We start from the raw sequence: 72089 nt of genomic DNA, 5'->3' as shown, positions 1-72089 counted from the left end.
AGACATGGCACAGATATGTTCAGCTATAAGGAAACATTCTTGGCATAACAAGGTAAGCTAACTAGTATATTGTTATATTTATTTATACACTGAAAATTATGTGTTTATGGTAGTGTGATGGAGGGAGTTGCATGGCAAGAGAGTTTGCCATGAAATCTTGAAGAAGGCTCAGGTTGAGCTTTCCTTGGGAACCATGGGATTGAGTCATGTTGTCTATTGTTAGTCTTGTTCTTTTGGTCTTTTGCAATTTGTTTGCACTTGATTTGTGGTTTGTTTATGTCTAGTATATGGCCATACCACTGATTTTGTGGCGTCATATTTTTATTGGTTTCATGGTTTGATTCTTGTTTGTTTCTTGTTCTTTCCTTTTATGTTAGAGGGTATTGGGAATTGGTTGGGAAAAGAGGAAATTTAATGGAGCTCGAGAAGAGCTGAATGAAACACAACATGTGATGTAAGGCCTGGATGAATCTCACTGCATGTATAAGGGAAATTGAAGGCAAGAGTATGACAATTGGTTGAGCTGGTTGGATCCATTGGGATAAATGAATGATGGTAGAACATTCATGAGAAAGGTAATATGAAAGGTAAAGTAAATGGACTTGAAGTGTCATATGCCTTTTTTTATGTCGGGAATCATTGTTCTCAATGTTGTACATGATGTGAACAGATAAAGGCAGTTCTCTTAACCTTGACCTTATGATATATGGTAATTATGTTGTGATCATGATTATGCAGATGTCTATATATGTATACGTGTATGTATGTATGTATGTATGTCATTTCTGATAGGGTCATCATGGACCATGATTGCTTTTATGCTAATGTTTATATGCATATCTGTATGTATGTATGTCATTATCTGACAAGATCATGATTGTTTAATGCTAATATTTATATGTACATATATGTATGTATGTATGTATGTTGTTGTCCGTCAGGGTCGTTAGGAATCATTCTTGTGGAGGAATGATTGCTTATGCAGGTGAATGACATGAATGGGTTCCTTGTTTATGGGGAATCAAGTGGGAAGAGTAGTCGTGAAAAATATATGAGGTCAGTATCACGTGGTTATGAGTTGATATTATGTCTATGTTATGGACATGATATACTGAGGGATACATCATCAGAATGAAAGTAGTATGATCTGTGACATGCTAGGATAAGCATGAATGGTGAAGAGACACTAGAAGAAAGGTTGCTTCATAGAGACAATGTGGTTTTGGATGTGAAGTGCTACTATTGTGTATATGTTGTGCATATTTTATATTCAGTGATTGTACCTATGGTGTTGACTTCCTGTTATATATATGGTGTTGTGTGCATATTGAATATGCGGTGTTGTGTACATATTGTACTACGCACATGATGGATATGCGGTGTCGTGTGCATATGGTGCTATGTACATGTTGTATATGCAATGCTATGTACATATGGTGTTGTGTGCATGTTGTACATATGGTACTATGTACATATGGTGTTGTGTGCATGATTGTACATGTGGTGCTATGTGCATGTGGTGCTGTGTACATGATGTGCATGGGGTGCTTTGTGTAGGTGATATTGTGTACATGATGTGAATGTGGTTCTATGTACATGTGGTGTCATGTACATGTTGTGCATGTGGTGTTGTGTACATGTGGTATTGTGTACACATTGTACATGTGGTGCGGTGTACATATGACACTATGTACACATTGTGCAGGTGGTGTCCTACACATGTGATGTTGTTCACATATTGTGAAGGTGGTGTGATGTACACGTGGTACTATGTACATGTTGTACATATGGTACTGGTGTACATGTGGTAATGTGCGCATGTCATACATGCTGTGTTGCGAGCATGTGGTACTATGTATGTGCATTGTGTAGTCATGGTATCATGACATGTGTATTCGTTGTGTTGTACTATGTGTACATATATGTATTGTGTTGTACATCGGGTGTAGGTGTATGTATTGTGTTGTGGTGAACAACGGATGTAGGAGTATGTATTGTGTTGTGTTGTACACTGGGTGTGGGTGCATGTGATGTATGTCAGATGTAGGTGCATGTATTGCATGGTGTTGTATGTCATGTGTGGTTATATGTGTGTGACTTACACTATGTGTATGTGTACATGGTTGAAGAGAAGGAACTGGGTGTTTGTTGAGTGTGGAAACCTATCCGAAGTGCATATAGAATAAAGAAAAAGGTAGAAGTAAGGACTGATGAAGGATAAGTATTAGTATTTTGTTTTAGTTTTATTATACATATGACATGTGATTCTGATTTATGATGGTTATATGTGATCTATGATTCTGGTTTATGACGATGACATGTGATTCATAATTTCGATCTATGATGGTTTTTTTGAGCTAACCTAATGTTATATGTCTATACATAATGATTTGATCAAAGATGCTAGTTTCACTTGTTGCGGTAGGAGGTAAACAAGATTGCAAGCATACCTTATTGATGAGCTACCAATGAGGTATGATGTGAATTTATTTCAATTTATTTTAAGTCCAATGGAAGTTATGTGCTTAGTATTGGAAAGCATGGGAAATGCCCAGGTTGGGTCGTTTAAATTGACTGCAAGAATTAGCAGCAACAGTGAAATAAATTGGAACATGTAGTAGTATTCTAGTAAAGAACTTTTGGAGTAGGGCCATTGTGGGGCACTAGTACCCAATAGTTTCCATTGATTTACATGAGCATGCTATGGCTGATATGATGGTTTTTACGTAGGTACATGCCTTGGTTATTTGACCTTCTGATGTGACTAAGCCTTGCCAAGGGATGGATTTCCCAAGATAGGGGATGCCAACAGAACTTGGAAGGTGTCTAACTGCATCGAAGGGGGTGACTGGATTTCCTGAGGGACTGTGTAGCAGAGAAGGGAAGGCCAGAGATGGAGTTTTTTTGGTCATTAGCATCGCTAGATGGAATCATATGCACATTGGGAGTGCACCCTGGAACAATGAGTCGATAAATTTTCACTGAGAGGACAAGTGGCAAAGATTGTAGCTCTAGACATTGGATGTAGCTTTGACTTTGGCAGTGAATTCTAGACTTCGTGGGAAGGAAATGAATCCTAGAATTACTTTTGAGGGTGGAGGTGTAAGCCTCTAGATTCCCTTGTTGTTGATGCAGCCATCGTATCCTTTTATTTGATGGTTTAGAAAATGTGCATATGTACATATGTGGTTATTGTAAATACTGTAACGAGCTATGTTATAAAGCTCCAGTAAATGGTATGTTTGTCATGTTTCAGTAGTGGTCATTGTAAATACTGCAACGAGCTAAGTTATAAAGCTCCATGGGTAGTATGTTTAGTTGCAGTGGTCTTGCTGCTTATAGGTATCACTGAACACCAAGGACAGTGTTCCCCAAGGGGGAGGGTTCTATAACAACCCTGGTCAAAATTCCAAGTAAAATTTAATAAAGGAAAAATAATAACCACGATTGATGGGACACTTGTTCCAAGCTGAATGTTGGGTAAAACATTGTTATGAAACCATCTCACAAAAAGATAGAAAAGATAGATCAATGACTTGAAAAACAGCCTCTTCGAGGGGGCAACCTCCTTTACATTACACAAATGAACAATTCTTGGATGATGCAAATGACAAGACATCCTTTCTATATATAGGAGTCTAAGGGGTCCCAATACAATCAAACCCTACATAACAATAATATTGTAGGGACACAACAATAACAATAGTGGGCTTCTATGGGGCATAATAATAACAACATGGGGACTATATGGGCACAATAATACAATAAGGGGGTTGCACTAATAACAATAAGGGGTTACACTAGTAGTATGGGGACCTAACATGCCCCTTTCCTTCAAAAAGTGTCTTCCTCAATGCTTGAGTAGTTATGGATGCTTTTGTATAAAATTCTCATCCTCCCATGTGGAATCTTTAGTGGGTAAGTTCTTCCACTTGATGAGATACTCTAAAATTGATTGATTCTGTAGCTGTTGATTTATTGTTTTTGTGACTACTTCCGGTTACAATATGATTTTTCCTTCCTCGTCAAGTTCTAGCAATATTGTTTGAACTGAGATCTTCTCACCTATAACCTTCTTTAAGCATGAAACATGGAAAACTAGGTGCACTCGGGAAGATGTAGGAAGCTCCAATTTGTATGCCATAGTAGCAATATTTTGTAACACCTTGTACAAACCATAATAATTTGGTGATAATTTATTATCCTTCTTAGTTTGCTTGAGGGACATTTGTTTGTATGGTTGTAGTCATAGAAATACCCATTCACCTACATCAAAACTTCTTCTGCTGCGATGTTGATATGCCTATTGTTTCATTCTATTCTGTGCCAAAGTGAGGTTATCCTTTAGGAGTTTGAGAATTTGTTGTTGATGGTCAATGTGATCTTCCACTGCTTGAACCTTAGAATTTTCTTTTAAAGATGATGTGATGGATGGTGGACGATATCCATAAAGTGCCATAAATGGGTTATTTTTGCTGCAGTATGTAAGGAAGTGTTATGTCATTATTCAGCCAGAGGCAACCACTTGACCCATTGTGTTTATTTATCAGATACAAAGCAACGGAGATATCCTTCAAAACATTTTTTTACTATCTCAGTTTTCCCATCAGATTGAGGATGATAAGATGAGCTATGAGCTAACTGAGTACCCAAATATTCCACCTCTCGTACTCCAAAGAAAAATTTGGAGATTTTTTCATATAATTGTTTATCCTCCAATAGTTTGAGCATCCTATGAACATGTTGAACATGATCCTTCCAAGACTTGCTTTAGATTAGTATATCATAAAAAAATAACACAAATTTTCTAAGTAAGGGTTTGAAAATGAAATTCATCAAACCTTGAAATGTAGAAGGTGCATTGGTAAGGCCAAAAGGCATGACCAAAAATTCATAATGACCCTCATGAGTTCTAACTGTTGTTTTTGGAATGTCTTCAATATTCATTTTGATTTGATGATATCCTAAACGAAGATCCAACTTGGTGAAGTAAATTGCTCCATGTAATTCATCCAATAATCCATCAATGACAAGAATGGGAAACTTATCTTTAATAGTAAGCTTTTTGAGCTCCTTATAATCTAGAAACATGCGCCATGATCCATCCTCCTTGTGTACCAATACCACTGGATAGAGAAAGAACTTTGACTAGGTTGAATTATACCAACCTCTAACATTTTTGCAACCATATGTTCAATTTCACTCTTTTGGGCATATGGATATCTGTAAGGCTTGATGTTTGGGGGAACACATCCTAAATCAAATGAATAGCATGATCATGATCAAGAATATGTGGGAGGCATTTAGGAGTCTCAAATACCTTGGAATGATTGTCCAAAATGTCTTGGAGATCTGGAGAAATAGATGATTTCGATGTGGGAACCTCTAGTGAACATAATTGTGCAATTACACCCCGTTGTTCTTTCTTTAGAAGCTTTGTCATGCTGTTAGAGCTGATTATCTTTCTTGGTTTCCCTTCGATACCCCTTAATTCAAATTCCTTTCCTTCCTAAAAAGATTTCAATGAAAGTTCTTGAAAATTAAAAGCTATCATACCCAAAGATTGTATCCATTGGACACCTAGTACAACATCTGCATGACCCATTGGAATGGAAAGCATTAGAATATTCAAGACATATTCTCCCATGGATAGCTTGATATTATGGCACTTTCTAGAGCAATTTATGGTTCCTCCATTTGCAGCCATTACTTGACACTTTGGTGCTAGATATAGGAAGCAATTCAATTCCTTGGCTATCTTACAATGAATAAAATTATGGGTACTACTTGAATCAATCAACACTATTACCTTTTTCTTCTTGATATTTCCTTCTATCTTGAGAGTTTGAGGAGTGGTAATCCTTGTCAATGCATTACAAGATATGGTCAGATTCATTTCTTCTTTCTATGGGATTGGTTCTTGGTGTATATCCTCTTCTTTTGACATTTATTGTTCCTTTTCTTGCTCCTCTTCCCCATCTATGTAAATTAATTTCTTCTCAGCACACTTATGACCTATAGTGTATTTTATATCACAATTGTAACAAAGCCCATTTTATCTTTTTTCTTCCAATTGTTGTGGTGTCAACCTTGTAGGTGGTGAAAGGCTAGGATAAAAAACACTTTCATCTTTATAGTTGTGAGTGGTAGGCTTCCCTATTGCCATAATTTTTCTTTCAATTTTTCTTGCCAACATGAATTCCTTCTCCAATGAATCAGGTTCCCAAAGGCGAACCTCATGTTGGATGTTATCTTTTAAAGTCCCTATGAACTCATCAATCCTATGCTCCTCTGGAATATCTTTTACCCTTATATTCAATTTTTGGAAGTCCTCAATGTGCTCCATCATTGAACCCTTTTGTTTGAGATTGATCAATTGGCTAAAAAAGGTGTTGCTTTTTATATCCTCATAATGTGCTATCATTTCTTCCGAAAAAATTGCCCAAGTGACAAATTGTTTACGAGAGAAAAGCCATCGATACCATACAAACTGATTTGGTTCCAAATATAAAGTTGCAATGTGTACCTTTTGTTTGTTTTTCACATTATGGAGATTGAAATATTACTCCATCTGTAGTATCCATGTTACGGGATCCTTGCCATCAAACTTCCTCATATCGATCTTTGGAACATGGTGGGTATTCAATCCAACGTTAGAGTCTATTAAATCATGATTAACATTTCTTTTTTTCTCATCATGAGTTTCCTTTACTACCCTTTCGCCATTAGTAAGCATTTCTTGTAGAAACTTTGTCAAATATGTCTTCAAATGTTCCATGTTTCCTTTAAGTTTTTCTTATATACCATCCATCTTAGCTTCCATGCCCTTTTAATCCCTTCAAACTATTTTTCCAACCAAACTTACGCAAACCGTTAAAAAAACTACACACCTTTTTTTACTTTGTAGGAGCTCGATATTGAATATGTTGTATCTCTGTAATTCCGGATCTCCAAGGTCTGAAATTGCGTCCGGCGGTAGCCCTCTGAGTCCTCTTTCCAACCCCTCAAGTCTTATCAAGGTTGGATTATCCATGGAAGTTTTATGCTACATCTCCCGTGATGACCTGATTATAGACTGGTTCAGTAGAGCGAACTTGTACGAAGTGCCACATGTTAGTGTTTTGACCTTAGGAGATGAAATCAATACACAAAAAAATACATGCCATCCTCTTAACTTTTTACGAAATTACAATATAACACTCATAGAGAAAGTTATGATGATTTTCCCCACGTCACCTATTTGGGATGTAATCTAGGAGCCTGCAAAAACTCTAAATTTCTTGGACCATATCTTTGAACATACAGCGAAACAAGATCTAAAATTCGGGCCTGAGCTTTATCAAGATTTCGGCTCAAATGGGTTTTAATTTTTAATTTTGAACCTTCGTAGACAAAACATTATAGCGAAAATTCCACGATGACCTGTTTGCGATGGAATTCTGGAGCTTGCAAAAACCCTAACTTCCTTAGATCATATCTCCGAAAATATAACGAGACAAGATCTAAAATTTGGATTCGAGGTGCATAATGGTTTCAGATCAAATGGGCTTTTTGTTTTTTTGTTTGTTTTGTTTTGTTTTGTTTTTTTTATATCTTTTGAAACTTCGTAGAGAAAAAGTGATGTCGAAAATTCCATGATGACTTGTTTGGAGCAGTGAAACCCTAGAATCCAAAGCTCTGATACCAAATGTTATGAAACCATCTCACAAAAAGATAGAAAAGATAGATCAACGACTTCAAAATCAGCCTCTTTGAGGGGGAAACCTCCTTTACATTACACAAATGAACAATTATTGTATGATACAAATGACAAGACCTCCTTTCTATATATAGGAGCCTAAGGGGTCCCAATACAATCTGAGCCTACATAACAATAATATTGTAGGGGCACAACAATAACAATAGTGGGCTTCTATGGGGCATAATAGTAACAAAATGGGGACTATATGGACACAATAATACAATAAGGGGGTTGCACTAATAAAAATAAGGGGTTACAGTAGCAGTATAGGGACCTAACAAACGTCCTAGTGTGTGTTCATTAGTTTATTATGGCTAAAGAAATTGGCAAAGGCAATGAAAAAGGATTTGGAAAGAAAAAAGACATTCATTGGAATTTTATTTATGAAAATAATAGAAATTAGGTGAAAAGGAAGATGAAATGTCACACATTGCATGAGAGGAGTAAAATTAAGGAAAATAATGGAAAATGGAGAAAATAGGGGCCTCATCGATAAAAAGGCTTATGAGGATCAGTTGACAAGATTTTTCTTAGGCTTGATTAGTTTAACCTTTTGTTGGTCTAGTTTTGGAGCTCTCTCATTATTCTCTCTCTCCCTCTCTCACTCTTGGACACTTAGAGTTTTCTTGGAGCACTTTGGCATTGGATCAAGAAAGGAAAATAAGACAAGAGAAAGGAAGGAGCAAGAAAGGAAGAGTAGGATCAAGCAACTACAAGAAGATTCTTTGCAGGTATCGATTTGCATGTGTGATTTCCTTTCTATATTTGGCATGCATGGTATTTCATGTGGTTCTTTACTGCCATGGCATGGGTTTTTCCAGGTATGACATTGTTTCCAACCTAGCCTTGTCATTTTCAGATAGCCATGGTGTGATGGGGTTCTCATGTTTTGGTTGAGTTGGAATTCCTGATGGATTCAAAATTGAGTGAGGTGCATATCTGAAAGAATGAACACATGGGCTAGTGATCCCTAAACCTAACTGTGAATTGCGGTAAAAAAACTAGCCTAGTGACCCCTGAATCATACTGTGGGTTGCAATAAATCTAGGTATTGTGTGCCTAAGTGGCCCTAGGAATCCTCGAATGGTTAATGGAAGGATATAAGGTATAGCTTAGAGGTGGTTTCCCTTGATTATACCTAGGAATCCTTGTCAGTGAATGGTAGGATATATGGTAAAGGCTAGAGAGTGGAGTCTCGGTTAGGGCCTAATGATCTAGTGTGGATTGTGGTAAAGCCTAGAGACTAGGAGACAGGGAAATTCCTCACAGTGTAGGTGGAGATATATGGTGGCATCCATGCTTATTTTATGGCCTAGTGATCCGAGATGGATTGCGGTAAAGCCCAATTCTATTTATGAGGGTGAGGTGGTGTAACCTCAGGAAGCCCTAGTTGAGTTTGGTTTTAAGTCCCACACTCATGATTGGAATATGTAACGAGGGTGATTGGCTAAAAGAAAGATTTGGTTCAGCCAATCTATGGTTGGGTGCTTCATGGAAGTCCCAACTTGGTTGGCCATTGCATTGATTGATATGAGGTTATTTATCCTTATTATTTCATGAGTACTATACTGGTTTATATGTGGATTATATGGATATTATTTCCTTGGTATTTCTGTAGTTATTATGCTGGTTATGAACATGTATTGTGACAATAGATATGTATGGATCTCATCATGTTTTTACTTGTAAATGAATGAACAATCTATCTATGGCCTAATAAACGATAATGCAACTAATGTGATAAGGAAACAATGCCTCATAGTGAATCTTAGATAAGTATGAGACCCCTATGATTAGTTATGCTATTAAGACATATAACTTTCATGTTTAATGAAATGAATATTATGGCTAGTAGGGGTCCAGTCTAGTCCTTGTTTATTTTTTTGCAAATTTATCTATGTTCCACTGTGAAATTTCATTTTTGAACCTGTCATTGAGTTCCGGGCAGTGACCTGGGCTCTGGGTCTGAGAATGTGGCACAAATCCTAGAGTCGTAGGTACAACACTGGGAAAATGAGTCCCTTAAAGGCTTCCTTTCTCTTGCTATGGGATATTTTGGAGCCTCCCATATGCACCCTTTTCCATATCAAGGGAGTGTCCAGAGGTTTGATTTGCTAAAAACTCAGTTGGTCTCAAAGGCTGGTTACTTGAGTGGTTGGGATGGCTCCTCGGGGTTTTGTTGCTGATGTGGAAGGTCTGTGTGGTGTATTTCTATTGATTCCACTTCCTTGAGGTGATTTAGGAGGTTGAATCCCATTATAGTGGCCTCTCGTCGCATATTTACCTTGGTTGGCCGGTTACTTGGGTAGATGTGGGATGAGGTTTTTACAAATAACCAAAGCTGTAATTTCGGTACTTCATTCGGTATCAATAAACAGAGTTTTAATTTCATGATTTTTTGGTACTTAATTCAGTACCAGAAACAAGATTGTACATCTGAATACTGAATAATTTGTGGTTTGCAGTTTAGGATTCTTTAATTGATTAAGAGATTTTAAGTCACTTGGTAAAAGATTCCTACAACAAATAAGAAACTACAATATATCATTATGACTCTAAGCTTACTTAGCATTTATTTTTTATATTTTATTAATTCATTTCTTGTAGTTTATTGCCTTGTCTTATTTAATTTCCTCGCATGCCTTTGCTTATAGTTGTTAACATTTACTTTTCTGCAACTTTTTTAATGAGTTTTCAGCACTAGATGATTATAACCATTAAAGTCTCAAGACCTAATAAGATGCACAAAATAGAACCACATGAAAATTGTCTCTCGGTAATGAAATATTGTGGTTCAGAACTCGATAAGCATTAGAGTCCCGCAATTCAGTGAAGAGTGATAATCTTTAGTGATTAGTTCTTTCTAGTGTTAGTTGTTAGCATAGGTTAGAATAGGCTCTAATCTTGCATTTCTTGTGATTGCATCTCTAAGTCTTACTTTCCCAAACTCAATAATTAAATGTTGGAATTAATATACATTTAATTGCACCAACATAAACATTAATCTACTTGCAACATGTAAACATTAATTGACTTGTAGAATTTAAACATTAATATACTTGTAGAATGTAAATGTTGCATCAAAGGAAATACATAGTCTATAAGAAATAACAATGCTTGAAATGGAAACCCTAGCTTAGAAAGCATAAAATAGAGAAAGAAAACCTAATCTAACTTGAATAAAGTAAGGATCATGAAATCAACCTTCAATTACTGCATTCAAAGAGATTATCCTAGTAACAAAGTTCATTAAGTGCTTCATTAGGTATTCATCTAAATCATCATTGTTTCATTCAATTCATGAACTTGTTTACTAACCCTAATTGCATAAATGAAATGTAGCAGTGGAAAGGAGAGTCCTAAGTGGTCTCTAATATTCCTCAATCATGGTTTCATATCCATCCAAAGGGGCATTATTAAAGGCTAGGAGGAAAAAATAAAACTTTAAGGACAATTATGGTCAAGTTTGGAGGGCTTCTCCACAATGCTACAAGATGCTACAAGATGCTACATGATTGCTACATGATGCTACATGATTGAATTGTTTTGATACATGATTGAATCTGTGAGCATCCCGAGGGATCAAAAGGAGACCTTAAGGTGGGAAAGGGTAGTGGGAGGTATAAGAAGATTGTATGAGGTCCTTTCCAAGCTTAGTACCCCTTAGGAGCCCATCTTGCACAAGGAAAAATGCACATTGTGGCCTTCAACAAACCAGAAATGGACTCTTAGTGAATTATTTTTTTGAAGAAGTTGTTGAGGGAGGAAGGAAGGATCTTATGGTATGATGAGGAGTGTAAATGACAGTTCTATAACCTACAATCCAACAGTAGGGCTTGAACACCATGAAAGTTTTAAATAGAGGAGGAATGACTTGTTATAGAGTTTTATGAACCCAACGTTTCGAACTACCAAGTGAGTCCATCATCAGGGGATGCGACAATAGATATTCTAGAGATATTCATGAAAGTTGTTGAACCTTGACAAACAATTAGCGCATGCTAACAATAAAAATTGTAGAAAATTTAAATAACAAGGAAAGGATGAGTTGAATTTTATTCAATATCTGATTATTACAGTAAAATAAAATCTATCTTGTAGTCTACACAAGACCTACAACCATAAAAGATTATGCTTCCTATGCTTGAAATAAACTACTAAACAAACTATCAATTTGTAAAGAACAAAGATGTAAAAATAATGCTAATTAGAGATCTAACTATTGCAGAAGGAGAATAAATATATATTTTTGATTTCCAACACAATATCTCCAACCAATATTCTTACAAGAGAGGTGGTTGATAGACATGAACAAGCAATTTTCTCATAGACAAATTCTACTAGAATATAAAGGAAATACTGCTAGCAAAATACAAAAATGAAATGCATGAATAAAATGTACAAAGGAGAGAGACTAGAGCCTTTAGGTTTGGCCCTAACCCAAGGGGACTCAACTCTCTAAAACAAACTCAGATTTGAGATAACATAAAACTTCTTATTAATATAAAACAATGCTCAAGTACATGATGAACACGAATACAAATGAAAAATACAAGCTCCTAGCTCTTATTAGTCTCTATCTTCTCCAAAATTTTGAATCTTATTGAGCACTTGGGCTTCCTTATTGATACAAAAATGACTGATGGGAAACCTCCTTGAAAAGAGGGTTTCTTCCCTCCAAAATTCCTAAAACGATGGATCTAGCTCCCTCAGATCGTCACAATATTTGAGTGCATCAACTGTTAGTAGATCCTCGAACTATTGTGAGTAAATACAGGGAGAAAGTAGAGTTGTAGGTCAGTAAATGTAGGGGAAAATAATACTACATATTCTCCATCTTCCTTCAACTTATTTATGCATAGTAAATGCACTCTTTTCCTGCACATTAATCATGTTAGGCCACAAGATATGATAAACATCCTTTAGTCTTCCTAATAAACACATTATATTCAAAAAGATGTTATCAAATGTGAGGAAAGAGGTAAATATATGTTGAAGGATGGCCATATGGGCCTTGTTATGTACCTATTAATGAAACCCATCATCTACTACAAATATGTCAGTTGTTTCGAAAAAACCTTAGGATTACAGGCCAACTCGATGAGAAAATTTGGGAGAACTCTAAGAACCATAAAACTAGACCAATCCAACTAAACAATTTAAGTATCACTTTTTTGAGGTTGAGCATTGATCTTTTTCAAAATGACCAAGGGCATAAAATTGGATCAATATCCCAAATAAACCATGCAATTGTGCACATTTTTATAATAGATTTCAAAGGTCAAGAAGAAGGGAGGTGTTTTAGATGCATGCCTTTGTCTTATTAAAGCAACATGATTGATGATTGATTCTTTAAAAAGAGGATTTTCATCCTGAGTGGCTTTGTTAGATGAATCATTTGGTCCATTATTTCTAAACAAGGCTTTTAATTACTTTTAGGAGATCAAGTTGATTCAAAGTGAGTAAATCATAAAATGGAATGTTTGTTTTACATTTTTTAAGATCATTGACAAAACTATATCCCAATGGGGGAATGCTTGAGGGTATATATATTTTCACTCGGGAAGGGGAAAATCCAATAGTTTTGGTTGTGGTACTAAATGGCGAAGATTTATCTTTTGAAACTAGGGCTTTACTTTGAGTATTATATGCTTAGACATCGTTATTTATTTTATTCAGGTTTGGTATCCATAGTCCATTTATTCAAGGTTGTTGTATCTCCCCTTGTTGATCCTCTTCTTGTCCTTCTATCCCAAGCCAACTTTCTTCTTGATTTTCTTGTATGGAGTTTAAGCTAATCTCTAAGGATTTAAGAGTGTCATGTATGTTCTATCACTGAGATATATCGAGAGGACTACCATTTTTTCTTGTTGGTGAATTATATCTTCTAAAATAAGGTTCATTGTTGGATCTAGGTTGACCTTCCCTCATTGTTCTTTCTAAATTATTGACCTTGTTTGTCAAACATTTTAATATCCTGGCAATGTCTAAGAGATCAATAAATTTTTGTTCTTTTGGATTTGTTGTGCTATTTGTTTGATTTCCTTACTTTATTGTAGAAGTTGATGGTATATCCTCATCTATAATCATTTTCTCAAGAACACTTGCCACATATTTTTTCACTTTAATGGCCTCTTGAAAGTTTTCTTGAAGGGTAGATTTCTATGCTCTTTTTATGAGAATGGACATGGATGATGGTAGACTAGAGGTGAAAAATTCAATTCCCACCTCATTCGTGGGCCAAGAAGCTTAAGGAATTTTGTTTTTTTGAAGCAAAATTATTTGATTGAAATCTTTAACTTTTTCCTCATAGTCCATTTTCATCGAGGAAAGTTCCTAAAGGAGGTTTGCTGGAGTCCTATCTTCCCAAAACTTTTCAAGAAACATGGCTTCAAATGTACCCCCATTTACAATTGACCTAAGAGCTAGGTAAAAATACCAGGAGGAAGCCTTTCTATCAAATGTACATGGGATTAACTGTCAAACCACATTTTCATGTTCCACACTTGTAAGATGCATAACTAACATGGATTTATTAATGTGATTGTCAGTTGAATCTTTCTAATCATGATCAAACTCTGTGAGGAATTTCTCTGGGTGCTTAGTCAAAGGATGGACATCTCCAAACACCACAACGACATCCTAGGATAGTAATGGTCTATTGGTCATTTTTAAGTTTGGAGGATTTTTTCGATGGTTTCTTGGAATTTTAGGTGGAGATCCCTCTAAAGAATAATGGGATTTAGGAGAATTATTAGACTACGAATGATAATATCGTGGGGATTTAGGTGGAGAATAAGGTGGATATGGTGGTGGTCTTGAACCACTTTCCAACTGATTTATTAATTGTTCTTCGATAAAGTTTTCAATGTTTCTAAGGGTGTTTTCTGAATGGTAATTTAAGGTCCCATTCTTTGGGGCTTTAGATTCTATAGTCAAGTATTGTTTGGTTTGTATTTCCCTCCAGGTGTGTTCAATGGGTATTATTCCCAAATCATGCGCTATAACTTGGGTTATTATTCTACTACTCTAGAGTAAGTGAGCAATTTGAGGATTTATGGGCCCAAAAATGCTATAAGAGAGTTTTCGATAAGGCCTGGGTTGGGGTTTGTCAGATGAAAGTTACCATTGTATTTAAATGTCTATCGAGTTTGAAATTTAGGCTAAGAATTAATTTTCATACATGAAAATAAGATGAAAGTATTGTAATAGGATTCACAATTTATTTATTGGCCATTTATCTTTCTTATGCAACTTTCAAAAATATGATTGGGGCTTTACCTCAATTCAAGGGTTGAAAATTTTATTTAAAACCTATCCGATGCACCCTCCTTACATAATTCTATTTAAAGTGTCCCGGTAACCAATCTTCAATGAGGGGGAAAAACTAATTTCATGCCCCAATTCATCTCGCACTGGTTTGATATGGTAATGTCAGACTATAGTTTAGGCCTGGTTTCCACTTCAGGGTTTTTGTTTTTGTCTTTTTGTTTTGTTTTGTTTTTTCTTTCTTTGTTTTTTTCTAGTTGTAAATTACATTTGGATGCTAATACTATTCCTTTTAAAATTAGATTTCTATCCTTACCTCTATATATACTTATCTTGTTTTATCTAAATTAAATGTTAATTATTATGAATTAGGGAGGTTGTTTCATAAACTAGATGAATTCAAACTAATGTGTAGGGAATTCTTTTATTGAGTATTAATAAAGAATCCAAAAATTGCATATTCATCAAAATATCAATATATTCTACAATAATTATTAGCACATTCTAGATTGAGACTAATCAACTGATTATAATAGAACCATGACATATTCATAAATTTATGAAAATAGACAAGATTCTTAAACCATCATTCCCAAAAATTACCACACGAAAAGAGAAATATCCATATTTTGAAGATTTAATTGTGTTAATTAGCTAGTAAATCATTTTTTATAAAATATTGCAAAAATATGTTTAAACAAGAACCATTCAACTTTTCTCTTCCTTCCTCCCTCTCCTATTTTTTCTTTCAGGGTTCTTCCATATTTATACATTAAAAAATAGTTACAAAATTTAATTTGTGGTAGCTCCACCATTACCATCACGACGTTAGGAATTTAGGGAGAGTAACTACTATCGATAGGTCTTCCATCCTATGTGAATATCTAAAATTTTGGATGTCCGAGGGATTTCCATCTTCTGCAATTATTACTCACCCTTTAGTGCTTAATCAACTATCCTCTTGATGCCTTTTTTCATGCTCACAATATAGTAGTCAAGTTGGACCAAAACTTTGGTAGGGGAAATTTTGAACCTATCCATTGACTCATCATCAACCTTTGAAACTTTCCCAATTTCATTAACCATGTTCGATCAAACCTTGGTTATCTCTAACTTAGGCTCAATGGGCATGGAACTGGGAGCATCTTCCATGGGTCCAAGGCCACACGATAGATCTTAGACTTCTTGACATTGCACATAACACCAAAGATCTCATCTCCTTTAGTGAATTTCATGTTGGCATAGATCCTGTAAATTTCTCCACAATCTGGGTACATGCCCACTCCATTAAAAACATCGGTATCCATAAAGTCAGTTTCATTTTCCAATGGATCCTATAGAATGGGTTATACAAGATTTGGCTTTTGCCATTTTCCTTTGCATTTTTTTGACATCATATCAATTTATTTTTCTTATGGAACCTACATGAAATAAATGAATATGATATTCAAAATATGTGTTCCATTACCAATTATATATTTATGTAGAGATAAAACTTCTTACTCTAATATAATTGCAATTGGTCACATGAAACCTATAACCTAGGAGGATAGCTCTGTTGTTGTGGGGAGGCAAGGCCGAGGGAGAATTATGTGAATAAAAAATAAAAGATAAATAAAAATAAGGTTTAAAATCATCATTTACAACGATTAATGGAAACTATAGGAAATATTTAATATGATCTAGGTAATCCGACAAATTAATTTCTAGCATAAAGACTAGTTCTTTGTGAGAATCAGAAGAATGAGGTCGAAAATTTCAAGTGATAAAGCAGTGTGATTCTGTCGATGGTTTCTATCTGATGGAAATGGTTGAGAGGAAACTCATTGGAGGGGATTAAAGGGAGTGAAAGGGAGAGAATTCCAATGAGATGGTTTCAATAATGATTAAGAGAAAGTGGGTGCATCAGGTTTAGAGATTCAAATGATAATGGGTTAGTTCTTCTATGAAAGAATCTTATGGGAAACATATGATAAGGGAAAAAGTCAAATTTCATTACGAAACTAGGGATAACATAGAATAAGCTTATCTATTAGTGTTAGGAATGAGTAGTCAAGGACAAATTTCGGATAATTGTTGAGGATTTCATGAAAAGAGTTTTCTGATAAAGCGTTTATGCTCGAGAATAAGAATAGATGAGTATTCAAAAGTTACTATAGCAATTTCCTTCCTATCTTTGAGGTATGATATTTGAAATTGCAAATGTATGGAGAATTATTTTGATATGACGTAAGTGTTAGGAAGTTAGAGAAAAGAGGTTGCAATGAGTGATTTGACAATTTATTTTTTGATCTCCAATGTCTGATACAAGGAAACACAAAGGGATGAAAGAATAATATGATAAGTGATTTTAAGGGCTTAGAACCTATCAATGGGATTCTTCAAGGGACTCATAGGTAGCTCATTTTGAAATTATAGGAGAAAGGTGGATGGGCTCCTCATAATTATTTAGTCATTACTAAATTTGAGGGGAAGGTTGTTGGGTACAACAAGTTTCCAAGGTAAAATATTTGTGTTAATGTGTGTGTTTGCAATTGGATATTTTTTGTTTTATTAAGAATTTGTTTGCAATAATAAATTGTACAGGATTAAAACCCACATTTGGTATCAAATCAATTTTGACATCAAGGGGACACTTTTGTGGCTAAGGGGATTTTCTTGGGCCTATGGTAGACCTTGTTATAATGGGAGATATATAGAACCAATTTTTGTTGGTGAAAGGAAGTGGCAAATAGTTCAAATATAGAGATCAACAAATTCAATGGGATGATTTCTAAGTCGTGGAAGCTCAAAATGGAAGATTTGGTGGTGGACAAATATCAATGTATTATTATGGATCTAGGCACTACATCAATTACGATATCGATAGAAGACTGGACCGAGTTGGATTGGAAGGCAAAGAGAACAATATGATTGTGTCTCTCAAATTCAGTATTACTAAATGTTTCAAGAGAATCTACAATGAAGGAATTTTGGAAAAATTTAGGGACTTCATATCAATCTAAGTCCAAGGTGAAGAAATTTTTCCTATGGAAACGTTGTGTAACCTAAGGATGAAGGGTGGAGAGTAGGTGATAGAGTATCTGAATGCATTTAATACTATGGAGATGAGATGGAAAAATATGTAAATTCAGATTCCTTGGCTATAAGAGTCCCATAATAGAAATAAAAATAATTCCCGAAGTGGGATATCTAAATCTAGAGGAAGATCTCAATATCCAGGAAAATTCATAAAGGTATGATGGAGACGAGGAAAAGGAGGCATTATGGTAAAAAATGTAAATCCAAAATTTTTAATAAAGAGAAGGAACATGATGATCCTCCTTTTGCAAAAGAAAAAATATCCTCAAATGAAGTAAGGGATGTGTATTTTCCTTCTTCATGTACACATGTAGATCACAAGGCATGGCTAGGTTACTCAAGCACATGATTTAATATGACACCTCACAAGGAGTGGTTTTGTGAGTATGAAAGATATAATGGTGGTGAGTTTTCTGAGGGGATGACTTGAAAGCTAGAGTCATAAGATAGGGAAAAGAAAAGTTAAATCTCATGGGTGGAAGGATTAGAACACTACCTGTTGTTTTTCACATGTTGGGATTCACCATAAATTTGCGATGAGCCTCGGTATTGCAATAAGAAGGCTGCAACTCCCAAGGCTACGAACTTTAATTATCAACTTGGGGTTCATACAAACTTAAGAGGTACCAAAACTATATGTGTGGCATACAATGTTTCCTTCCTTTTCTGTCATGATGTAATGGAGTGCATGTACTGAAGTCAAATCCTAAACTAATTGCAGAAAATGAAATGTTCGAAATGGAACCTTAACCTATTGCAATAAAGAAAGTACAAGGAAAAAGACTGAAATCAAATGCTAAAACACACGATTTTCTAACTAACTGCTAAGAGGCTTCGCTTCAAAAGATTTATAAGTTAACATGTATGCAATCCTACTGTCCTAAGCATGCTGATTCAAACCATCAAACCTTCTACTGCTGTGCATGAAAATGAATAAAATAAATCTGCTTTTCTTTTTGTCTTTTTTCACGTGAGAGTGTGAAAGCTAATCTATTTTGGTGATGTTGCAGGTGGCTTGGAGATGATGGTGGATGGTTGGAAGGCTTGAGAGACCCTTAGGTGACCTTTTGTGGCTTCCCAGAGGTTTTCCCTCAATTCGGCCTCAAAACAAGCCATTACAAGAAAACCTACAGGATACAGCCGAGAGTAAAATGATGGGTGCTAGAGGTGATGGAAGACTTAGGGAAGGTGGTCGGTGGATAGAATGGAGTGATAAAATGCCTAGGATCACTCTGAACTCAAAACCAAAGTTGGGAGATGGATGGATTTGCTCAAAAAGCTTGGAGAAATTTCCTTGTGAAATGATGAAATTGGTGAGGGTTTAATGACCAAGAAAATAAAATCCAAATTGGATGGGAAAAATTTTGGTATTAGCTAGGATGTATTAGGTCCCTATTCCAAGTGGAATCACTAAAAAATTCCTCTATTAACACATAAAAGGAAATACAAAAAAATTACTAGTCGAAAATCTAGAAATTCGAGAACTAGTGAACTAGTAATCTAAAACATGCCTAACCAAATAAAGTGCAAATGAAATGGGGAAATTTTTGTTATGCACTAGATTTTTTTTTTTATCTAATGCAAGTGGAACCAACTTGATTGAAGCTTGTTATCATGCTCTAAAAAATATCAGAAATTTACTTTTCTTTGCTAAAAAGGAGGTCTAGCAATCTAGATTTGGGAATAAGAAGAGTAATCCAAGCAACTTAATGATTAATATGAACTTCCAAAGATTTTACAAGGATGAAATAATGCTTGTGATCCTGCAAAATAACTTACATCAGCCATTTAACTCAAGCATACAAAAATAAATCATAAATACTAAATGTAGAAATAGAAAGAAATAAAAACTAGAGATGCATGTGGATAAGAAGTGAAAAGAAGGAAATAAAATGATACAAAAGGGCTTTGAGGTTCCTGGGATGGCCAAGCCCAAGGAAACTCAGAGACCTATGGAGGAGAACAAGATTTAGAAGCTGAACATGACACCAATCTTCATTATTTTCATCAATAGAATTACATCCTTGCAAGAAAATACAATGGAGCTGCAAAAATACAAGTTCTCTCCACAATAACACTAATGAAAATCTAATCTAGAGGAAAATTTGACTTGGTACTTATAAAAAATGATTAGGAATCATTCCCCATGAATGGAGGAAGATTTCCCCACCAAAATCCATTGATCAGTGGATATTGTCCCCAATACTAGGAATCTGCATTAAATGGCAGGGAACACATTCCTAGATTTTCGCAATCATTCCCTAGAGGAAAATTCAACTTGATACTTATAAAAAATGATTAGGAATCATTCCCCATGAATGGAGGAAGCTTTCCCCACCAAAATCCCTTGATTAGTGGATCTAGTCCCCAATACTAAGAATCTGCATTAAATGGCAGGGAACACATTCCTAGATTTTCTCAATCATTGGAGTTCCACAAAATGTGCTATAATTCCATGATATCTTGTTGATTTATTATTTATTATTGATACTCATGTAGTAGGGAAAAAGTCCCTAAATTATCTCCTCCTCCAAATCTCCATAATCTGCTCAATATTCTCATAATATTCCACAAAAATAAATAATATTAGGCACAAATATCCAATTATTCATAAACCTTCCTAATGAATATATTAAAGTTAAAAATAAATTATCTAATGCAGAAAGAGAGGTTTAATGTGTCGAAGGATGGTCACAGGCCTTAAATTATTGTTTAATTTAGAGGCATGGGCCTTAATTTATGTCAATTTAGAGGCCCATCATACCCCCCTGCTGAAAGTGTTGCTCGTCCTCTGAGAAACTTAGTGACCTCATTGTGCCTCATTCATGGCCCTAGTGGCCTTTTTCTTGTGCATTAAGAATATTGGCTGCAAGTTTTTCAAGGACAAGACCAAAAACATATTTGTGAAAGAAAAATCATTGTTTCTTGAGACCATTATCTTTCTTTCTTCTCCTTATTCAATATGGGTTCTTGAATATCTTTTAGTTTGGCAAGGTCTTCCACATACTTATCAACCTTCTGCTACCTTGTTCCACCATTTAGACACCTCTAAAACCTTCAAATTGCCTTTAGATGAGAACTAGGACATCCTGTAGTAATTCCTGTCAAAACTACAGGAAACCTACAGGAAACCCTGTTAAAACTACATGATACCAGTTTTGAGCATAAATGATAGTCTAAGGTTAGGGCATGCCCTCAACTTGACTCCCATGCCTTTTTCCCATTTTTAGGCCTTGGACAAAAGCTAGAAAGAGATTGGAGACCTCTTGGAAAACATCTTTTCATGACTGCAGTTTGAGTTTTGTTTTGATGGTGAATGCCTCATTTCCTTTTGTTGCCTTCTTCTTCTCTCTTGTGGCCTAGATGACTGCCTAATGGCCTTGGAGTTCTCTTTTTTTGATTAGGTCTCTCTTAAGCTTTGCCATCTTGGGGCTAGCATAATTTGTTCATTTCTTCCTTCTTGTAGCAACATTCTGCCTTCTTGTAGTAGTCAGTCCTCCTCTTTCAGGGCCTTCCAACTGTATGGGAGTTATGAGAAATGTTGAAAAGGGATTGGATGATGATGCTAGGGCTCAAAGGGAGTAGTATAGGTTTGTGAAAATGGAGAGGATGCTCTATTTGTTTGTTGTTTTTTTTTCCAAGAATGAAATGGGATGGATGAATGATGAATAGATATTGAATATGAAGTGGATGGAGGGCTTGGAGTGCTATGGTGACTTTGCCTTTGCTAAAATTTCTTCTTTTAACTACTGCCCTCATTCCTTAAAATCATCACCCTTCATAATTTGACTTTTCAACATTGCATGAGTGAAGGAGTGAGAGGCAATTAACTAGTTGAAGGTGGCTGATACTGCTGACCCATCCTTAGCTTATAAAATCTCATCTCTCATGCATTGACAACAAATTTCTAACTATAATATTCTCAAGAGAAGAGGTCAAGAATATTGCATACCTGTACTTACCTGATGGTTGTTGGAGAGACATGCATGCTGTTGTTGAGTTGATGTTGATGTGTAGGTGTTGGATGGTGATGCTAATGATACTAATGTTGCTGCTAAGCTCTGGAGGAGCTTCTTTGACCTCTGGATCTCCATGCTGAAGCTGACTGCAAATCAATGTCTACTTCATCATCATATCCCCTCAATTTTTCAAACAAACCCATCCAATTATGCCATGTGAATATCTCTAGTATAGGAGGGTATTGATGAATCCTCACTGTGTTGATGGGTTCCCCTTGTCATTTTTCTCTCATGGATGGAGGTTTGTACATGCTTGATACCAAATTTAAAAATTATGTGTATACAATTCCCTTATGCTATAATCACTTTCAACAAACTAGAAGGGTTTTTTATGTTCCTTTCACTTGGAAAAATGTGGGGAAATGTAGAGCCTACCTCCTTAACACTTCTTGATGAAGCCAACCTTTGCTTTTCCCTTTAAAAACTGCTCACTTCCAATCCTATAGGTGCTGTTCTGTATCCTGTAGGATCTCAAGGAATCCTGTAGGTTTTAAGGACATTGACTTGTTTTGTACATATCTACCAAACGGTAGAATAGATTGACCTGAAACTTTCTGAGCATGTTTCCATGATCATTATGCACCTCCCCATAAAAACATTTTCGTCAATGGATTCATGGATATCGAGAAAAACAAAAAATGGCTGAAGGTGATGGAGGCAAATTTCTTGGAAATCATCCACTGGAATTTGTTGAAATTTCTTGGGCATGTTACCATCATCCGTATGCATCTCCCCATGAAACAACGTTTTAAATGGATACACAGATATCGAGAAAATGCAAAAAAGGCTGTAGGTGATGGAGGCTGATTTCTCAAAAACTGTGCATTGGAATTTGATGAAATTGCTTGATCATGTCACCATCATCTATATGCATCTCCCCTTGAAACAACTTGGCAAATGAATGCATGGTTTTCAAGTTATGGCAAAAACAAATTTCTACTCTTTGTATTTTTGTATCCTATAATAAAATAATGCATCCTGTAGTTTTTTAGGACAACAAACAAATTGAATGGTAAAAGCTTGAGAATAATGGGTGGATAGTGAAAATAGATGAGGGTGATGGATTGGCATGGACTTGGCCTTGTTGGAGCATTTGAGCAAAGGAGGAGAAAGTCAAAATTTGACTTCTTTTGACTAGGCTCAACCAATTTTTCTTTTGGTACCAACTTGTTCTTGTTGCTCGCAGATGTTGGAGAGTACATGCATTCATCAAAGAGATGCATGGAGAAAGGATTTCTTTTATTTTTTATTTTTATCTTTTTCTTCTATGCCTACTAGCCGCCTCAATGAGTTTTTCAACTAGTAGGTCTGCCTACGACCTCAAAGGAGGTTTTCACCTAGGAGGTTTTCTTTTTTCCCTTTTTTAATTTTTCCAACCAATTGACTGCCTCATGGAGGTTTTCAATTAATGAGCCAATCTGAGGCGCCTCCAAGGAGGTTTTCACCTGATTTTTTTCCTTTATTTTTCATGTTTTTTTTTAATTTTTTCTACCCCACCCTACTTGAAAAACAAAATCACTTTGAAGTATAAGAATACTTCCAATGGAGCCATGTGCACATCAAGATGATCGACGAAATGATGTGTAGGCTTGAAATGCATGCTTGGACATGTACCAGGATTTCAAAGACCAAAGTTTTTGACCTTGAAAGGATCAAACATAGTTGAAGAAGAAAGTGATGCTACATCTTGTTTATTTTCTGGAACCAAACCTCAATATAACTTTGATGTCCTTGGTTTTCTTGCTTGTTTGGATCATTCTTCATGTATTCTTCTACCATGACCTTCAAATCTTCCTCTTTTTGCTGATTGTTCTCTTGAATACATGGAGGATTTGATGGTAACCATGAGGGAGCTCTCTCGATCTCTGATTTTGATGTCTGCTCTTCATCAAGTGTAACCCATGATTCTGTGGTCTTCTCATTTGAATCTTCTTCTTCTGGATGTGGTCCTTCAATGATATCAAGATAATCTCTTTTTTGCAATACTCTTCCTGAGCTATGGTGAATACCATTGATCTCAAGAGGAGATGTTTGGAAGTGTTGTACCTCAACATTGTAAGTGGGCTGAGGTACTTCAATGTGTGGGTTTAGAAATGGTGGTACAAGTAGTTGAGTGGGAGTGTATATTTGAGATAGATGTGGATGGGGTTGTGGTTGTGGTGGAGGTGAATGCTAGGAATAATATGGAGTTGGATATGGAGGATATTGAGGAAAATACTAAGGATATTGTGGATGACTCCCATAAGTTCCTTGCCAACCTTGTTGTCAAGATTGGTATTGGGGTTCAGATGACCAATGTTGCTAAGGAAAGGGTGTGTTCCAATTACTTTGAGGTGGATATGCATAACCTTGAAATTGTGAATTAGTCTCTTGCATCATATCAGGCTGAATAGGTTGCCATGGTGCTCCTAGAGCTACATAACATAGCTGCATTGACAATTGACTTGCTCCATTTTCCTCTTGGTAAACTTCCTTCAACCTTGGTAATGATGGGAAATCTTTAACATCATGTGGTTCTGCAACACAAATATCAACATTTTCTTTTCCTTCATCTTGCATTCTTAATATTTCTACTTGTTTTTTTAGATTTCTAAGAGTTTCTGTTTTAAAATCATCAAACAAATTTCCAAGTTTAGGTTGACTTACCGATCTTGAACCTGATTTACATACTCTTATTTTTCCTCTTGATATGTGTTTGCATGTTTCACAATTTTCCTCAAATGATAATTGATATACATCACCTCTACTCATGAGATTAAGGAGATCAATCCACTCATCCATAATTGTTCTAAGTAAGAGGGTTTTTAGTGTGTTAGATCCTAAATGATGTAGTTTTCCCCTCTTAATATTATACACGAACCTCTCTATTAGATCCTCTAGACTCTCATATTCTCTTTGATTCATTCTAAATATTTCTTCTTTAAGATCATGATCTTTATATTTTTCTAGAAATATGTTTTGCATATCATTCCATGATCTTGTTGAATTAGTCCCTAAACTCATGAACCATTTAAGATCTCTATCCTTCAATGTTTCCAGAAACAATCTCATTTTTTGAGTTTTTGATAAGTAAGCATAAGATCTACAAACAATTTCAAATTCAAAGAGAAAGGCTTCTGGATCCTTTAACCTTAGACCATGAAATTTTCTAAGAGAAGATGGAGGGATGTTCTTCATGTGCACATTGATATTAGTATCTTGAATGGGAAATCCGAGAGGATCTTCCTCATTTTCATGATCTCCATCCATTTCTTCTACATTCTTTTCCATCTTCTTCTTCTACCTGCAAAAGTGAATGGTGATATGGCTCTTATTGCACCATGTGATCAAATGGGGGGGTGGGTTCATGTTGGAGAATTTTGTTTGTTTTGTTTTTATGATTGGATGAAAACTATAATACAATGAAATTTTCTACTTTTGAAATTAAATATGCCCAATGCAATTATCTTTTGTTTCTTCAAAAAGTAAAAAGAAATGAATCAACTAGGGAAGAAAACAATGCATACTTTGACACCTCCCTGACAACGACGCCAAAAATTGATGAACCTTGGTATTGCAACAAGAATGTTGCAACTCCCAAGGCTACTGACTTTAATTATCAGCCCGGGGTTCATAAAAAATTAAGAGGTATAGACACTATATGTGCAGCATATAATGTTTCCTTTGTTGTCATGATGTAATGGAGTGCATGTACTGAAGTCAAATCCTAAACTAATTGCAGAAAATGAAATGTTTGAAATGGAACCTTAACCTATTGCAAAAAAGAAAGTACAAGGAAAGAGGCTGAAATCAAATGCTAAAACACGCCATTTTCTAACTAACTGCTAAGAGGCTTTGCTTCAAAATAATGCTAAATTAACATGTATGCAATCCTACTATCCTAAGCATGCAAATTCAAACCATCAAACCTTCTACTGCAGTGCATGAAAATGAATAAAATAAATCTATTTTTCTTTTTGTCTTTTTGCATGTGAGAGCGTGGAAGCTAATCCCTTTTGGTGATGTGGCAAGTGGCTTGGAGATGATGGTGGATGGTTTGAAGGCTTGGAAGACCCTTAGGTGACCTTGTGTTGCTTTCTGGAGGTTTTCCCTCAATTCGGCCTCAAAATAGGCCACTACAGGAAAACCTACAGGATGTACTAAAAACCTACAAGATCCCCTGAAAACATACATGATACAACCGAGAGAAAAAAGATGGGTGCTAGAGGTGATGGAAGGCTTAGGGAAGGTGGTTGGTGGATGGAATGGAGTGATAAAATGCCTAAGATCACTCAAAACTCAAAACAAAAGTTGGGAGATGGATGGATTTGCTCAAAAATCTTGGAGAAGTTTCCTTGTGAAATGATGAAATTGGTGAGGGTTTAATGACTAAGAAAATCAAATCCAAATTGGATGGAAAAAATTTTGTTATTAACTAGGATGTCTTAGGTACCTATTCCAATTGGAATCACTAAAAAATACCTCTGTTAACCCATGCAAAAAAAATAAAAAAATTACTAGTTGAAAATCTAGAAATTCGAGAACTAGTGAGCTAGTAAATCTAAAAAATGCCTAACCAAATCAAGTGCAAATGCAATGGGGAAATTTTTGTTATGAACTATAATGTTTTTGTGATCTAATGCAAATGGAACCAACTTGATTAAAGCTTGTTAGCATGCTCTAAAAAATATCAGAAATTCACTGTTCTTTGCTAAAAAGGAGGTCCAACAATCTAGATTTGGGAATAAGAAGACTAATCCAAGCAGCTCAATGATTACTATGAACTTCAAAAGATTTTACAAGGATGAAATAATGTTTTTGATCTCGCAAAAGAACTTACATCAACCATTTAACTCAATCATACAACAAGAAGTCATTAATACTAAATGCAAAAATAGAAAGAAAACTAGAGATGCATGTGGATAAGAAGTGAAAAGAAGGAAATAAAATAATACAAAAGGGCTCTGAGGTTCTTGGGATGGCCAAGCCCAAGGGAAATCAGAGACCTATGGAGGAGAACAAGATTTAGAAGCTGAACATGACACCAATCTTCATTATTTTCATCAACATAATTACATCCTTGCAAGAAAATACAATGGAGCTGCAAAAATACAAGTTCTCTCCACAATAACACTAATGAAAATCTAATCTAGAGGAAAATTCAACTTGGTACTTATAAAAAATGATTAGGAATCATTCCCCAAGAATGGAGGAGACTTTCCCCACCAAAATCCCTTGATTAGTGGATATTGTCCCCAATACTAGGAATCTAAATTAAATGGCAGGGAACACATTCCTAGATTTTCTCAATCATTGCCTAGAGGAAAATTCAACTTGGTACTTATAAAAATTGATTAGGAATCATTCCCCATGAATGAAAGAAGTTTTTCCCACCAAAATCCCTTGATTAGTGGATCTGGTACCCAATACTAGGAATCTGCATTAAATGGTAGGGAACACATTCCTCGATTTTCTCAATCATTGGAGTTCCACAATCTGTGTCAAAATTCCATGATATCTGTTGATTTATTATTTATTAGTGATCCTCCTGTAGTAGGGAACAAGTCCATAAATTATCTCCTCCTCCAAATCTCCATAATCTTCCCAATATTCTCATAATATTCCACAGAAATAAATATTATTAGGCACAAATATCCAATTATTCATAAACCTTCCTAATGAATATATTAAAGTTAAAAATAATTATCTAATGAAGAAAGAGAGGTTTAGTGTGCTAAAGGTTGGTCATAGGCCTTAAATTATTGTTTAATTTAGAGGCATGGGCCTTAATTTATGTCAATTTAGAGGTCCACCAATTTTATTTGTATAAGAAATATGAGTGTTGTAGGTTAAAAACAATGTTTGAAAATGACACATCTAGGATGGTTTGAGGAGAAATGGTATTTCTAAGGGTAGATTAGATTGGAAATACGTAGAAGCTATTGAGAAGAACTATTATTGATGGATGCAATGGTTCCATTATTCCTAAGAGTGGATCAAAAGAAGGAAAAACTTCTATAGCATATAAGAAAAGACTATATTGTGGCATCAAAGGCTAGGGCATATTGGAGAGAAGGGCCTTCCAATAATACATTGTAACGGTATAGTAGAAGCTATGTCTAATTTCTCTTTAGATTTCTATTTCCACGAACATTTTTTTATATGGGAAGCAAAATCGGGTAAGATTCTCCTTTGGTGCTATGAGGTTAGGGGGAATATTATACTTGATGCACACTAATGTATATGGACTTGTGTTGGTTACATCATTAGGAAAATATATGTATTATTTCTCATTTATTGATGAATTCTCGAGAGATACATGGATTTATTTCCTCATGAATAAATATGAAGTCTTTTACAAGTTCAAAGAGTTTAAGGTTCTTCTGGAAAATATAACAAAGAAGAAAATTAAGTTGATAAGGACATATAATGGTGGAGAATTTTGTGGAGATGAATTCAAATAATTTTGTAAGAAGTGAAATATAGCAAGGAAGAAGAATAATCCATACCCATCTCAACATAATGTAATTGCAAAAAGGATGAATGGGACGTTGATGGAGAACACTAGGAGCATTCTCAATGGTGTTAGGTTAGGCTAAGAATTATGGGTAGAGGTAGTGAACACTGCATGTTACCTAGAAAATTTATCACCCTCATCAACATTAGATGATATGACTCCACAAGGGGTATGGATTGGTACACATTTTAAAGGATAATAAGAGTAAGTTGGATAAGTAATCTTAAAAGTGTAGCTTTATTGGATATAAAGATGGCGTGAAAGGTTATAAGCTTTGGAACCCATAATATAAGAAGGTTGTGTATAGTGGAGATGTGGTATTTAGAAAAATCAAAGATGTTTTCAAACAAGGAGTCCTACCGAGGGAGGAAGAACCAAAAAATATAGAGTTTGAATGAAAGGACGAGGAATAAGACTTTGTAGAAGAATAGGAATTAGAAGAAGAAGAACCACATACTCTAGTATTGAGGAGATTAATTTAGAAAATGATGCATCTAGAAAGGTATACACTACGTGTTAGGTCCCTATAATACTAGTGTATTCCCTGACTATTATTTTCATTGTACCCCTTATTTTTATTGTTGTGCCCATGTTGTCCCCATATTGTTCTTATTGTGCCCCATAGAAGCCCACTATTGTTATTGTTGTGCCCTTACATTATTATTGTTATGTCGGCTCTGATTATATTGTGATCCCATAGACTCCTATATATAAAAGGGAGGTTTTGTCATTTGTATCATCAATAATTATTCATTTGTGTAATGTAAAGGAGGTTGTCCCCTCTAAGAGGCTGATTTTGAAGGCGTTTATCTCTCTTTTCTTCTATTTTATGAGCTAGTTGCATAACATTTGGTATTAGAGCTTTGGATTTTAGGGTTTCGCTGCTCCAAACAGGTCGTCATGAAATTTTCTCTATAACTTTTTTTCTGCGATGTTTCTGAAGCTAAAACAAAAATCTCTTTGAGTCAAAATCACACTGAACCTTGGGTTTGAATTTCAGAGCTTGTCTCGCTATATTTTCAGATATATGATCCAAGGAAGTTAGGGTTTTTGCAGGCTCCCGAATCATATCTCAAATAGGTGACCTGGGGAAAATCGTCATAACTTTATCTCTGAGCATCATATTGCAATTTCATAAAATGTTACATAAAGAGGATGGCTTGTAGTTTTCGGTGTATCAATTTCAGGTCCTAAGGTCGAAACAGTGACACGTGCCACTTTGTACAAGTAGCTCTACTGAACGAGTCTATAATCAGGTCGTCGTAGGAGATTTGGCATAACACTTCCTTGGAGAATCCAATCTTGATCAGACTTGCGGGGTTGGAAAGAGGACTTAGAGGGATACTGCAGGAGGAAATTTTAGACCTTGGAGATCCACAATTACAACGATACAACATATTCAATATCAAGCTCTTACAAAGTGAACAAAGGTGTGTAATTTTTTTTTAATTTTGCATAAGTTTGGTCTAGAAAATTAGTTTGAAGGAATTCAAAGGGCATATTGAAGCATTACTATCATTAATTGATGCCCTGAAGAAATAAAATGGAAACACATAGTAAGAAAACTGAAAGCTCTAGCATGACTCATGAAGAAGAGGAAGAAATGCAACATGATATATCAAAATTACGAGACCAAGTGCAACAAAATTCACTCTCGCAAAAGGTAATGGAAGCTAAGATGGATAGTTTAAAGAAAGGTGTGGAAGCTAAGATGGATGGTTTAAAAAATGGAATGGAAGCTAAGATGGATGGCATGGAAGCTAAGATGGATGGTATAGAAGCAAAACTTAAAGGCAACATGGAAGATATGAAGATTGATATGACAAAGTTGCTACAAGAAATTCTTACTGATGGCGAAAGGGTAGTAAAGGAAACTCGTGATGAGAACAAAAGAAATGTTAGTCATGATTTCATAGACTCTAATGTTGGATTGAAGACCCACCATGCTCCAAAGATCGATATGATGAAGTTTGATGGCAAGGATACCGTAACATGGATACTACAGATGGAGCAATATTTCGATCTCCATAATGTGCAAAGCACACAAAAGGTACACATTGCAACTTTATATTTGGAACCCAATCAATTTGTATGGTATCGATGGCTTTTCTCTTGGAAAAAAACTGTCACTTGGGAAATTTTTATGTAAGAAATGATAGCACATTATGAGGATACAAAAAGAAACACTTTTTTTAGCCAATTGATAAATCTCAAACAAAAGGGTTCAATGGTGGAGCACATTGAGGACTTCCAAAAATTGAATATAAGGGTAAAATATATTCCAGAGGAGCATAAGATTGATGTGTTCATAGGGACTTTAAAGGATAACATCCAACATGAGGTTCTCCTTTGGGAACCTGATTCATTGGAGAGGCATTCAGGTTGGCAAGAAAAATTGAAAGCAAAATTATGGCAATAAGGAAGCCTACCACACACAACAATAAAGATGGAAGTGTTTTTGCCCATAGCCTTGCACAGCCTACAGGGTTGACACCACAACAATTGGAAGAAAAAAGAGTAAGAGGCCTTTTTTATAGTTGTGTAGAAAATACACTAAAGGTCATAAGTGTGTTGAGAAGAAATTATTTTACATAGATTGTGAAGAGGAGGAAGAAAAGGAACAAGAAACATAAAAAGAAGAGGATACACACCAAGAACAAACCCTAGAGAAAGAAGAAATTAATCAGCCATATCTTGTAATGCATTGGCCAGAATTACCACTCCTCAAACTATCAAGATACAAGGACATATAAGGAAGAAAAAGGTAATAGTGTTGATTAATTCGGGCAGTACCCATAATTTTATTCATTGTAAGATAGCCAAGGAATTGTATTTCTTTCTATATCTAGCACGAGAGTGTCAAGTGATGGTTGCAAATGGAGGAACCATAAATTTATCTAGAAAGTGCCATAATATCAAGCTATCCATGGGAGAATATGTGTTGAATAGCCTAATGATTTCCATTCTAATAGGTGGTGCTGATGTTGTATTAGGAGTCCAGTGGCTACAATCTTTGGGTACGATAAGTTTTAATTTTCAAGAAATTTTCTTGAAATTTGTTTTGGAAGAAAAGGAAGTTGAATTAAGGGGTATCATAAGGAAACCGAGAAAGATAATCAGTTCTAACTGCATGAAAAAGCTTCTAAATAAAGAACAATGAGGTGTAATTTCACAATTATGTTCGCTAGAGGTTCCCACATTGGAACCATCTATTTCTCTAGATCTCCAAAAAGCCTTGGACAATCATTCCAGGGTATTTGAGACTCCCAAAGGGCTCCCACTTATTCGTGATCATGATCGTGCTATTCATTTGATTCTAGGAAGTGTTCCTCCAAACATCAGTCCTTATAGATATCCCTATGCCCAAAAGAGTGAAATTGAATGTATGGTTGCAAAGATGCTAGAGGATGGTATAATTCAACCTAGTCAAATTTCTTTCTCTGCTCTAGTAGTATTGGTGCATAAGAAGGATGGATCATGGTGCATGTGTTCGGATTATAGGGAGCTCAACAAGATCACTATTAAAGATAAATTCCCCATTCCTGCCATTGATGAATTATTGGATGAATTTCATGGAGAAATTTACTTCACCAAGTTAGACCTTTGTTCAGGATATCATCAAATCAGAATGAAGACTGAAAACATTCCGAAAACAACATTTAGAACTCATAAGGGTCATTATGAATTTTTGGTCATGCCTTTTGGCCTTACCAATGCACCTTCTACATTTCAAGGTTGATGAATTCCATTTTAAAACCCTTAGAAAATTTGTGTTAGTACTTTTTGATGATATACTAATCTACAGCAAGTCTTGGAAGGATCATGTTCAACATGTTGAAAAAGTGCTCAAACTATTGGAAGAGAAACAATTATATGCAAAAGCCTCCAAATGTTTTTTTGGAGTACAAGAGGTGGAATATTTGGGTCATATTGTATCTCATGAAGGTGTTAAGGTAGACCATATCAAAATTAAATCCATTAAGGAATGGAAAATCCCCACATCCATTAAGCATTTGCGAGAATTTCTCGGTTTGACAGGGTATTATCGTAAGTTTTTAAAGAATTATGGGAGAATAGCGGCACCTATAACAACATTACTGAAGAAAGATGCATTTTCTTGGACTCCAGAAGAAACGAAGGCCTTTGAACATCTTAAAGAGGCAATGCGCCAAGCACCGGTCTTAGCTACACTAGACTTCACAAAAACCTTTATTGTGGAATGTGATGCCTCACGAAATGGAATTGGTGTTGTTTTAATGCAAGAAGAAAGACCCATTGCTTTCGAAAGTCGTCCAATCAAAGGAAAATATTTACAAAGCTATTTATGAGAAAGAAATGTTGGCAATACTACATGCACTTAAGAAATGATGACCTTACCTAATGGGAAGACACTTCAAGGTAAAAACAAATCATGATAGCCTTAAATACTTTTTAGAACAAAGATTATCTTTAGAAGAGCAACAAAAATGGGTCACAAAGATGTTGGGTTATGAATTTTAAATCATGTACAAAAAATGGAAGAAAAATGTTATTGCAGATGCACTCTCAAGAAAGGATGAGGATGTGGAAGCATTGCTTTGTGCCATTTCTATTATCCAACCAGATTGGATAAACGAAGCAAGGGATTAATGGAAAAATGACGAAGAAGTGTGGGAACTCATTCAAAAGTTGCAGCAAGATCCCAATACATATGATACATTTAGCTAGAAGAATGGTTCGTTATAGTACACAGATCACTTATACCTCTGTAAGAATTCCCAAATCAAAAAAAAGATTCTTATGGAATTGCACACATATCCCTTAGGACGGCATTCAAGATTTTTAAAAACTTACCATAGGGTTAAGAAAGATTTTTTTTGGGATGGCCTTAAATATGATATTCAATATTTTGTGGCGGAATATTTGGTTTTCCAACAAAATAAAGTTGAGACAATTAAGACCCCATGTCTATTACAACCTTTATCCATTCCAAGTCAATGTTGGGAGGAGGTTTCAATGGATTTTATCACAAATTTACCCAAGTCCGAAGGGAAGAGTGTCACCATGGTGGTAGTTGATAGACTTACCAAGTATGCACACTTTTGTGCATTATCTCATCCACTTAAAGCCAGTACAGTTGCTAATGCATTTATGGAAACAATTCAAAAGCTACATGGAAACCCAAAGATTATTGTGAGTGATAGAGATCCTATTTTCACTGGAAATTTTTGGAAAAATTTATTTTCTTGTCTAGGTACTCAGTTAGCTCATAGCTCATTTTATCATCCTTAATCTGATGGGAAAAATGAGATAGCGAACAAATGTTTATGTTGGCTTAGTGCGTCCTGACCCAGGTTCACAGTTAGTTGCGCCAAAGAAATCCCTACACTACTAGCCCTTTCGGCATCAATCCGTGGAGTGCAGACTGAAGTCTCACCCGAAGTAGTATGGGGGATGCTGGAACCAAGTTTCCACACCCAGATCAGCATGATGTCATTTTATGCCCTAAATATACCTTCACAAAAATCGATTAAGCCTTTATGGCTTATCGATATAACTCCCTTTAGTCGGCCTCTAGACCTCCGCGAAGGTCTACTACTATCTTCCATGGACCTTGAACATAATAATCAGCTACTTACATGCATCAAATATTCTTATCCCAACAATTACTTAGATCAACTTAAGTGTTTGATAAATTTAACATACAACAAGAAAATCTTCGCGTAAACAGTTAACATCAATTGCGTTCATATAACAATATAAATCGTGTAAAATCGCGCATCAATACATCATTATTTCATAAACTCATCATAACATAAAGCACATTCATATAAACAAAAGTAAAGAGATAAACATGAGTATTTCTTCAATAATCTTCTTTATTAATATTCAGTTCAGCTTATAGACTCAAGACTTCCCTATGCACTAAGCTACAGGGGTTTGCACACTCAGTTGCAGACTCTACTCTAGGCCTCTGTGCACACAGTTGCAGAGCCTTTCTTCCTATTCTTCTCCACTAACTCTCTAGAATTCTCCCCTAGACAAACTTCATTACTTGCCTTAGACATCCTAAGACACACCTATTTATACAATAAGAAGTCGACTTGACTTACATAAAGAAGGGTAAAACCCTTTATGACTCTTTAACTATCTATGCACTCCGTGACCACAATTTGCGGAGACTTTACATCTTTATACAACAAAACTTGAGCTTTTTCCCCAAAACTTGGGCTTTTGCTTGAAAACTTGGGATTTTGCCCCAAAATTGACCCTAGGGGAGCCCATCCCAACAGGCCCCCAACACAAAGATCATGACTCACTCTCGAGTCACTCGGCTGGCATGGAGATCTTACTACGAAGATCCCCCAGCTCCACTTGTGCAACTGCTACCTCAGCCACACTCTGCGTGGCTGCCTGATTGATATGTTCCACTTACTGCTCTGTGGATGGTCTTGCACTATCCTATTTGATTTTTTGTTGTGTACTCTGCAAGTTCACCAATTTCTCCTCAATATAGGCAGAGACAATGTAGGTCTCATCCAACCAAGGCCCTAATCTGGCCTGAAGAATGCCCTCTTTTTTCTGCACTGCTTCCACCTGTGTAAGCAACTGTGTCACCTCCTGCAGCTTGGCAAGGTGTTGTGCTGTAGAAATGGTGCGCGGCGTCGCCCTCACTACATCATGTTGCTACTGGAGTTTGCATACTTTTGTATTTAAGACATGCAGGGTGGGATCTTCCTGCAGGGCCGTGACTACCTCCATAGCTTGCTCAAACAACGCAGCGTAGTCCACCACCGCGGCATCCACCATTGTGACTCCACCTTTCACAGTGGCTTTGCGTTGTTCCCTTACCTTTGGCAGGGTTGAAGGCTGTGACTTCAACTTCAATTTAGTTATCTTCAGGTTCAACTCAAACTGAACCTTGGCCACTTCTGCCTTGGCGTCGTGCATGCCTGCAGCTAGCTTTCTGATCTTCGCCTCCAATGGTGCTTCATCTGGAATATGCAATTCGAGCACCGTTCTACATGATTTTACCACTGCGGCTGTGAGATGGGTGATCTGTGCCTAGATTGTGTCCTTGGCCTTCAGCACCGATGTCTTCTCAATGAACATTTGTTCGTTGTTCACTCGATACTCACTGATGAGGCTGAGCGCATACTACTCCCGAGCTCTGAACTCTATTGTCACACCTGCCTATAGCATGTGAAGGTACTCATTGGGTAGCATGACCAGGTTGAGATCGATGTTCTTCAAATAAATCACGATGATCTTGTCATGAGTTGCCTCCATGCTCAAGGCTCCATCTGGCAACATGACTACCTGGAGATCTAGTGATCGAACCATCTTTGCTACTTGAGTGGTCCCTGATGCAAAACTCGTTGATGCAACGCTGATCTGCCCTGCGCCTACCTGGATCCGAGTCGTCTGAATCTATAGCTTGCACAGATCCTTTTGAATGGTACTCAACACCCCCTGTTGCTGCTGCTTGAACTGATGCAACAGTTCTGCGATGATATCACTCACCTTGTCTGCAATCTCGTCAAGGTCACCATTTGTCAGAGTGATTGGGTATAGCGACGACTTGGTCGATTTTGATTTCTTTCGTGGCCCTTCCTTTCCTTGCTCCCTATATCTTTTGATTCGGAAGGGGGTGCTCTGATCCTCTTGACCACGACCGCCTTGCTCTGACTGCTCCTCCTCCTCTGTTTGGTGTGAATGAGACTTACCACTGCGCTTGGAGCCACGCTCTTCTTCTTCAGCCTGCTGCTTCGCGGCGTGCTCTACTTCCACCTAGGCCTTCTCCTCGGCCTCTTTTCTCCTCTTCTCAGCCAACTGTTGGAACTTCTGCTTTGTTGCTTCCTTCTTCTTATTTTATATGGATTTGCTGGTGCCCGCAACCAGATCAGATGAAGTGTGCCAATCTATCGGTCAGCTCTTGATGACCTCCTGAATAACATCTTCTGTATAAGGTAGGTCAAACCATTTTTGCTCTTCCATGCCTGGATGTATACATGGTGGAATTAAGATTTGAACTCTGCGTACTCTGAAAGCTACTCAAACACGGTTGGTGAAAACCGTGGCTTCTAGTTGATGGCCATGTGAATGCTCGCCTCCATCAGCACTAAGAAGACTTTCGTTTTTGTAACGTGTGTGGTGTCCTTTGTTGCCCAGAGGGATGCAAACTATGCAACCTCTAGCAAATCTTTCTCCATGGGAGGAAACTGGCTGTCCTCCAGCAGATCCCAAGTGATGAGCACAATGGAGAGCAACAACCACGAATAGTGGAATGTTTTACTCTCGTCCTGTGCCTCTTGAAAGTTCACAAGGAACTCGCTACAAAGGTAGTGTGCCCAGTTGAACTGCATGCCCTTTGTGCACTGTGCAGCCAAAGAAATTACTGGTGCTGGAAACTTGTCTGCGCGACATTTCCTCATGACTTTTCCCACAAGGTTCTACATGGAAATGTTCACCACGGGGTCAGTGATAGAAGTAATATAGTACCCGCGCAGCTTCTTCATGAGCTTGAATTTGTCCTTCATTTTCTCTGTGAGGTCACGCTCACTCATCTTTCTACCAAACTTCTTGGCTGGATTCAACCATGAGTGCGGCAACAGCGCAATCCGATGGATTAGCATATCAATGATAGGGATCAACGTGCTCAGCCATAAGCATCCATCATGAACCAAGGTCAACAACTGTTTGATAACTATCAAGTTGATGTTGGAGCGGTGGTAGTGGGGTACCCACAGTAGGTTCAACAACCCTAACTGATTCACTCCATGAATCCACTCCATAGGCTCCAACGTGGTGACACTTAATTCTTTGTAAAAGACCCTCTTCATATAGTTCTCTGTTTCCAAGTGGGGGAACCTCTTGTGGTCTGCTAAATCCATGTATTCTATCTTGAGATGGGGAATCCACACCAAGCACGAACCTTCAAAAGTGAGATTCTCCAGTAACACGGGTGTATTGAGGAGGAATTGACCTACATTTGGGTCCTTAGGGACCTCTGGTGAAGTTCCCTTAGAGATGACAGATCCCCCTGTACTAGCAGTCTCTCTTGGTCCGGACACCATCTTGAAAATAAACCACTGGGTATCCTCGGCTAACTTATCAAACACAGAAGTAGCGACTAAATCAACGAAAAACTAAGGATTCATAAATACTTGACAGCTCAACACATAAATTCTAAGGATGCAAATTGTTTTTAACTGGACAGCCACATGTAATTTATAGGTGAATTCAAATTCAAATTTGACTGTTCCCCCCAAAAGCTGTCCATAAATGTCGAATTGGCGGCATATTTCCACTCTTAAATTCAGCCTTAAATGCCACCCCCCACTCCTCTTAACCATCTCCTAGCCATCAAATCATGAACAATGATTGTAACAGATTACTTTCTGGCTATGCTGCGTGATCTCTCCCTCTATAGCACAGCTCCCTACGTGCTTCTTTTGGTACTGTGATATCATTCCATTTCACGCAACCCCTCCTTCACGTAGCTCTACATACCAGGCAACTTAGTTTATAGTCTTACACCTCCTTGCAACTTCCTGGAGTACTAATACTGTGTTATCGTCATGTAGTCATTGGGCCAGATCCCTGGTGTATGGCTTCAATCGGCTTCCATTTACCCTTCCCAAAAATGGATCTCCATTCAACTTCATGAGATGAACTGCTCCACCATCTGTAATCTCTTTGATAACATATGGTCCTAGCCAGTGCATATGAAAATTTCCTAGAAACTTATCAAACTTACTGTCATATAATAAAACCAAATCATTTACCTTGAAGGTGTGCAGTTCGATGTGTCGATCGTGCCAAGCTTTTTCACGTTCCTTCTGACCCTGCTGATGGAATGCAAGCAAAAATCTATCTTCCTCGAGCTCTGTTAACTACATGAGCCTTTCTTCTAAGGCTTCACGGTCCGCCACTCCTATGAAAGCCACGATGCATAGACTAGGCACGATATACTCCATAGGCTTGATAGCTTCCACGCCATAGACCAATCTAAAAGGTGTCTGACCAGTAAGATTTTTACAAGTAGTTTTGTAAGCCCATAACACTGCTAGTATGCACACGTCCCAATCATTCCATTACGCATTGAAAACCTTCGTCAACGCATTCTACAATATCTTATTAAAAGCCTCAACTGTTGTTTCAGGGAAAACTAGTGTCGGTTTGAATTGCTAGTCCCACTAAGATGGGTAGCTATCTTAGAAACAAATAATGAAAGCTTTTCAAGAGTTCCTTTAAGTGTGATAGATGGAAGAGAAGAATAGAAGACCAACCTGGATCTTCTGCTTTGACCCTAGCTTGATTTCTCCTTTCCTTGATAGAATTTTCACTCCTCTCCTACTTGTCCCACTTCAAAGAGTACCTGTAGAGTCAAAGTAACAACAAACTATCAAAGAAATATCTATCTAAAACATCATAAACAATGTGGAATCAGAAACACATTGACCATACAATTGCATTCATAAACAATAAGATTCACAAATACAAGATCATATGGAGGAAAACTCAAAGAACTTTATTAATAGTAATGTAAGAGAGGATTACAACCCAGCTGTCTAATCCAACATCATCCTCCCAGTTGTAGAAGCCCTTTTCACCTCATGAACAAGCAAATCACCCAACAATGCAATGTTTCTTCTCAACAAACCAACAACACTTCCTTACAAAATACAAAATTCCAGCCTCTAGATCTCTCAGATGAGGGATCCATTTATAGATGCCTTGCAAGGGTGTGAGTTAGCTTTGGGTTTTTGATTAGTGTCAACCCACTGATAGTTCTTGGTTCCACTTGGAGATTTCATGATATCTTACACATCCCTGGGTGAATTCAGAGAGGCAAGTGTCACAGGAGAAGTTTATGGAAGATTCCATGATCATCCACCTTGCAAATTGTCTCTGCCATTTGTCTATTCTCACTCATCGCACCCCACAGAAGGCCATTTGAGTATGCATCACACCTGGCCAGTTAGGCAATCAATATGCATCGTACCTTGCCCATGGCGCAGTCTGTATGGTCCAGTTTTGGCCAGTTCTGAGTAGTTTTTCAGGTGGAAATTTTGGGAAATGATGTAATTAGTTGACCATGATCCTTTAGGGTGTGAAGAAACACTTTTAGGGACTTAAGGAGCCCTTATTTTATGGACATATGAGTTTTGGGTTGCAGTGCCCAAATATGTCTATAACAACTGCCCCCTAAAGCATGAGGTCGTAAATCTTTTGATGTCGGGTGAAATGCTTTATTCATGAGGATCCAAGGTATTCGAACTGGAAGGTGACCTGTATAAGATACAATACAATACATCATCATCATATTATTTTCATGATCTGAGGTGGGCATTCCCATGCTTAGATTTATAAATTCATTTTCATGTATATAGGACAGACAATTGTCTGCTGTTGCAAACTTATGATTATTCACATGAAGGGTCATCTTCCCTGGTTAGATGACTATCTGTGTACAATTGATGTCTTTATTTTCCTAAATACATTACAGCCCAGATGGATGAAACTAGTTCCGGGGTCTTCAAAACTCATGCAATCTTTGCCCGATGTACAAGTCGATCCATGTGAAAAGATGTTCTGAAGTCAAACATGGAAAGACATTGCCTGATTACCAGCCAATGATGTAAGCTGTTAACAGACGCGAGAGGAATCACCGATAATGATGATGACCCTCAAGGTACTACAGTACAATTCACGTGGTGTGAATATATGAGCTGATGTCGAACACCACGCAAAATATTTTGGTCGAAGGTCATTGATGTAAACCTGTTGCCGGAAGTGAGAAACTTGCCATTGAGGCATGCAAGCTTCAAAGTACTGAAAGGGTTGTTTCTAAGTCAACTTCTTGGATAATGAGCTGATGTTGACAAGAAGTGACTTGTCGTAGGAGGGCCTTGATGTATCCCACATCTACGACGTGAAACAGAGCAAATGATTTTTGTGGAGGTGAAAACGATCTGATGATATGAGGTTCAGGAATGGAGGTCATGAAAAATGAAGCGTGGATGTAATGCAGTGGATGAGGCATTTGTTGGATGGTGAATTCTCTGAATGACTTCTCTTGAACATATTGGCGACACTAATATGGACTGGTAGCGTTAACCCCATGGATGGCACGACAGACCAATGGTGACGGTGAACAGAAACCCAACCCAACTCAATCACGGTGATGGAGTGAAAGTGTCATGTTCAAGAACGACTTGCTACCAATAGAGTTCTTCAAGTTTTCTTCCCATTTTTCCCAGTCATTGTTGACCAGTACCTCTTTATTTTTGACAATCTTGAGGAGGATAACATATGCTTGGTCTATAATTTTCCCTTCAGGCAAACTTGTCGCTTTGTGTTTAGCGAGCCTAGTGTCAGTGAGACTCATTCTTGTCTGGGTGGACAAGTTTGTCGCTATTGTTTTAACGAGTTTAATGACAAAGATAACTCAATCCTTTTCTTGTTTAGAGAGTATGAAAACAGACAAAAAGGAGACTCCAACAATCCTTTTTTGTGGCATAATCCCTTAAGTCCGAAAAAGTGTAAAATAATACGAAAGGGATGACTTTTCGATAGTTTTAACAAGCCGAAAAAGACAAGCGCTCGATCTTTTTGCTTAATAATCACTCAAGTCCAAAAATATTAAAATATATGAGAGGGATAGTGTTCCCCTTACTTTAACGAGTTGGGAAGGCTAATAGCTCGATGATATTTTTATATTTAATGAGTCTAAAAAGAGTTTAAAAGAGGCTCATTTTTGAGGAATGAGTGATATTTCTGGGTAGCAGCTAGTTCCAGGTAAGTTTGGAACTTCTCAAAACCTGGCAAGGTGAAGAGGGTGGCAATCAGAATCACTTGTCACAAATGTTCTTCAAAAGGGTAAACAATCAAGTGGAAGTGTATGGTCAGTCATATGAAATGGCGGTGACAGAAGGAACACAACCAAAATTCAAAAGGGCAGATAGCAAAGTGATCACAAAAGGTTATTTACCAGAGGCAGGTTTATTTTTTAATGAGCTTGAACCTTGTGCCAACATGTGCTCAGTGCAGGTTGATTTTTTAACGAGCTTGTACCTTGTGGGAACATTGCTCTTACCAGTCTTTTGATAATGTCTCTTGGTAGATTTATTTTTTAATGAGCTTGATCACTACTATAACATGTGCTCATGACCTTTTCATGTAAGCTAGAAACGACCGAGCTACGAGGTTAAAGGGTTAAGAACCTACAAACTAAGAAAAAATAAGGTTTATTTTCACTTGCATGCAAAGGTTTGCATGCCCCTAGGTCTTTCAGTAAAACGAGAGTTTCCAGGTTACCAAATGGAAGTTCCTGTGGTTAGGTAGGATTGTTTTTGTCGACCGACAAAAACTCTTCCTTTACTTTGCCCATCGAAATGGATGAAGGTGATTGTTATGAGCCCCAATCACATAATGTACAAAGATGAATGTTGTGAGCTTCCATTCACAATCGTACAAAGGAAATAATTGTGTCAGATTGATCACATAACCTATACGGGAATGTTATTCGGTCCAAGTATTATGGCCTTTCAAGAAAGTCTCTCTTTTCCTCTAGGTTCGCCTGCCGAAGCAGACTAGGGTGCATGCCCCCTAATCTTCATCGCACTCACCAAACTACTTGCGGTAATTAGGTGGGTGGGATGAAGATGGAAGAGACATTGTTGATGTGAAGAGACCATTTAAGGATGATGGTTGATTTATAGCTGTGTTTGAACCAGGAAATGAAAGATGGTAAACAAGCTGCACTAGTCTACCTTTATGTGGAAAACACGTCACTCGAAAGAATGTGGAGACAATGGCTTCCATGCTATATATATAATCACGTCCAAGGAGTAGATTGTAATCTAGTGGACCTTGGACTACCATCACGTTTATATAAACAGTTTTCTTTCTCAAAGTTATAGGCAACTTTGGAAGGATCCCTAATGGTCGACTGGTTCCTTTGTTGAAGCCTGACAAATTTTGTTTTTTAGGAAAAAACGATGCTGAACCAAGCGCTTCCAAGCAATTGAGGAAAGGATACTCACCGAAGCCCCTTCATCTATGATTGTGCTAGACACGATCATTTTGTAAAATTGTACTATGATTCGGAATGGTACATTAGATGGAAGGCGATGTTTTGCTAGTTGATTCCAATCAAAGAAAATGACTAGACTGCTCGGAGGAGGTACTGAATAAATGTCTGGATAAGTTTCATGAACTAGGGGGGTCTCTTCCTATGCTGATGGAATGGGCGGATTGCCCCCAAGTTCATTAGACTCTATATCGACAAAAATAATTTGAACGGTGTCGTTCTCATCCTCTTTGGAAACTATATCATCTGAAGGTGGATTTTTTGAAGGAAAGACTGGGTCGATTGCCATCTTGACTAGTTGACTTTGATCCGATATGGACTCAGAAGGTTCACTTTCAATGATAGGTGATTCGATCGACAATTGAGTTATGTCAATTGGGTTTTCAACTAGTGAATGACTTAGCAAGAGTTTCTTGTATCCAGGTGGAAGCTGCTGTGCTGAAGCAGAGCGGTTATCCAAAATGCTTTTGGCCTTGTCCAGAAAAGGACAACGGTGAAGAGTATGATCACCCTCACATAACCTACATGGAACTCTAGCTTTTCCTTTCTGTCAATTGACTTCGTTTTCACTAGTTGATGGTGCGCTGTCAACCTGACTGTTAGGGGTTGGTGACACCGAATGGTGCAACCGGGGATACCATTCTCTCAAGATCCACGGGATGCAAGGGAAATCTTGATGGTAATGGTTCTCCTTGCAAATTGCGCATGGAGTTTTTGGTTTAGAAACTTTAGTATGTGGATTTTTTCCAAACGATGCTTTGGTGTTCCCTTTCTTAGCTAGCTTCTTCTTCTTCTCCTTCCCATTCTTTTTATTCTTAGTTACTTGGTTTTTAGTGTCACTAGTTTCACCAAGCGAAGAGGAAGAAGGGGAAGGAGAAACAAACGAAGTAGAAGGTGAAGGGGTAACTTCAGTATCATCTGCTTGCTGATTAGATTGTTGAGGAATTGTGGTGTTTTGAACAAAAGAGGTCGAGAAAATCCATACTGGCAGGCCGATTGTGATTCCTGGAAGGGACAATGTAGCCATATATGGAGAACCAATATCTCCCCAAGAGGAGAAAGGACTAGGATTCCCTCCAAGGGGGATTCCTTGATTGGCAGACTCCATTATCTCAACCTCAGATCAATGTGGGAACAAGGATGTTATTCCATTTAAAATAAATTTTAAAGACACTTGGACGCAACTTGCTTTTTCAATTTTTAAGAGTCGAGAAAAAGATAAAGGTGACTCTAGTTGCCTTCGATTTTTAATGAGCTTAAAGTGACAAGTGCTCACATGGACCTTTTCTTTTAATGAGTCAGAAAGGAACGAAAGTGACTACTCTGGAAGTCTAGACGGAGGGTTTACCAAATCGATCGTAAAACTGCAAAATACACCTTGGTGATAAATGATAGAGAAATTACCAAGGACTTATGTATGGCAATCAATCTTCCTGAATGCTATGTTCAGTGCATTACGATTGATAGTGCGATAGACACGGCTTCCTAAGGATAAAGGATATCAGCCTGTTATGGTCTCCCAATATATACTCGACGGTACGTGGAGAACAAGTCTGTACTGTCACTTGTCGTATCAAAGAGGAGGAATCATCCAACCTTCGATGAAAATGATAGTTACCAGGTTTTACAATGCCGGAACACGTCTCTAGCCTAGACTTCTAGATGTGTTGCGTTAGATTCCAAAGCATTTTTATGTTCATTAAGGTTTATTTTAGAGTTGATCTTGCTTAGAAGTTTGTCTTTCAAGGTTCAACGTGTGATGTAGATGTGAAATTCCTAAATATGCAATCTAAAATGATAAACAATCGTTTATGTTCTTTTAGCAATGAAAATCCTAGCTACAAAGTAAAGAAGATAACGATTTTTCTTTTAGCAGAGAGCATAGAGCACACACTAAATGCACTTTCCTAAATCAAATTTCGCAAGCAGACAAAATGCAGATGCACATGCATGTATTTGTTTTTCGCTTCCTTAATGTGTGAATGACAAAAAGAAAGCTAAGTATAGATCTAAACTATTTTCTTTCAAAGCGGCAGTACTAACAATTTTCTCTTTTCAAAACGAAAGGAAGACTAAGATGACACTTTTCAATTTCGAATTTAAAACTGTTTTCAACACTTGAAATACTAATAATTTCAAAATCAAGTACAATGACAAAATTACAATCAACTATCTAGAAGAGGAAGACTTTACGACACTCTTCTTTTGATTCAGAATGACAATTACGACACTTGCATCAAAAACGACAGTTCGATTAGGCTACTTTCGACAAAGGAGGATTGCAAATGATCGAAAAATACACAAAAACATTTACAATTCCTAACTGATGGAGGCTGAAATAATTTGAAGGAATATGGTTACAACAAGATGGTACTGATCATGAACAACAAAACTACTGAATAAAGCTGAAAACAAAGAGACAAAAACCAAATTTCAGAGAAGAAAACACAGTTTACTCAATCATCACACCTGAAACACAGAGAAACAGGGATGCATCTCACTTGCAACACACGGGAGGTGCGATACATCCAGGTTGCATAGTTACAGATAGTGTGATGGGATAGGGAGTGAAACTGAGCTTGGTTTTTGCTCAAAACTTGCAACTAAGTTCAGTGATTTAGGCTGAGTAATGATGGACAGTAAACACAAAGCATAAGGGTAGGATCTGATGAGGTTCTAAGCTACCACAAGGGCACTTAGGATGCTTTGTAAGTCAAATGTTTAGTTCATAAACTAACCTGGAGATTGACTGAAGCAGCGTTTATCTACTTCGCAATTGCATAGCAAAGGAGTTTCAAAGGCTAGCTGGCTTAACTTCAGGCTCCGTTTGTAGTTTATAAAGCAAACAATAAACAAACAAAACAAACTATTCGTTCCCCAGCAGAGTCGCCATTTTGTTTAAGGAAAAACTAGTGTCGATTCGATCTACTAGTCCCACTAAGATGGGTAGCTATCTTAGAAACAAACAATGAAAGATTTTCAAGAGTTCCTTTAAGTGTGATAGATGGAAGAGAAGAATAGAAGACCAACCTGGATCTTCTGCTTTTATCCTAGCTTGATTTCTCCTTTCCTTGATAGAATTTGCCACTCCTCTCCTACTTGTCCCACTTCAAAGAATACCTGTAGAGTTAAAGTAACAGCAAACTATCAAAGCATCTCTATCTAAAACATCATAAACAATGCGGAATCAGAAACACATTGACCATACAATTGCATTCATAAACAATAAGATTCACAAATACAAGATCATTTGGAGGAAAAATCAAAGAACTTTATTAATAGTAATGTAAGAGAGGATTACAACCCAGCTGTCTGATCCAACATCATCCTCCTAGTTGTAGAAGCCCTCTTCACCTCATGAATAAGCAAATCACCCAAAAATGCAATGTTTCTTCTCAACAAGCCAACAACACTTCCTTACAAAATACAAAATTCCAGCCTTTAGATCTCTCAGATGAGGGATCCATTTATTGATGTCTTGCAAGGGTGTGAGTCAGCTTTGGGCTTTTGATTAGTGTCAACCCACTGATATTTCTTGGTTCCACTTGGAGATTTCATGATCACTTACTCATCCCTAGGCAAATTCAGAGAGGCAAGTGTCACAAGAATTTTCTGGAAGATTCCATGATCATCCACCTTGCAAACTGTCTCTGCCATTTGTCTATTCTCGCTCATCGCACCCCACAGAAGGCCATTTGAGTATGCATTGCACCTGGCCAATTAGGTAGTCAGTATGCATCGCACCTTGCCCATGGAGCAGTCTATATGGTCCAGTTTTGGCCAGTTTTGAGTAGTTTTCCAGGTGGAACTTCTGGGAAATGATGTAATCAATTGACCATGATCCTTTAGGGTGTGAAGCAACACTTTTAGGGACTTAAGGAGCCCTTATTTTATGGACATATGAGTTTTGGGTTGCAGTGCCCAAATATGTCTATAACAACTCTTCCATTGGCCTGAGGATGATATGACATGCTATTCTGATGGTAAACATAGAAATCATTTGTCAGTGCACTGATCATTTCATTGAGAAAATGCGTATTGTGATCACTCATTAGTACCTTTGGGCAACCAAACCCGGTTAACGCATATTCGAATAAAAATTTCACTGTTGTTTCACATGTATAGTCCTTCATAGGTTGTGCCTCCACCCATCTGGTCAAATATTTGGTTACGGTGATTATATACTGTGCGCTAGTTTTCTTGCCTAGAGGCTGAATTGGTCCTACAAAATCAATTTCCAATTTCTAAAATGGTTGCAATGACACCTGTGGATTCAAAGGCATCTCATCCCTCCATGATGGCCTGCCCATTATCTAACAAGCATTGCATGCCTTACAATAGGCTTTAGAGTCCTTATGCAGCGCCAACCACCACAACCCAATGCACAAAATATTTTGCGCTGTTGCTTTTCCTCCATAATTCCCTCCCAAGGCTCCTCCATGAGCTTCAGTGAGGATACAGTTTCATTTAAAATCTGGCACATAACGTCAGAGTATCTCATCTGATCCAATTTTATATAAATGGCGTACAATTATAGAAAAATTTGCTGCACGCACCACCAATTCCTTCTTCTGCTGACTGGTATATCCTTCTGGAGCCATTCCTGTAGTCAGGAAGTGGATAATATTTGCAAAGTGATTATCCGCTACATGCACCACGAAGAGCTGTGTGTTAGGCAACCCTTCCCCCAAATTAGTAGGATCCTCTCTTGTTTCAATGCACGACAGATGGTCTGGCCTTGCATTCAATCGCCCTTGCTTCACAATTACTTCAAAATCATGTTCTTGAAACAACAACAGCCATCTGCATATTCCCCCCCCAACACAGGCTTATTAACTAGATATTTTAATGTAGAATGGTCTGTGTACATCTTGAAATGTCTACCTAGCAGGTAGTATGAACTTCTGGAGTGTGAACACCATAGCGAAGCCTTCACGCTCTGTCTTCAAATAATTATTTTCAGCCTTAGACAACTTCCTGCTTGCAAACACTATAGGATGATCTAGTTCTCCTTTGCCAACCTTTGTCAGCACGACTCCTAGCGCAATACATGAGGCATCCACATGCACATGAAATTCCTTCTTCCAATCCAGGAATACTAGGATCAGCACGGTGACCATTTTCTACTTCAGTACATCTAGATTGCACTTACATTCTTCATCCCAATAGAATGTAGCATCCTTCTTCAATAACTTTTCCATAGGTGTGGTAATATGAGCATAACTTTTGATGAACTTCCGATAGTACCCAGTGTGGCCCAGTGTTTCACGCAGCTGTTTAATGCTTCTTGGTGCCTCCAAATTAATTATTACCGCGATCTTAAGCCTACATACCACATGACCCAACAAGATTTCAAAAGGGACGCATAACAAGCATTTCTTCAGGTTTAGTGCAATCTGATACCTTCGGCATGTATCCAACATCAAGAGCAAACTGGCTACATGGCACTTCACTAGCCCAAACACTATCCAATCATCAAAATATACCTCGAATAACTTGTGAATGAATTCTTTGAACGTTGGGATGACTACGCACGAGAAGATCACTGGTGCAGTCTTAAGTCCAAAAGGAATCACTATATACTGGAAACATACCCATTAAGTCGCAAAGGTGGTCTTACTCCTGTCTTCTGGCGTGATCTTTATCTGATGGTATCCATAGAACCCATCATTGAATGAACATTCCTCCTTCCCTCCAACATTATCCAGTACTTCATCTGTGAATGGAGTTGGAAAAGGATCATGAACACAATCATCATTAAGCTTCCTGAGATCTACGCAAATCCTTATTTCATCATTCTATTTCTTTTCATGAACTACCATTGGGCTCACCCAATTAGATTCCTCCACTGGTTCAATAATACCTGCCGCAAGCATCTTGTCTAACTCCAAGCGGACCTTTTCCTTGTATTTGGGATTAAGGCGATATGGCCTTTGTTTAACAGGCTTCACATCTGGTTTCAAAGTAATTTTCATCACTCCCAAATCACCTACGATGCATTTTAAGTCCAAAAATTTCGTAGGAAATAAGTCCTGGCATTCACAGAGCAACTTAGTGACTTTATCTGTGGTAGCATCATCCTAGTAATCTCCAATCTTTGCAAACTTCGGCTCCGCCTCTGTGCCAATGTTCACTTGTCTATTCTTCAATGGTGCAGTGATGTCTGGATTTTCTGTCTGCGGTCGCTCAACTTCATGGTGGCCTTCAGCCTCTGGGATGTTAATATTCCTTGGATCCTCATCATCTCCTTCAGAGGTCACATTATAGCACTCTAGCACATGGCACAATTGGGTGCTCCAATCCAGTTGAATCAATTCTAAAGGATCCTGTGGTATTCTAAAGATCGCTGCCTTAACCTCCTGCAACGCTTCGTCAATGCTTTCGAACCCATACTCAAAGATGAAGGTCATAAAAAATCTTCTCTTAAGATGTCCCACTCCACGGTACCATGGCGGAGCTCTGTTTCCAGGTATCAATTCATAGGAATGATGTCCAAAGTGTGACAGCAAATATCCACCCACTCTGGTTGCGGCTCCATTCCATAAACCTTAGTCCATTTCGCTAAATGATCACACAGATCATTTCTTCCACCATATTTTTCAGTTAGCCTAACTTTCGGGCGACCAAACCACAATCTCATCATTCTTTTGTACTCACGCCATTCATCAAAACTGTCTTTATGTGTACCCCTCCATCATGTAGGTGTAGTGCGCAATGCCAAATCCATTGCTTGGAAGCGATGCTTCTCTGATACTTCCCTTTTAAATGCGTCCAAAAATTTATCTACATCAGTAAAACCATCATAATGAGGTAAATTTCTTACCTCCGATGACACATAGCATAGCGATTTAGTCATCATATTACAACGCAGTGTAGATACTTCATACAATCTATTCTGCCAACATTCCAATTCCTCATTAGAATCTGATGTACAAGAAATTTCGCGGTCCCATCCAATACATCCATCAACTATTGGATTAACCCAATCTTGGTCTCACGCTATTATTTTATAGATCTGGTCCAAATCATCATCGCTTTCCTCATATTCGCTGACTGGTTTAGTATAGCACGGTCCTTCTGCAAGGTCCAATGGTACTACTATGTGGAGCGATTTCCTTTCAAATGACATCATTTGCTTCTTCAAATTGATTACCCCGTTCATGTCAATAGCCCAATCAATTCCTAGGAGCACGGGTATGGATTTCAACAATCTCTATCACTTCAAAATTGGCCAACGCGCTCGCACCTTCTATATCTACGGTCAATCCATGCAATCTCCCATTAGGGATAATCTTCTGTTGATTTTCCATTCTCAATTGAATCAGAGACCACTACAGCACAGGTCTCCCCATTCTTTCTCATGTCTTTTTAGGAAAAACATTTGCATTTGACCCCAAATCCAAAATAACTTGATCTATTTCGTACTCTCCTATTTGTGCAGTAAGCCTCATCTAGCGCCCTGTTCTTGTCTTGTGTTTGCCTATCTTTCTGACTACGCGATGTCCTTTAGGAGAACCTTCCTTACCAGCACACTTATTCATCAGTTCTTGTAACCCTTTCACAGCCTTGCTATCATGCAGCAGCTTCACACAAGTCTCCAAGAAAGTGGTAAGCATGGAGGGGTCAACTTCTTTACATAGCTTGTCTTGACTTCCTGAGGTAGAGGCCTCAACGAAGCTTTTCTTCACTTCCATGAATGTTTCCTTCGCACGATCCAGGTTAAACCCAACTTCCTTTTTTGGAGCCTTGCAAACCCACTCATTTTTGTCAGGCTTCTTTCCTTTATCATCACTAGTTATCATTCCGCTTCACAGCACAGTATTCACATTAGAATACTCCTCGCGGGGCTGGGCCCTCATCATCTATATATTTTGGGTAGGCTGCTGAGGCTGCACCTTCTTCTCCTGCATCTTATCTATCAGTATAGGTCATTCTTCTATCGTGTGGTCGAATTGAGTGTAGTACCAGCATGATGGTCGCATTTGGCTCATACATTCTCGTGCGTAGTGTTTTAGCACTCTGAACTTATAGAAAATAACCTGTCCTTGACCTCTACCAAGTCTTCCTCCCCCTCCACCTCATCCACACCCCTAATATCCTTTGTGCACTCCTCTAGTGCCTTGATCCGAAGGCCGAGTTTCTGTTTGCATTCGATATGCTGGCGTTCTTTCCATCATCAATTCATAGCTATGACAATTATGCTCATCCTGGCCCATCGATTTACAGAAATTGCAGAATAGTTGTTGTGACTTCTATACAAATTTCTGTAGCAAATGACAATTATCTATAACATGTTTTCCAACCACTTGACAGATAGTGCACCATAGTGTGGGCCCTGCACTTGGTCCCACAGCAACCTCCTGTCTCAGGGGCATTGGCCCTCCCCCTGTAATATAATTCACAAAAAAAGGGCAGTGATCTTTATCATGCCCCTCTCTCTTACATTTTAGGCACCAAACTTCTTCACGCACCTCGGGCCGAGTGAATTTTTCCTTATTCAAGCTTTGCAACTCCAAGCAGAGGTTTTGCAACTTTGCATGAATCTATTGAACTCCCAAAGCAATGTCCTGAATAGACATTCATGCAATATCATCAAAATCTCCAACACTTCCGCCTAGGTCCCTATCTTTTGCTGTGATAAAGCAACCCTTAGGTGGGGTAGAAGTGAGGCTACAAACCATTCATAATGTTTACTATCCGTGAGATTCATGTTAGCTTCGCGGAACTGGCACTTCAATCTCTAATCTAGCTCCCAGGGTGTTTCACCAGGTATCATCATGATTTCCTTGAATATAGTGACAAATTGTGATTTAGACTTGGGCCTACCAAATTCCTTATTTAGAGCAGTCAGAGTGTCCGCTAACGATGCAAATGGGTTATCAGTGCAATACTTAATGTACCATGTCAACGCACAATCTTGTAGAGCAGTAATGAACTGCACCTTCTTTATATGATCATCTTTAATATTCTGTGCCATCCATATAGCCTTCACAATGAACCAAAACTGGTCTGGGTCCTCACTTCCCAAGCCCTTGAAAACGGGCAACTTCATGGTATTCGACATATTGAACGGTGGAGAAGGTGGTGGTGGTGTGGGTGAAGGTGTATGTTGTGGAGGTGAAGGTGGAGGTGGTGTGGGCGGATGAGGTATTCGTGGAAAACCCTGCTTTATCAACTATACAATGCTTCATAGTGAGGCCTATACCGCTCCCTCATCGTCACTCGAAGGAGGCTCTATCAATGGACTGTATTTAGGACCCGCTCTTTCCTGATTTCTAAATATTCATCCACTTCGCGTAGATCCAAACATCAAGGCAGTGGCATAACCCACTTTTCACACAAGAGCATTTTAATCCAAGTATTCAAATATTTCAAATACTTACCTCGCGGTCCTTTGAAAAAGCAATGCTTTACTTCACTGTAGCTAACTAAGGCATCAAATACGAATTCTATTACAAATCCTCCTATGACTCAATCAATCCAGTGATCACCAGCGCGTGCGATCTTATCTTCAGAAGCTTCCAACCTCCACACTATCTCCGGGGTTCACACTATTGGACCATCAAGCCTCCACCTTCCTTGATCGTCTGCCAATTTAGCGATCCACTCATACAGTTCAATAAAAAAGGTGCAAAAGAATATTTCATGTATTTTTGTGTATAGATACATGTCCAACCAATGTTCTTTTGGCAGGCGTGGATTTCTGTTCTCTTGCACTGCAAATTTGTGGATCTGTCTATCCAACCACTTCTCTATTCCTTTCTTTGTTAGATTCCAATGATGTGACATCATACATCTCTTTATTGGATTAGTGGGTCTTGACCCAGGTTCAGAGTTAGTTGTGCCAAACAAATCCCTACAATACTGGCCCTTTCAGCATCAATCCGCAGAGTGCGGACTGAAGTCTCACCCGAAGCAGTACGGGGGGATGTTGGAACCAACTTTCCACACCTAGAGATCAGAATGATGTCGTTTTATGCCCTAAATATGCCTTCGCATGGATCGATTAAGCATTTATGGCTTATCGATATAACTCCCTTTAATCAGCCTCTAAACCTCCATGAAGTTCTGCGACTGTCTTCCACGGACCTTGAATAGACCAATCAGCTACTTACGCAAATCAAAGATTACTCTTATCCCAAAAATTACTCAGATCGGCTTGAGTGTTTGATAACTTTAACATACAACAAGATAATCTTCACGTAAACAGTCAACATCAATTGCATTCATATAACAATATAAATCATGTAAAATTCACGCATCAATACATCATTATTTCATAACTCATCATAACATAAAGTGCATTCATATAAATAGAAGTAAAGAGATAAACACGGGTATTTCTGCAACAATCTTCTTTATTAATATTCAGTTCAACTTACAGACTCAAGACTTCCCTTCGTACTCGGCTGCAGACTCTACTCTAGGCCTTTGCACACATAGCTACAGAGCCTTTCTTCCTACTCTTCTCCGCTAACTCTCTAGACTTCTCCCATAGACAAACTCCATTACTTTCCTTAGGCATCCTAAAACAAACCTATTTATAGAATCCCATGGTCCATGGACCATGGGTAGATCCTCAAGAAGCCGACTTGAATTACATAAAGAAGGGTAAAACCCTTTATGACTCTCTAACTATCTATGTGCTCCGCGACCATAATTTGTGGAGACTTTACATCTTTATACAACAAAACTTGGGATTTTGCCTCAACATTGACCCTAGGGGACCCCATCCCAACAGTTTGGAAGGATATCTCCATTTCTTTGTATCTGATAAACAAACACAATGGGTCAAATGGTTTCCTCTCGCTGAATGGTGATATAACACTTCCTTCCATACTACAACAAAAATGACCCCATTTATGGTGCTTTATGGATATCATCCATCATCCATCACATCATATTTAAGAAAAAATTCTAAGGTTCAAGCAGTGGAAAATCACATTGAGAATCAAAAAAAAGTTCTCCAACTCTTAAATGATAACCTCACTTGGGCGCGGAATAGAATGAAACAACAGGCAGATCAACATCGCAACGAAATAAGTTTTGATGTAGGTGACTAGGTATTTCTATGGCTACAACAATACAAACAAATGTCCCTCAAGCAAGCTAAGAAGGATAATAAATTATCACCAAAGTATTATGGTCTGTAGAAGGTGTTGTAAAAGATTGGTACTATGGCATACAAATTGGAACTTCTTGCATCTTCCTGAGGGCACCCAGTTTTCCATGTTTCATGCTTAAAGAAGGTTATAGGTGACAAGCTCCCAGTTCAAACAATATTGCTAGAGCTTGATGAGGAAGGAAAAATCATATTCAAACCTGAAGCAGTAACAGAAAAAAGAACTTGACAGATGTGAACTCTATCAATTTCATAATATCTCATCAAGTGGAAGAACTTACTCATTGAAGATTATACATGGGAGGATGAGAATTTTATACAGAAGCATCCAAAACTACTCAAGCGTTGAGGACAACACTTTTTTGAAGGAGAGGGGCATGTTAGGTCCCTATAATACTAGTGTATTCCCTTATTATTATTGTCGTTGTACCCCTTATTATTATTGTTGTTCCAATGTTGTCCCCATATTGTTATTACTGTGCCCAATAGAAGCCCACTATTGTTATTGTTATGCCCTAACATTATTATTGTTATGTTGGCTCTGATTATATTGTGACCCCTTAGACTCCTATATATAGAAAGGAGCCCTTGTCATTTGTATCATCCAAGAATTGTTCATTTGTGTAATGTAAAGCAGGTTGCCAACTTGAAGAGGCTGATTTTGAAGGCATTTATCTCTCATTTCTTCTATTTTGTGAGCTGGTTGCATAAGACTACATTACATTTGTTCAAATTTTGTTTTGTTTAATACTGATGATGATCCTAGATGTCACATACCTATTTCCCTCGATGACTTACAAAGGTTATAGGGTACCCAATTTTTTATTTTTCTTTTTTACTAGCTTGACAATATGCTCTATTAAGACTCTTTCACACACCCAACCACCTAATCTTACATTAGGGCTCTAGGGCATCACATTGTTCTCAAAGTCAGTCCTTCGAAGCTTGATTAAGTATATGGGGTTACCACTCTGTCACAAACATTGCTAAAATATACTACTCAATCATGCAATTTATTCTTTTTTTCTTTGATATATCTTATCAAACACTTTTTATGCAGAAAATTATGAAAACGTTCAGGAATTTCTTCAAATAGTTTGCATGTAATTTTAGGAGCATTGAAGAGATCCAAAATCCTTGGGGCATATATCCTAAATTATAGCAATCCATGATCTAAAACTTATACCACATATTTCCTGAGATATCTCCTCTATCTCCTCGAAGTTTCAGGGTCTAGAACATCTCAGAAAGAATGTTATAGCAAGAATTCCAAGCTGCACTATTTGAAGCATGATTTTAGGAGCATTCAGGAATCCCAACTTCATCACACCATATGCCCTAAAATATAGAGAACCAAGATCTGAAAATTGAATCGTATGTTCAATGACATTTCCTCTCAATATGGTCCAAAGTTTCAGCCTTTGAAAGCTTACATAAAAGACATTATAGTGACACTGCCAAAATGGCTTGTTTAAAGTAGCATTCAAGAAGCCTAACTTCCTTAGATGAAAAATTTGAAAATATAGTGAACCAATATCTAAAAAATGAACCATATTTTCAGTGAGATTACCCTTCAATAGGGTCCAAGTTTCATCCTCAAGAACTTCCCAGAAAAAAGGTTTTCGTAAAAATTCCAAGATGTCATGTTTACCCATAAATCACATTTTGGCTTCCACCTTTAAACTTCAAGAACCCCAAAAGTCTTCCTTAGCTTATTTAAATTAGAGGAAAAAATTGGTACTTATAGCCTATAGAGGAAATTCAAGAAAATGTAGCATGTAATTAACATGGAAGGCATGCAATTACCAAAATCATCATTCATTTCCCATTCATCCCAATTCATTTAAATTCCACAACCAAGTGAATTCAAAACCACTTCATTGATCCAATTTCAAACCTTACTATCATAACCAACACTAAGATTAATAAATTAAATGATATAACAACAAAAAATTATCATTCATGTCACTAAACCATCTATGCCATAAATATCATTAACACATAAATGAATATTTATCTATTGTAGATAAAAATATACTAGAAATTAAAGTAGGGTGAGCCACACCCCACCCTACCATATGCTCAATTGTGTTGCAATTTTCTCACAAATTGAGACCCCTGTGCCAGATATTGATGCCTTAAGGAGAAATTAACTCAAGGGTATTTCACACACTTGGGTTCAAACCATATTTTAACACCAAAAGTGTTTTGAGTGTGTTTACAGTGTGTTGTCATTGATGTCAAGTTCATGGGGAGCTTATTTAGTGTATAAAACAATGTGCTATAATTATGATTTCAAGCTTAAGTGGAGCTTTTTGAGTGTATCAACAGTAAGCTAAGATTATGATGTGATTTTTGTCTAGGTTTCTTATTGAGTGTTGGTGTTCTATCCTATTTACTAAGTGTTGGATGTGTAATATAAGTGGCGTTTATTTGTGGGAATTTTGTCTACAATATCTCAGTCCAAATGAGCTATAAAGATGTTTAGTTAGATAGCTATCTCAAAGTCCTTTCCAATGGTATATGTCACTTAGTATAAATCCCAAGGAATAATAATAAACATGCATTTTAACTCAAGCCATCCATGCAAAATTCCATATTAGACAAGGTTGTAGGTGAGAGGAGGTATTAGAGCCTCCAAGCATGTAGGAAGTTTAGGGTTCCATCTAGTGTCAAGGTTCCATGCCCAAAGGGACATCCAACCATCCAACCATCTAGGGCATACAAGGTTAAACTCTTAATGAAACTCTTGGACTCTAGACATAGGCCTAAATGTAGTTTTTGAAGTAGTGGGCCTGATATCAAAGCATCACAATTTCAAGGCCTATATGGGCTTGGAGAAATACAAGTTTGTGGTAAAGTGAAGTTTGGAAAAGGGGGTTAGAAACTAGATCCTTGGAATTATCCAGATGTGCAAACATATGGGCTTAGTTTGTGTTCAAGAGTGTGCTAGCTAGTGGAGGAGGAAATTGGATAGATACTAGATTTCACAGCAGAAGAAATGATAATGTGGTTTGATCAGATTGCGTAGAAATTTAGGCTTATTGCCTTTCCAGCCTAAGCCTCTAGTTTTGGCCTTTAGTCATATAATTCAAGGGACTTAAAAATTAAGAGATGAGATCATAAATTTGGTGTTTTCGCACACCAAATTTTTTAAAGGGAATGAATAAACAAATTATAAATAAGACAAATTTGAGAGATCAAAATCTATAAATAGAAATATGACATGAGAAGTGAAATTATCATGCAAATAAATGCATGTAACTTCTATGAACACACAGAACAAATGAATTAGTGGGGAATTACATTAGGGAGTTGCATTGCTACAAAATAAATTGAAATCGAATGCTAATTTGAGGTGATATAAGTTAGAATAGCTAGGTTTATGCTGTGCAAAGGGAGAAAATGCATTTTTTATTGAGATCTAAACTTTTTTCATAAAAGAGAAAACACATATCTAAAGAAGTGATGAACCAATTATTATAGATATAAGACAAAGACTATTGAAGTGTACTAAACAATGGTTGAAAGTGAATACTATAAAAATTTTGGAGCTCTTGTGCAAGATAGAAAAGTAGATATGATAACAAAGTTTGTTGTATGTGTCATTTTATGTAAAAGGTGCCATAGAATTGAATTTAAAAATGAATGAAAGAGGGATTTGAGTAGCTAAAGGAAGTTGGGCTTGCATATAAGGGGATTGGAGTCTCCTTCAAGTTGGTGCTTGTAAAGATCACGGGGTTGGTGTCTCTAACAGGTTGGTTCTTGCAAACAAGTGGGCATCGGTGCTTCCAACAAGTGGGTTCTTGAAAAGAAAAGGGGGTTTGTGCATACAAAATATGATGCAAATTAAAGTTGGTGTTTCCATTTACATTATGATTAAAATAAGATTTGTGGTTTTCTCCCATATGGATTTCCACATAAATATCCTGTGTTCAATGCTTTATGTGATTGGTGAATTATTGTGTGAGTGAATATGTTTGACTCGCTAAATAATTGTCAAAAACTATATAATACTAATTCACCCTATTAATTTTCCTTGAAACTCTGCAACTACCTAGATGAATTACTGAAAACAAGGCAACTGAAAAATGAAACCAAATTTACTTTCACCAAGATACAAAGTTGATTAACAATCTATAAGAAATGGAAAAACACCAGAGATAAAAAACACATGCACACAAAATTGACACATTTGTTTTACTACCCAGGAAACCCAAAAGGGAAAACCTACTTTCTTTGTTGTCATATTTTATTGATTTTTCTTGAGAAATTGGATCTATTACAATTCATGTTACTTATGGAGCCAACAAACTATCTCTGAGAAAAAAATGTTCTCCTCTTGAATAGATTTGACTTTCCCTAAGAATCCATGATCCCTCCTCCACAATCATTGCACATTAGAGATCCTATTTCCTTGCACACTTGCTCCTATTTCCTAGTGGACACTGGGCTACTATTTTCTAGTGCAAATCTTGTATTTCCTTATGCTCTTAGTGATCCAGGTCCGGGTGTGACGAAGGACCCTTCCAAGACCTTTTACTTTCATGATGTGTTAAATTGCATTTTAAAAGAACATTAATGAATACATCTACATGCTGTAAAGAAGAGGAACAAGTCAATCATCAACACATGAAAACATAAGACGTTGATAATGGAGTTCGTCCAGGAGGGAATACATCTCCGGGCCCTGGTGTCAAGATGGTGTAGGCCGCTGCATTAAGTGTTGTCAATAATGATGATGTACACAAGAGATGATGTCTCAATCAGACAAGGAAAAATTCCCTCATGCAGGAGTGGCTCTAAGAGATGTTCCACAACTGGAACTCTCTATCAAAAGACTCCTATTAGTATGACCCAAAAACATGCATGATGAGTATCCCACCAACATGGCACAAAAGGGATCTCAAAAACAAACATGCATGATGACAACAAGAGTATCCCGACAACCTACAAAAATGGATCTCAAAGCATAACATGATGAGTTATGACAACAAGTACATCACATAGAAGATTCCGCATCAAATCAAGCAAGGAATCATGACAACATGCAATAAACAAGATCCTGCATCAACATCAGTCAAGGATCTGTGCAACATAATGCATAAAGAATAAGTACATGAAGACATCATATACCTCACAACTAAGGGCCATCTGAAGAAGTGGATGTCACACTGCTAAAGCTACCTGGACCATCGATTGTATGAAGATGGCTGCTCGCACAAGAATGTAGACATATGCACTTGCACTTAGAAAAGTGGCTAGAAGAAGGAATGAGAGAATAAGAAATCTGAAGACACCATCAGATTTGTGGCATCGAGTAGTGCTGAATCGACTGTCCAAAATCCAAATTCTTAGAGGTTGAGAATTCTGGGTTCAAGGAATCTTTTAGATTCCCCCCGGATTCCTCAAAGATTCTACTCCATGGATGGACTGGAAATCTGCAACTCAGATGGCGAATCTAATCTCGCCATTGTGATCCCTACGGAAAACCATGAAAACAAGTATAAACTTGACTATATTTTGTCATGGCAAAATTTTACCTCCTTGGGGAAATTTCAAGGCTCATGGTTCTGCTCCTTATTTTTGTAGTGATCATGGTTCCACGTGCATTCTGAAAATGACCGAAAAATGAAGAACTCTGATGGAGAAACGAACGACGGCACTATGCTTTTGGCGACGAGAGGTGTAGAATCCATATAAAATTTGTCAAATTCTGACAAAGTGAAAATTTTTCCCTCTTGCAAAATTCATGGTTCCTGCATTAAAATATTAATTCACTGCCTCAAAATCCATGCACGCCTTCTACCTCCTCGAACTGTGTGCACTAGTAAAAGTATGAGTTTAAATAAAATTGAGGGACGATTTACCAATGTAATTGGTTAGCAGAATTGGTAGAAATCGCAGGTTAATAGGGAGGAGGTCGGGCCGTCAAACCCCGCTTCCTCCTTTTACACAAAAATTGTTTTTTAACAAGTTTTAGGTGGCTGGACCCGCCTTGGGCGGCCCGGCCCCGTACCTTCCTCCGCATGTAACACACACACACACACACACACACACATATATATATATATATAGACACACACACACACACACACACACACACACACACACATATATATATATATATATATATATATATATATATATATATATTATTTATTTATATATATATAGTTTCTTTAAACTTGGGCACAATAATATATGTTTGGGACTGCCTGCTTGGGGGCTGGCCACGTGGGCCGGGCAGGTTCGACCCCCACTGGTCCCATATAAACTGTGTTGTCGGTGCATCAAAATCGGTGATCGGCTAATACAAAATCAATGATCGGTGCTTAATATGGTATCGGCGCGTATGTGGCGGCATTGCTATGGGCTGATGGGGTGTGGGCTGAGTCCACCGCCGGAGGCCGGCCCACAGTGTAACATAATGTTTTAATATATATGTATATATATGTATATATATGTATATATATGTATATATATATATATATATATATATATATATATATATATATATATATATATATATATATATATATATACATATATATATATATATATATATATATATATATATATATGGTTGGGGTGATGGGGTGTGGGCCAGGTCCACTCTCGGTGGACCGTGCCCACCTCGTAATACATGGAATATATGATATGCGGCAGTTGGAGGGTTCGGTGGGGGTTATGGCTGCCAACCCGAACCAAATATATGTATTATTGTCGCAATAGAGGGTTGGGGCGATTAGGCCAATGGGGGTTATGGCCGTTGGCCTTATAATAAATAAAATTTTTCGTTTGGTTATGAAATTTTGGGGTGGTGGGGGTGGTGGCCTACCACCTCATAATAATTATATATATATCTTGATTTTTATAAAGAGGGAGGTCGTTTTTAAACTTCTAGAAAATAAGGGTCATTGGGCAAATTAATGAGGCAACAATTTTGACCAATTTCGAGAGCTAGGTTTATGCCTCGGGGTCGGTCAAATTGTAGGACACTTAAACTTGGCCCACAACCCAACTTTGACCAAACTTTGACTGGCCCATTCTCCCTCATACGAGCTCAGTTTGACAAACCGTTCACACCTCCACGATTAGGACGATGAGATCTACGCTCTAGTCCTAGTTCGAAGTCATTCTAAGCACTTTGATTTTTTAGCCATCTTTGGCTTGTGTGTCTCTCTAGAGCCACCTAGATCACTTGCAGCCTCCTATTTCGTTTTACACAAGATCCTCATTCTTTCACACTCCACACAAAAATAATTTATCTCTCAAGAATGATCGATTGTTGCCATTGTCCTTCTCTTTGTAGATAGAATTCAAGCATACAAGGAGCCCTAGTCTTTAGTTGTGATTGTGAGTTATCCGAGAGTTCAACTTGTTTTCTCTCCAATTAACACTAAAGTCTTTACTCATTCTCTTTCCAATCAACATTGAAGACTTAGCTCTTTATAACTGAACTTGTAACTTCCATTTTGACATATATTCAAATTGAAGAAGACTCCAATTAACTGAAGCTCCAACACCACACATGCAACCTTGATGACCATTCCAGTAAATTGGAAATCAAATATTTGTATGTAAATTCTATATCATAATGGGTTCCTGTTAGACTAACAAGCTAACCCATATCATAAGTCTTCAGCCATCTTCCCTTAAATCCCACCTTCTTCTTACCACATCGAATCTAGACTATGCTACCCACCTAGTATAATGCACAAACCCATAATCACTAGATCTCTTATTATATGGATTTATGAATGAATGAAGCTTGGTGATCAGGTTAGAGGTTGCTTCAACCAATGTCTTCCTTGAGTAGTAGAATTGAGTTACTCAAGATAACGAGGCACCATCACTTCTTCATCTTCCTGCTTGCAGAATAATTTTCAGACTAATCTTTCACATATTCATAATTATGTTATCCTTTATTCTCTCTTTGGCATTGTGCACAATATATTCTCTTATAAAATTCCTGAAGTTTGAATCCTTAGGAAAATTAGATAAATAAACACTCAATGGTAAGGAAATGGGACTAACCTAGAGCGACAGGAAGGTTGAGATTAAGAAAATGCGAGAAAGGTTTAAGAAAAAGCTTTAGACTACTTCAGGATGTGAATACCTTCTTATAGAGGGGTAATATAATGTACTTCATGCTATGAATACCTTTCTTGTAGAGTGACAATACAGTTCAAGATCTATGGTAGAAGAAGAAAGTCTAAATATAAAAGGAAAACCACATAATCAAAGGTATTGAGAGTAGTAACTTACCTATGGTTTAGTGAAATCAATTCAAAGATAGTTTGCAACACCTGTGAGAGTGAACTCACTTCCAGAACAAATTTCAATACCTGTGAGATCATGTTCCATGTATTCAAAAATACAAGGTACAAACTGCAAGATTAGGATGATTTGGGGTAAAGCAGGTATCAAGATGATAGAATCTCTTAAGGTAATGAGACAACAGGGCAGGTGTTGAGGCAGAAATGTGAGGCAGGTGTTGAGGCGAAATATTGAGTCAGGTGTTGAGGCAAAAATGTGAGGCAGGTGTTGAGGCGAAATATTGAGGCAGGTGTTGAGGTAGTAGGTGGAAACACAGTTGGACACCTTCATAACTGTGCATATACAAAAAAAAGTCACATTAAATGTTTTAGACTAATGTTAACTTGAAATTTAGCATTAGGTCAAGTTCATAAATGTTTTAAACTCACTTCAATGAAGATTATTCTAAGTTTTAGTAAAAATTAAAAAAATCATACATTCTTGCCGATAACAAGAGGTCTAAAGTGAAACTTTGGGAAAAATTTTGTTTGAAAGAATATTTTTGTTAATACCTTGAATGCACAGGATTTTCAAACAAAATTAATACTGGTTCAACGTCTAATGATTGCTATAATCCTTGTGCTACCAAAAATAGGGAGTAATAATGGCTAATTTATTACATAGTAGGTGAGTTTTAAATGGTCTAGTGAATTTGGTTATGGATGCTGGTTGATTGTCGTAAAATCACAAGTTATTCAAAGAAAAATTTCACATTGACATTGTTTATTTATTTGAATACAAGTTATTTTTTAAGTTGAGGAAAAAATGTTTTATTTTTTTAATAACTAAATGATTAAAAGTATCATTTAATGAAAAAATTTAATTAATTTTTTACTTGAAACAATTAAATAAATTTAAAAAGTTTTTTTATTAAAAATATGTTTATTTAAAAAAAAAACACCAGTTATTAAATTATGTTTATTTAAAAAAAACACCAACCATCATCAACGAATAATAAAATATATATCTAATAATGTATAATGCAGGTGTGGAGGATTCCCCCCCCAGGAAAAATCGTGATTTCCATTAATTATATAGTGAAAATTACATGTTCTATATGTGTGAAGCATATCAAAATTTGTTGTTGTTAAAACACTCAAAAAACATCTGAGTGTTGAACAACCATCTATGGATCAATCATAGTGTCTGGTAAATGTCATGTAACATGTCATACAAAATCCTATACTATTGATAGAGTGTATCAGTCTAAAATAAATATACATAAACATTACTAAACTATGATGTATGAAGTCAAAATGTCATCTACTACGACTTGTAATATATCAAAAACATGTTGTGATAGTTCATTCTGTATCTAGTTTTGAATATGAAAGTTGTATATCTATGAAAGGCCGATGGTAATATTGATAGTGTTCACTGCCAGTATGCTCAGTGATCATCCATGTCCCATGAACCTGCTGCATGCCCACTTTGGATAGTTGGTCGAAAAGAGAGTTCCTTTCCTTGTAGATGTGTTGACATGTAATATGATCAAATTGTGTTTTTATCATAAGAACTTCCTCCAGTAATTTCTCGAGTGTGTGCATGTGACATGTAGTACGCAAATTGAACCAATCAATGACAATACAAGAGTCACCAAAAACATATAAATGGTAGCATCCCTTTTCAAGTGAAAATAATAGAAGTAGTTTGAGGTTGTATAGTTCATAAAAATTATCTGTGCCCATGCCTAAACGAGATCAAATTTTAAAATACGGTTGATTGCTGAGATATAGAACGACCCCACCACCGTAGTGACCATTCTGTGTCGATCCGTCAAAATAAGCCTAAGGGGTGTCATAATCAATAGTCTTAGGGAGTCTAGTGCGAGTTTTTGTTATGAATCTCCTCCTTGGGAAGAAGATTATAGATCACACGGATCTGTTCTCTGATGTGTTCAGGTAGAAAATTTACTTCAGAAAAAAAAATTTGTGGTTCTGTCCAATCCATATGCTCCAACATACTAAGAGAGGAAGGTTCTTTAATTTATTAGGGGAAGCTATGTTCTACCATTCCTCCCAGGCATTGTTGAAAATATCTCCTCCCCGATGGATGTTGATATTAAGTGCTTGGTATAAGAGGCTCCAAACAAAGACCAAATATTGACAAGTAATAAATAAGTGGTCCACTGATTTTTCAACAGATTGACAAAGTGCATGCTATATTGGTCCATAAAAGGATATTTTCATAAAATTGTCTCCCATAGGAACTTTATTTTCCAATAGACACCATAGAAAGAGCCTAGATTTACCTGGACTCTTCAACTTCCATGAATATTTCCACCATCATTTCATTTCAACTGGTTCCTTGTTTGCATGTATAAATAGGTAACCTTCCTTTGGTGTGTAGTGTCCCCTTTTTGAGTGAGTTCAAATGATATCATCCTTAGAATCATGAAGCCTAATGTGGGAATTTGTGAGAGCTCTAGTCTAAGCTCTCTAAACCTAATGCCATTGTTTTGGAATATTTAAGTCTAGTGTTGTCACCCATTTCTGTCCCTAGATAGATTAATTATCCATATAAGCTATTTGGTAAATGGTGGTCTTTCCTTATTCTGCCATAAAGGATACCGAATATGGTGGGAGAATGTGTTGTCCATTGCTTCCAGACCATGGATGAGTGCCAATATGAACCTGTGATTTGGACTCGATTTTCCAAGTTAGACCTGAACCAATAATATAAAATGTGTCAAGGATGGCTTTCCATGTCACATATATGTTGGTCATATTCTTATTTTGAAGATGAATCCATTGATTCAAAGAGAGCAAGTGAATATATTTATGTGTTACTACCTGTTTCCATAACCTATTTGTAGATATCAATCTCCATCCACATTTTGTTGCAAGTGCCTGTGAAAACCAAACTAGATTATTTATACCCCATCCTCCCCATTTGTTGGGCAAGCTAATTCTATCCCATCTGACCCATGCGGACATCCTGCCCTCCTTTGTCCCTCTCCATAAGAAATTATAGAAACATTTTTGTATTTTGTTCAAGATACATTTAGGAATCCAAGACAAGGACATCGAAAAGATGATGATAAATTCTAATACAAACTTGATTAAGACAAGTCCGCCTGCCCTTAACAACCACATGTGACTCCAAGAATTTAGCCTTTTTTTAATCCTAGCAAGAAGCCACATCCAAGTAGCCTTCTTGTAGTCAATGGGTTCTGTTGAAGCCCCAAAAATTGGGTCTACAACAAGGGGGATGCCCGCCCAGTCCGAACCTTGGTTGGCAGCTCCTTTTCCATTTGGTATAGCGGGTCCGACTGGGGATATGGGACCACTTTCCCAATTTAAATGTGTGTGTGAGAAAGATTGATATTTCTGATCTAACAGTTTCTAAATGGAATACTTTTACTCTAATTCTAATCTAATAATAAGGAAATTGTATTCTAATAAACAGAAATATCTAAATCTACACTAACCCGGGGTGTAATCTTTCCTTTATGCGATCTAAAATGATTTCAAATAACAACTGGTAATAAAGATCATTCAACTGTTATGAGAAAAGAATTCAATAAAGATGAACCACTTCGTATAAAAGTTAGACAAAATAGTTGTGAAAACATATCGCATAATAAGCTATTCATACACTAAGCATAAATAAATAGCTATCACCGTACAAAAGTGCCAAATGATAGCTCAGGCATTCATACATTAATATATAAATAACTGAACATGAAGATCACTCTAACACAAGGGCAAAAATAGTTAAGAGATAGAAATACCATTTATAACTAGTCCGACTCATGAGCTTCAAGCAATAATGATTTATCTCTTCTTGATCTAACATCCGCTAAGAATACAAAAGTGCAACATCAGTAGCAGATATCAAATGCAAACATCAATAAATCCTATTCCATTCATTCATCAAAACCTCCTCAGAGGGTACAGAAGTGCATGTTCTGGGGATAAGTTTTTGATAAATTTCAGGACCCTTCTCTAAATGCATGAGAAGGGTTTAAATACTACTAACTAAATCTAAAAATAAATTATTACAAAAATGTAGGATGTGGTTTAAATGACCGTCCTCATTTCAGGAAAATAAAACAAAATTAAAACTAAAATTGAATCTAAAATTAAAACTACTTTAATATTTGGTCCTTGAAATGGCACGCATGCAACATCTGTTTGAGAAGAGTCGGGTGGCCGACTTCCGATTTTAGCTGAGCTAAGAAAACAAAATCAACAAGAGCTGGCGCCATCTTTTCGGCCGAATTGATGATACACTTAAGAGTCATCCATTGGCTATGTGGCTTTACCAAGTATGCCCAGTAATAATCCCAGTTTAACTTGGTTAACCCTTGGATTGCTTCTGCCTTTTCTTGGGCCTTCTGCTTCTAATTTGCCTGTAGTTGCTGTGCGTTAGGTAAATATCCTGGAGTGGTCTCTGCGATCAAATTTTCCCTGTGCAAATTTTCATTTACACAATCAATAATACTGCTTGTTGCCGTGGCTGCTCCTTCTATTGCTTGCTCTGCCTCCCTGATTTGCTCATCCCATTTGTTAAAGAGAATTTCTTTGTGATTTTCATTGATCCTTGGTGCACCTACTATTTTTTCCTCGTCTATTTCTTTCCAAGCCAAATATTCGGTAACCCGTTTATCAACTAAATCGTAGTCACTTCGTAAATCTACAACTTGATTAGTGGTTTTATCACTTATTTCACAATAATAGTTCCACTGCGATATCTTTTGGCCCAACGCTTCTTGCTACTGTAGTAATTGTTCATTAAAGGAAATGGACTCTGTGATAAATTCTGTGAGTTTAGGATTGTCCTTGTGCATCTCCTGTAAATCCTGTAACTGCTTTCCTTTCTCATCCAAACTTTTCTAATATCCTATCTGCATTTGCTGGAAGTCCTGTTGTAACCTTTCAAGCTGTTTCTGTGCTTCATTGTTGGCATTAGCTTGTTGCAACTGTTGTTGCAATACTTGTATCTGGTCTTCCTTTTCTTTTAGCAATTGTTGTACCTCAGATGCTTTATCAATAGTTGCAGAGGCATATGCTCCTGCGATCTGAGATAGTTTGGTGAGATTCTCAGTGGGATTGCTAGTGGGATCTTGCCACAGGACGTCTAATTGTTCTGCATCTTGAGGGAGCACGTTTTCCAATTTCCTTTTCTTCCTCTATCTTCTTACTACTGCTTTGTGCTGTGGGCTATAAAATACATCAAGAGGAGGAATTTCTTCTATTTTGAGCATAAGCTCAGAGGATGGGGCAATAGGAATATGCTCCATATCTAAGACATTGCTAACTGTTCTTGTGACTACTTCTTTTGTTACTTGTGCATTGCTCGCAGGTGTTTTTATGGTTTGCCCTTCAAGATTGATCAAGTCATTGAAGGTTTCCCATTCTTTATCTAGTTCGGTTGTGACTAATGGCTGCTGAATGACGAGAGGGGGGGGATCTCTTTGCGGGGAGGTAAAAACTTGTTGTTGTAGAAGCTCCATTGACTAGGTAGTATATTTTACTGACTCTTTGCTCTTATCCTGTTCACTTACGGATCTTTTAGAATGTTCAAATGTTTCTTTTCCAGACTTGGATTTAGATCCGTTTGTGCCTGAACTTCCACTAAGAATAACACTTGGAGTTGGTTCCCTTGCGGGTTTTAGGCGTAGTTTCTCCAAAGGAATACTGGCTAACCTTCTCTCCCTGTATATTTCGAACTTTTGAAATTCTTCTGGAGAGAATTTCATTTGGGATACATGCAGAATTTCTTCAAGTGTGCTTTTCTATTGGAATATATCATCGAATAAATCATCTTCCCCAGAAAACACCTTTATCTTGACTGCAGTAGTGAAATTCTTGGCAACATCATGAGGGTCAAATGGTCTTCCTGAAAATTTGAATAACTGTAAACACGTCATATTTTTTACTTTTGTGAATGCATGGCCTACATCAAATAGCGAAAAGGCCCCACAGGCTACAGGAAACTGTGGCCAGATAGCCTTCTTTTTGTCTTTCAAATATTTAGTCAGACCTCCTTCTCCACAGGTTTGATAAGCAATTTCTCGAGCTAAGAGTTTATCAGGGACATATAAAGGTAGGACATGAGGGGAAGCAGAACTTCCAAATACCCTGACATAAGTAAACAATTCCTCTCCGAACCATCTTGCGACGGGGAGGATGTCTACCTCTGCTTCAGGAGAGCATCTCGGAGCATCTTTATCATACAACATTCTATGCAAGGGCAGCATAATTCCATGACAAAACTGGTAGAAGTGCGGAGTGAATTTAGAGTCCCACAATTCTTTATGATAGACATGGATGGGTAAGGGGTCTTGGGTTGTCCACTTCCAACCCATAACAGGAAACTTAGAAACATAACATATCGCATCCATTACATATGCAGATAGGTAAAAAGGAGGATAGATTCTCTGAGAGACAGTTCTTTTAGATCGGTAACTTACAATGGCCGTGACTAGATTTTCAGACAAGATTTTGGCCCAATCTACAATAGTGGCATTTGTGGCGGCATCCAATAACGGTAGCCATTCAGATGAAAATTTGTTGATATCTGGCATTCCAAACAATCTATAGAGCATGGCAGCAGCAAAGCAATATGGGGATGTGAGAGAACCAGTACTGTACATATCGTGTTTATCTTTCTTTAGCGGTTCGTCCCTCCTAGACGAGTCTTTGGTGGTTTCTGCCAGGTCCTGATTTTCTTTTACAAATTTCTCCATAAACTGCTTGTTATAAGTTGCTTGTGGCTCCGGTAAATGATACATGAGCCTTAAATCCTGTGTAGTGAATGAGCCGATAAGTCCTTGACCCTGAGTTTTAAACTGTCTGTTTCTAATATCTGCGCTGTCCAGTATCCAATTCACCATGTCCGTGTATGGGAGAATTTTGGGCCTTGCTGCTATCAGGTGTAAGAATGAGCAAGCTAGCCCTGTGATAGATGCCTCGGAAGAACTACTTGAGCCCGCGGTTGTAGGTTTTAACCCTGTACAAAAATTACCTGCATACGAATTCTTAAACAAAGAAAATAAACAATGCGAGAGCATAACCCATAAAACACATATGCACAGAGATTTTTCCCTGGATCCCAAAACCGGGACTACCAGCTTGATTTTTCATTATGTTCCTTTCAATGTTACAATACATATTTATACATGCCGAAGCATCCAATACCGTGGACCGAAAAACCATCGCGTCCAATACCATGTGCGAAAAACATGCACAAAACCATAGGTAGGTTCGCCCAACCTAATATAGGGTCTAAAAATTTTTTCCTGGGGCGCTGCCCCGGACCCCGTAGAGGGCTCAAACCCCCCGGATAGGGGGGGTTGCCGCCCCCCCTCCTGCGCAATCGCCGCAACGAAGGGGGGCTACCGCCCCCCTCTAACCCCCTGTTTAACTACGTGGGTTAGTCGTGGAAAGAATATAACACAACCCAACAATCTCCCACTTGTTGTTTTCTTTCCACAGGGGGCCACAGGAGAGCTTAGTCATTTTTCCAGCCCTGAAACACCCATTGTTTCTCTACACCAAGAGAACTTCTCAGAGCTCACAGATTTTGTCAATGCATCTGCAGTATTCTTCAAAGTGTCCACCTTTACCAGCAACACCTTTTTGTCTTCTATCATATCCCTCACAAAGTGATACTGAACATCAATGTGCTTTGTCTTTGAATGATAAGCAGGGTTCTTTGCCAAGAAAATTGCACTTTGGCTGTCACAGTCTATTCTTATAGCTCCCTGTACTAACCCCATACTTGAACACAATCTTTGCAACCAAACTGCTTCCTTGCTTGCATGAGTGGCTGCCATGTATTCTGCCTCTGTAGTTGATATTGCCACTACAGATTGTTTCTTACTCATCCAACTGACTGCACCTCCAAATAGGTTAAACACATACCCACTTGTAGATCTTCTCTGATCCAGATCTCCAGCCCAGTCTGCATCAACAAAACCATGAATATCCAACACTCTGTCCAATCCTGGTCTTCCTTGGTAGCACAAACCATAATCACTAGTGCCACGCAAATACCTGAAAACCTGCTTCACTGCTGTCCAGTGCTCCTTCCTAGGTTTTGACATAAACCTGCTCAATACTCCCACTGCATGTGCAATGTCTGGTCTAGTACAGACCATTGCATACAGCAGGCTACCGACTGCACTTGCATATGGAACACGGGACATGTCCTCTTCCTCTTCTTGTGTCTTGGGACACTGTTCAGCAGATAACCTCACACCTACAGGAATAGGAACCTTCACCGGTTTACTATCCTGCATATTAAACCTTTGTAGTACTGTCTCGACATACTTCCTCTGGTTTAACCAGAGCTTCCTCTTTACCCGATCTCTTTTAATTTCCATGCCCAAAATATAGTTTGCAGCACCAAGATCTTTCATGTCAAATTTGGAGGACAATTGGGTCTTCAAATCCTGGATAATTTCTTTGTCATTTCCAACCAGCAACACATCATCCACATACAAGACCAGATAAATAACACGGTCACCAATTAATTTAAAATACACACAATGATCTGCTTTTCTTCTGGTGAAGCCAAGTCCTCGTATAAATGTATCAAATTTCTGATACCACATCCTTGGTGACTGTTTTAACCCATACAGAGACTTCTTTAACTTGCATACCAGTTCTTTCTTACCCTTCACTGCAAAGCCTTCAGGTTGCCTCATGTAGATTTCCTCTTCCAAATCCCCGTGAAGAAATGTTGTCTTCACATCCATCTGTTCTACCTCAAAATCAAAAGCAGCAGCAACAGATAAAAGTAATCTAATAGAAGCTACCTTGGCAACAGGAGAAAAAATATCACCAAAATCAATTCCCGGCACCTGGGAATAACCTTTTGCTACCAACCGAGCTTTGTATTTCTCCACCTTTCCTTTTGCATTAGTCTTCTTCTTGAACACCCATTTGCTGCCAATGGGTTTCCTTCCAGCCGGCAACTCTACCAGATCCCAAGCCTCATTTTTGTGCAAAGATGCCATTTCATCAACCATGGCCTCTTTCCAGAGTTTTCCATCCTCTGAATCCACTACTTCCTTCACAGTTCTGGGATCATCATCAGTAACAGACAAAGCAAAATTTGAACTGAAAGCAGATGGATTATACCTTTCTGGCTGCCTTCTTTCTCGACCTGATCTTCTCACAGCCGGAGTTTGTGGCTCTTCATCTTCTGATTCCTCCTCTGCTGCAGAGTCTGATTCTTCCTCCTTTGGCTCAAACTCTATCTTCTCAGGTTCCTTTGGTTGGACTTCATGTTGAATAACATCTTTTACCTCTCTGAACACCACATCTCGGCTGTACAAAACCTTCCGTGTGACTGGGTTCCAAAGCTTATAACCCTTTAAACCATCCTTATACCCAATAAAGATGCACTTTTCAGATTTACTATCCAACTTGGTTCGTTTCTCCTTTAGAACATGTACATATGCATCACATCCAAATACCCTCAGATGTGAAAGAGAGGGTTTCTTACCAGTCCATACTTCTTGTGGAGTCTTATCCTCCAACGCTGATGAGGGTGATCTGTTGATCAGGTAACGTGCAGTATCCACCGCCTCTGCCCAGAATTCCTGTCCTAACCCGGCACCACTGAGCATGCTTCTTGCCCTTTCCATCAACGTCTTGTTCATTCTTTCTACGACTCCATTTTGCTGGGGTGTATATGGAGTAGTCTTCTGCCGTGCTATACCACACTTCTTACAAAATTCTTCAAATTCCTTGCTGCAAAATTCTCCACCATTATCTGTCCTCAGCACCTTTATCTTCTTCTCTGTCTGATTTTCCACCAGAGCCTTAAATTCTTTAAACCTGTCAAAGACTTCAGATTTCTTCTTAAGGAAATATATCCATGTATTCCTTGAGAAGTCATCTATGAATGATACATAGTACACAGACTTACCCAGTGATGGAACCTTCACAGGTCCAAACACATCACTGTGCACAAGCTCTAATATATGTTTCGTCCTCTTACCACCA

This window comes from Pinus tabuliformis, chromosome 5_2 (genome assembly GCF_031772625.1).
Source record: "Pinus tabuliformis cultivar Carrire ecotype Pingquan chromosome 5_2, CPIR1, whole genome shotgun sequence".
Taxonomy (NCBI): Eukaryota; Viridiplantae; Streptophyta; class Pinopsida; order Pinales; family Pinaceae; genus Pinus; species Pinus tabuliformis.
The sequence above is the reverse complement of the archived record's forward strand: the minus strand, read 5'-3'. Positions refer to the sequence as shown.